The 72,089-nt window shown below is 38.6% G+C and overlaps 3 protein-coding genes and 1 pseudogene across 10 annotated transcripts; 3 read left to right on the top strand and 1 right to left on the bottom strand.

Annotated features, from left to right (window-relative positions):
* The first annotated feature begins 10,259 nt into the window (after nt 1-10,259).
* On the top strand, nt 10,260-20,824 carry LOC143892289 (CASP-like protein 5A2). 3 transcript variants are annotated; one of them, XM_077396798.1, is made up of 4 exons: nt 10,260-10,453; nt 11,089-11,269; nt 19,527-19,659; nt 20,480-20,824. In XM_077396798.1, the coding sequence occupies exons 2-4, from the start codon at nt 11,139-11,141 to the stop codon at nt 20,669-20,671; spliced, it is 456 nt and encodes a 151-aa protein (XP_077252913.1). In that variant the 5' UTR covers nt 10,260-10,453; nt 11,089-11,138; the 3' UTR covers nt 20,672-20,824. The 3 variants fall into 3 exon arrangements, with proteins under 3 accessions (XP_077252913.1, XP_077252912.1, XP_077252911.1); XM_077396797.1 differs by lacking the exon at nt 10,260-10,453 and adding an exon at nt 10,460-10,895; XM_077396796.1 differs by lacking the exon at nt 10,260-10,453 and having other exon boundaries at nt 10,460-11,269.
* A 9,693-nt stretch (nt 20,825-30,517) lies between these two features.
* LOC143892290 (homeobox-leucine zipper protein HOX9-like) lies at nt 30,518-51,562 on the top strand. 6 transcript variants are annotated; one of them, XM_077396801.1, is made up of 20 exons: nt 30,519-30,795; nt 30,886-30,927; nt 31,157-31,693; nt 31,929-32,088; nt 34,423-34,508; nt 34,622-34,712; nt 35,221-35,316; nt 35,616-35,729; nt 35,852-35,935; nt 36,322-36,471; nt 36,542-36,616; nt 36,922-37,028; nt 37,113-37,290; nt 38,298-38,486; nt 41,748-41,828; nt 43,413-43,547; nt 44,871-45,205; nt 46,112-46,217; nt 49,581-49,730; nt 51,301-51,562. In XM_077396801.1, the coding sequence occupies exons 3-20, from the start codon at nt 31,485-31,487 to the stop codon at nt 51,445-51,447; spliced, it is 2,493 nt and encodes an 830-aa protein (XP_077252916.1). In that variant the 5' UTR covers nt 30,519-30,795; nt 30,886-30,927; nt 31,157-31,484; the 3' UTR covers nt 51,448-51,562. The 6 variants fall into 6 exon arrangements, with proteins under 6 accessions (XP_077252917.1, XP_077252916.1, XP_077252919.1 ...); XM_077396802.1 differs by having other exon boundaries at nt 30,518-31,291; nt 31,408-31,693; XM_077396804.1 differs by having other exon boundaries at nt 30,519-31,291; nt 31,502-31,693.
* Nucleotides 51,563-58,905: 7,343 nt separating this feature from the next.
* LOC143892069 (protein S40-4 pseudogene) lies at nt 58,906-59,346 on the bottom strand (annotated as a pseudogene).
* Nucleotides 59,347-70,189: 10,843 nt separating this feature from the next.
* Nucleotides 70,190-71,033, top strand: LOC143845933 (large ribosomal subunit protein uL11). The gene has a single exon (XM_077354329.1). It carries the CDS (start codon nt 70,301-70,303, stop codon nt 70,799-70,801), a length of 501 nt encoding a protein of 166 aa, XP_077210444.1. The 5' UTR covers nt 70,190-70,300; the 3' UTR covers nt 70,802-71,033.
* Nucleotides 71,034-72,089: the final 1,056 nt, after the last annotated feature.

Genomic DNA, 72,089 nt, shown 5'->3' on the forward strand with positions numbered 1-72,089 from the left:
TCTTTGACTTGTACAAGTTATAAATGCAATTTGGTCCCGTTCCACCAGTGGGGTTTGCAAGAGAATTTAACATTCCACTTTTTGACGAATGATAGACTGAAGGGCGCCCTTGCAAAAACCAGCTCCAAGGGCGCCCTCATTGGTCCAATCTTAAGAAAGTGATCCACTTTCTTAAGATTGGACCAATGGAGGCGCCCCTGTAGCTTGTTTTTGTATGCCGCACTTCATTCTATCATTCCTCACTTGAATATGTTTTGTTCTCCGGAACAAGATTGAAACATATAACCAAGGGCATTTTAGCCGAAGTGATGTTTACGCCGCTGGTGATGGAATATATAGAGGTTTTTTTTTGGAAACTATAATATTACTTTCATTTGTTTGGAGAAAAAAATTACTATAATTTTTGCCCCCCTTGTGCAAAATTTCTGGCATCGCCCCTGCTCACAGATGGTGGGTTCCCGGTCTATTTACAGATCATTTGATAACTTCTTCAACTGGGGAGGTGGTACGTGTCTTTTTCTAGCACCTGATAAATACGTGATGCCTATCTGACTATTCGATCACGCTAGACAGATCATTTGATATCTTCTTCAACTGGGAAGGTGGTACGTGTCTTTTTCTAGCACCTGATCAATGCGTGATGCCTATCTTACTATTCGATCACGCTAGACCGTGGTTCTACCATCTAAATAGACTTCTTTAGTGACTGTTGCCTTATGTATACAAGAAGTATGCATGGCTTTAATCTGAAGGTGATTTGCCTTACCCTCAATTAAGATGAGGATAGTTTGATCCATCGTCAGGAGCTATCCTGATTATCAACATTGAGCTCCACACTGGGACGTGTGTTATTGGGACAACATTGAGCATCATAAAAATTCCCAGCCTTAAAGTTAAGGTCTATAAAATTAAGACTTTAGCCTAATAGATCTAAGGGCTAGATCATCCAATCAAGGTGGCACCAATGCAATAGGCCAAAAGTTTGTTCAAACCAATTAGACTTGCATGCCCACGTCCAGATATAGGCCTACAATGTGTGCTTATTACAAAAGATGAAAGAACATATCAATCTTTTTAGCGAGTAGCCATTTTTTATTACGAAATCTGCTAACAAAACCGGGCTGTAGATCCATATCCTAAGGTCAAATTTAGTTTAGATCAGGATCCAAGCACAGCGGCAAAATCCATTGCAGTGTCCTATGTTCGAATTGTGGGTGCCAATTTACAAAAACAGCCTTCCAAAATTCCTAATTCCATACATATATAGGCATGTTTGGCTGTCGAGAATTTGTCTTCATGATAAATCGGGCATCTTCAAGTGCGAAGACCCTGAAAGTCAGGAAACATGATTATGAAAATGGCTGTTTCCATGATGAGAAGTTGATAAAAACCGGAAACAAAAAACTATGCTCAAAACATGATCAATTTTTTCTAGATTTTTAACAACTTCTCATCACGGAGACAGCCATTTCCGGGATTTGGTTTCCTGATTTTTAGGGACTTCACAGTTGAAAGATGCCCGGTTTATCATGAAAACAAAATCTTCGCAGCCAAACGTGCCCTATGTCTCTCTATTTGTGAGGGATATTTTTGTAGCATTCAAAACCCTACTCGAAATGACAAACAACACTTCATTTCTGTGCTTTACATCTTTGTCTCTCTCTCTCAGCCCTCCCACTCCCTAAGCCTAAGCCCTAAGTATGTATAATGTAACCAGGACCAAGGACACTCCAATATGGAAGATCTGATTTGAAATGTACAAGTAGGATTCCAAAAGAACACCGACTCAAATTTGATATCCGCAAGCCTGTTAAAGCGCATGGACCTCTTTTTGGCGTGGGACCCATTACCCCAATACGAAAAAGGTTCTTGATCAATACGGATGTACCATGTTGAAACTTGGCCGCCCTTGACTAGGATTTCGATGGTAGCAACGTCACTAGCCTTAGCATTCCACTCTTTCATTTTAATACACTAGGCATAACATAACACGAACCGATTGCTTTTTGAAATTGAGTAGCAAATGGATCTCATACTGTTGAACGAAAATTACCATGATCCACTGCACACATGACATATGCGCTTTGTGATCATGACCGTTGATCTGAGGTGCCTACGTCTAAAGCACGATGGAGGTCTCAGCTGTAAGATCGAGGAGCACAAAAATCAACGGTTTAAAGAGATTTTCAGGACATCTTTTTTATCATGCTTAATAAAAGGTCTACAATCATAGAGTAGGAACAATAGCAATAGGAAGGACTTTTCCTTCACCGAAAGGATGGTTGTCTAAGGAGATATTTCAATTGGCCACAACCTAAATAGCACTTGCCCCCAAAATCAGTTCCATAGGATGATCCTAGCGCTCCGATTTATAGAGGAATTGCATATCATCAAATGGACGCTTTCGATCATCATACGATGTAGGCCTTAGAGTACCTTTTAAAACATACTGGACTATACATACGTAGGGGTGCAACTCAGGTTGGGCCCAACCCGAACCCGACGGTTTCAACCTGATTTTGACTCGCGCTGTGTTGGGAAAATCCAACCCGATTTAAATCTGGGTTGGGTTAGCGTTGAGGCCTTGGCCAACCCGACCCGACACAAACCTGACCTCCGTACTCTAATTTTATTGCAATTTCTTAGGATTATGCTCTTTTTAGTATTTTTCTGTTTGACTCTAAGGTAACCCAAACTAGGGGTGCAACTTGGGTCGGGACGGGTTGAGCCTTTGCTAAAAAAATGAATTGGAATCGACCCGGACCCGACCCTATTTTAAGGTAAAAGCTCAACCCGAATTCCAAAAAACAACCCGAGCTACAACCCTAACCCAAACCCAACCTGACCCAATTTGGAAAAAAACGTTTAGATGGGTTGGGCTAGGGTTGAGAGATTTAGAGGCGGATTGGGTTAGGGTTGAGGGAATGCTATCCTGTGTTGGGATACGGTTGGCTTCCACTCTGAATTGTACCCCTAACTATGAAGGCTTTACACCATATTGAAACTCCCTATTTGGATCGGATGATTTTTTGAAAGAAAAACTTTTCTGATTGATTACACGATTTTGAAAAGGTGCGGGGGAAAATACGAATCGCATCTCTCATCATTCGATTCCTTGTAGGGTTGGTCCTTCAATAATGCGCTCAGGGTACAATGCGCACTTGTTGCTTTATATGCCGGGGACCGACCATGTTTTAAAAGTGAATCCGCTGGGGGCGTTGGATTTGATTTTTCGAGAGAAAAGTACTAAAATACGCATGTCCTTAAATGCACACCCTTCGTTTTGTATCCCGGCACCCGACCACACATCTTGGAAGGAAATAAATTGTCGTAGCCTCGTAGGACTGTTTCAGTAGGTGCAAATTGCAATCTCATTCTAAGACCATGATGCCCACCCAATGGATCCCTGTTCGACTGATCTAAAATAAGTCTTGATCCGAACCATCCATCACTCCCACTCTCCCTCAATATTGGACAAGCTAATATTTCAAGGAAAAAATATTTATTGTAGCCAAACATGCCCTAAGATGCAATAATTGTGTAGTTTTAGCTTTTGAATATGAACTGTGGGATATATATATATATATATATATATATATATATATATATATATATATATATATATATATATATAGAGAGAGAGAGAGAGAGAGAGAGAGAGAGAGAGAGAGAGAGAGAGAAGGTACTCCCTGAAGTAGATAACTTATCTACTCCCTACCTTAAAATAACAGTTGGGGCCATATTGTTTGGGTGATCCAAAGCATTCATTTGATGGGCCCTCACATAGATAAGGTGTGCCCAAAAAATCAGCTCGATAGGATCAGCCTAACCCTATGAACTGTGGAGGCAGAAAATGGATAGATTTGTGCAGGCTTATACATGTCCATTTTTGCCTCCACAGCTCATAGGGTTAGGATGAACCTATCGAGTTGATTTTTTGGGCACACCCTATCTATGTGAGGGCCCATCAAATGACTGCTTTGGATCACTTACACAATACGGCTCCAACTGTTATTTTAAGGTAGGGAGTAGATAAGTACCTTCTCTTTTCTCTATATAGCTTTTGACCGTCTATCTACATTAACAAGAAGAATTGCATTATTTGATGCTACAATTGGATGATTGACTTGAGTTTTGGGCTGTTTGGAATCTAAAACAAAGCTTATCAAATAGACAGCCCGGATCAAGCAAGGAAGAACCAGATATACCATAATAGACACACGCCATTGTATTACAATGAGGTCCTGTCATATAACATGTGGGGCCATCACTCTCAATCATCCCCATTTCATATCAATTCTACAAAAGATTGTCTTACATCCGGTCAACTAAATGAATCTCTCTTTCTCTCTCAGATTTCAATTCAAATTCTTCTTAGGTACTGTCCTCTCTTGTTCTCACTGCATTGTCTGCTTCTACTTATAAGGCATTGTTTGATGTTTTTATGTTGTTTTCTTTTGTCTAGTTTAGGATAGTTTTTTGTCATCGCATCGTCCATATCAAACACCAATGGCATCATGTGTTGCAGCAGCATCTGCAACCTAGGTAATGGTACACACATAAAAAAAAACAAGTCACCTGCGTCAAATTTATTTTGGCTTTGTTTCTTTCGCCTTTAAATGGGTGTAAAACAAAATTTACACCAGTTTTTACTTAAAAATGAACATAAAAATTGTTTTGTGCCCATTTCACATCGAAAGAAACAGAGCCTTTACATAATAGACTAACAACAACGGCCATGACTCAATGTACACATGACCCACATGTTTGGTGTTTGGGACCATTGATCTGACCAGTCTAAAACCCATGCTGAACCCCTGTAATAGCCCACAACGTTCATGGACTTCATCAATGTTGGAATGTTGGTGTGTCGACAAGACAGCTACTAGTATGGTGAATTCAAAATAAAGGAGTTTTGTATATTTTGAACACAATTTCTCACTTTGAAAACAGAAGGAAAGTTTTAAAATGTGAATTTGAATTTAATAGCGAGAGATTTTTAAATTTTGAATTTTAATCTAATTATTGAAGTTAGATCATAAATGACCCTAGTTTTACATATTCATCTGAATATGTACAAGTGTTAATCTAGTAGAATTAGGCAAAGTGATGGAACTTTTTTTGGTGATAAATCGAAATTTCGAGTTTAGAACTAAACAAACACAATAGTGGGAGTATGATAAAGAAATTGTTTTTTTGTAAAGAACGAAAGTTTAGAGTCATGGAATCAGATGAAATATGATATGTTGGCAAATGAGGAAACCGAGTTTAAAAGAAAATACAATAAAAGAGGAGGATCTATTTATTCTGTTGCGATGGCAAAGTATGCAATCCTAATTGAAATTTAGTAATTCTGGTTTTGAAGTAGGAAAATACAAATAAGGGAAGGAGTAAAAAACAATACCAAAAGGATTACCTGACTCGTAATCCCATGTCCTTAGCCTCTATCTCATCCCCTCTTCTCCAATTCCACAAAGGTTTTTTTTTTATGTGACAACCCACCTAGAACTCTTAAATTCATAGCAGTCCCTATCCATACAAAAATATACATACACTAGGTCTGTTTGGTTGCCAGTAAAATTTTCGTCTCATCCCATGTTTGGTTGCCTTTTAGCACTAGTATTTTTTTAATCCCACTCTTGTAATGATTGCTTATGAGTATGACATGGACTCCTTGTCCCATCTTTTTTTTCCTAGGGAATGATGTCCTCTCTCTTTCTCTCTCTCTCTCTCCTTCCTTCCCATATTTGGTAATGACACTCCTAAATTTTGGCGGAAATTTTAGGAATTGTAGGGAAAAAAAAAAAACCTAGCAAATCCCGTTGACTTCACTGTTGGGATTAAAAAGCTCATAGCATAAAAAATTTACCGGCAACCAAACGGAGCGAGTGCTAGGAAAGGATTCTCATCCTTGCCCGAATAAACGAGTGGGAATAGATTGATGAGTATCTAGGGAACTGACACTGAGTCACTCCACAGAATCCCATCCTTTCGTGGTGTAAAACGCGCCTTTCGTGGTGTAAAACGTGCGAAACTGAGAAAATTTAGAAATGAGCTCTGCGGGCCGAGAGAGCAAAACAAGTGTCAAGGCATGTGACGCTGTTGCCATTTGAGTCCCTTGCCATTTCAACATGTTTCCATTTCAGTCTCTTGCCATCTCACGCTCTCCGCGGTTATGCCATTGTTGCCTTTGTTGGAGGATTTGACTGAGCAAGATCATATTTGATTGAGCATGTTTATTGTATCCCTTCTCTATATAAGATTGCATTCTGTGTATGGATTTCTCATGAAAGTATAAATGAGAGATCTCTCCGTGGAGTAGGTATCTTGTCGAACCATGTAAATATTGTCATCTTGTGTTCTTCCATGTTGTTTCAACAAGTTTTTAGGGATCTTAATATTTTTTCATTCTCCATGCCTAAAAAATAGGCGGAAGTCATTATCTCGATGGTTGCCCAACACAAACTTATTTTTTTCTACTCCTTTCACAATATCCCCCCCCCCCCCCCCCATAGAATAAACCACAAGAAGGATTGGAAGGTGTGATGGGACCCCTTGGCAGCTGCTCACCCTTACAAGTTGAAGGTCCCATCAATCTCACAACTAGTGGGAGTGATATAAGACACAAAATAGTCTCCCCATGGAGAATTGATGACTTGATGTGTGCATCTTTTATAATCAAGATTGACTATGCTAATGATAAATTTTAGAAAAACCACAATCTTTAAATGGTGCTGTCACATCACTTGGTCAAATAGATTTTCAATGTCTATTCACACAAGCCCTATTTGGATTGCAAGAATTTTATGAAAAGTCTGGAAAGAATATACTTTTTGACATGTGAAAAAAGTTAAGAAAAAATATTTCTAAAAATTTATGCTATTTTGACACATCAAAAAAGGTAACCTGAATCACCCCTATTCAATTTTTACTTAGGCCGACCTTCAATTTATGATAATATCCTTCTAAATTAACCATAAATATATCATTTTCCTCTAAATCATCGAAACAAAAAGTTTTCGAAAGAAATTTTTTTCATCAAAATGGTTTTCTTGAGTCTAAACAAGGCCTTAGATGGCATTTGTGCGTGTCTTTTTTCTAAGAAAAAATGATATGGAGACCGAGAGTAACACCTAGCAGGGGACCTGCAATGAGAAAATGCCATGTCTTAAAAAAATTACTTTTTATGATTTCCCTAAACTTTTAGAGAAATCTCAAGTCACTTGTGATGATGTGGCCTCATCAATTTATTTGGTCCCCTTTTAGGTCCTACTCTTTGTTTCTCCAGCATTACTCTTCTTCTAAAAGTGATCTTAGCCTTATCATTTTTCTTTATAAACAAACTCATTGTGGAGTAGGTTTGATAATCGCATTCAAAAGTAGGTTTGGTAATTTTGTCCACATGTGTAATTGAGCAGCTCTTTCGGTCCAGTGGATGGGTGGCGTAGGATGATCCTAGCCCTTCAATAATAATGATAATAAAAGATAATTCCAAGCCTATATATAGGAAATGAGATCTTCACTCCATGCGAGAGCAGTATCATTTTGTGGCTAATGGTGGCCCATCAGATCAACGGTCCTGATCATCAATAACATGTGATATTCGTCACCTTCTAATACTTAAGACAACCCCAAATACACTGTAGGAGGCTTCAAAGTTCAAACCCGATAGAATTGAAACAAACACAAGCCACTGAAACGAGTGAAGGCGTTCGCCGAAAATGAAGACCTGCTGGCGTAAAAAGCGGCTTGGCTTGGCATGGTGTGGGATTTTCCAAATCTCAAGCAAAAAAATGCACTTTTCTTCAACTTTATGCTTCTTGGTTGCCCATGTATCTCGGGACTCTAGGAATACTCAAGGAAGAAGAAGGGAAAATATAGAGAGTAGAGGAGAAGAGGCTAGGGCAAGGCAGGAAGGGTTTTCTCTTGGGAGTCCTAGGAGGCCTTTTGTAGTTGGAGCGATCGTTGAGGACAGGTAAAGTGATCGTGGGTGTTGTGGTTGGATCACAGTTAGAGCGATCTTTGAGAATGGAAAGATTGTCCAAGAATATTCTTGTTCAAGGTGGAGTGCTACACCGAGAAGTGCGAAGTTATCTTAGATGGTGGTAAAATCAAGTTCTATTCAATTCAACATCTATAGATTTGACGAAACTGACAGTTTCACCTTATGGCAGTCGCAGGCGAGGGTGAAGGACATCCTAATTCAATAGGGATTAGCTAAGGCGTTGAAGGAAAATGATGGAAAGGTGGAGAAAATGATGGAGCCGAGTGTGAAGACATAGAATCGAAGGCGGTTAGTACGATTCGACTATGTTTGGCAGACAGCGTTATATTTAACATTATGGAAGAATAAGATATCCCTAATTTATAAGAGAAGTTGGAAAAGCTTTACATGTCAAAAAAGCTTGGCCAACTGGTTCTATTTGAAGCGACAGCTGTATGGGCTGAAGATGTAGGAAGGTGGAAATCTTCTCAAACACATTACGGTGTTCAATGAGCTTGTGGATCAATTCTACTAGGTTGATGAAAAGTTGAAGGAAGAAGACAATGCCCTTTCGCTTCTTGATTTGTATGGCAACCTGGTGACAACTTTACTGTATGACAAGGATACGATAGAGTTGGAGGAGGTCACGACGCCACTCTTATCGAATGAGGTGCGGAAGAAACCTGTTCTTGGTGTAAGTAAAGAGCATGGGCTGATTTTTCCTAGTAGGAATCAAAGAGGATGGTCGTCTGACAGGGAATCAGGAAAAAGCGGGTCAAAATCTAGAGTCGGTGGAAAGGGTGTGCAGTGTTACCGTTGCAAGGAATATGACCACATTATGCAGGATTGTTTGAAGTGAGCTGACCAGGCGGACAATGGTGCTATGAATACTGTGGTGGCGGTAATGGATGAACATAGCGAAATGTTTACAGACGTTCTAACAGTCTCCACGGGCAATCATACTTCTCCTCGTGATGAGTGGATTTTAGATTCAAGGTGCTCTGCTCATGTATGCTCTAGGAGAGAATATTTTAATACGTTCCGAGAGACAAGGGAGGGTATAGTGTCCTTGGGTGACGGGTCTACTTGTGAAACTATGGAGTTGGGACTGTAAAGATCGAGATATTTGATTGAGTGGTTCGTACTTTGGGTGGTGTGGCACATGTCTTAAAGATGTGAAGGAATCTAGTGTCTCTTTGCCGGTTGGACTCTAGGGGTTGCGGGCATTCAGTTGCAGGTGGAGCCATTAAAATCACACGCGGTTGTATGATTATGGTGAAAGGAGAGGAGTGTGGCAGATTATATCGTCTGGTCAGGGACATGGTGACTAGTGTTCCTAAGATCTCGGTAGCTAGTTGGAAACATGATAATTGTGTGCACACACGTAGGGTCTCTTTCGCAGTTGGTGCAGAGACAGGTTTCCAGGTTGCAGACAATGGTGAGAGGATGATAGTACCTGCATTGGGGAGGATAGATCGGGATCCCTCTCCAAGGTTGACTAGGTGAGTCAACAAGTTGGCGTGAAAGCAAAAGATCATACATCGGATGTTTGATAGGATGTGAGTGGGCTTATATGGGAATGTGCACCCTCCCCTTAACGACTAGCTTTTATGGGCGAGTTCTACCTGGATAAATTCCCAACAAGTGGTATTAGAGCCAGGCCGTGGTAACCACGGTGTGCCTCCGAGGACGGAAAAATCCCCTGTGGAAGATCTTTGTAACCCCAGTATGCCTTCAAGGATGGGAAAATCCCCCAAGGAAGATTTCGTAGTTCCCACGTTCCTACTGCGCGGAGGGGCGAGATTGTCCACGTAGCTTCCATGCGGAGGGGGAGGTTATTGGGCGTTCCACGTGAAAGCAAAAGATCCCACATCGGATGTTCGATAGGATGTGAGTGGGCTTACATGGGAATGGGCACCCTCTCCTTAACGACTAGCTTTTAGGGGCGAGTTCTATCCGGATAAATTCCCAACAATATCGTTAATGTCCTATGAGGCTACTAGACAAGTTTAAGAGATAATAATTGCATGTACGACTTGGCATTAATGCCCCCCTCCTTATACCTTCCAATTCAAATTTCTCAAAAAAGGAGGAATTTGGCTTGGAAAAATGATGCTCTCTCTTTTCCTTCTCTCTTCTCTTTATATATTGCTAATGACACTCGCTTCCACCACTCTACAAGGTTGGCAACCAAACTCTACTTATCCCTATTCTACCAGGTAAATCAAATGATTGTCTCCTCCCTATTGACAACTTATACCACTATTCTATTGTGCAACTATGTACAGCCAAACTGACTTGGGATAGGGATTTGGACTATAAAACTTGGATCGAGATCAGTTCGGAGGAAGTTCCTCCAGCCATCTAATAGTGTGGGCGTGGACCCCAAATCCGGTCTGGAGCCAAGTTTTGTTCGGATTTGGAAATGCGGCTGACGCTAAAATACGCAACAGCAAGTGAGCAAACCCTGTACGCTTCCTCTCTTTGCGCTTTAACTCGCTTCTGCTTTTCTCTTTTTTACCCTTCCGTTCAATTGGAATCGATCTTCAGAGTCAGGGATTCCGTTAACTTTCCTCTTCTCTCACTCGTAAAAGCTACGAATTTCTGATTCAGACATTCATATTTTATGCTCTCCTCTCTGAAGATCCATGGAACTAGGGCCTTGAATCGGAGTTCCATCGATCCACCTCTCTGAATCGGAGATTTTTCCTTCTTTCTATGTGAATACGTAGAATTAGGGCTTTGATCGACCTCTCTCTCTGTCTCCTTTTTACGAGTCCATGAAATTAGGGCTCTGATTCGCTGTTTTGCTTATTCTCTTAGTAAATCGCTGACCTAAAGCTTTATTAAACCATACATCACTGAAATTAGGGTTCTGCATCTGCGCTTCTATTCACTCTCCGTTAAATCGGTGAAAATTTCTCTCTCTTGATCTTCTACTGTTTAATTCTTTCTGAAATCACAGGCTTCTGAATTAGAGGTTTTGCCTATTGCAAGATCTCTTTGAATCTTATCCTTATTAAAGTCTATAGATATTATTAGTCTATGAGTTGGAACCTCCATTGAAGTGATGAATGCGAGTCGTCCTTCTGTGCATCCTGTAGAAGCTCCTCCTTTGACAGATGGGGCCGCGAATGACGAACCAAGAGTGAGGATGAAGGACATCCAAGGCATGCCTGGTACTCCTGGAGGCCTCGCCTTACGATTCTTTCAGTTTGTTTTTGCTGTTGCTGCTCTCTGTATCATGGTTTCAACCACCGATTTTACCTCCGTTACTGCCTTCTGGTAATATAGCACAATTCCTCTTAGTATTTTTGTTTTTTGGATTGCACCTTCATGTTAGTATTTTTATTTCTGATCTCTGTTATATATAAATGATATGTTTCTGTTAATGTCCCTTGCTTCATTTTGTGCTTTTTCCAGGTATTGTTAAAAAATTTCAATTGGCCTTGAAAGTCCCTTACTTCATTTTGTTATTTTTTTTTTCTGTGTTTTATTAAAATTTATGAAATTATACACCTAGTGGCATTGGAAAGATACAAATTTGAAGATCTATGTCTGTGAATGTTCCTGGCTTCATTCTGTCCCTTTTCTGGGTATTATTAATATTTTGCAATTATTCACACTGTGACCTTGATATAAAAATTTGGACGGGAAATATGGTGTTCTGACTTGTTTTCGTTCTTTTTACGTTTGCCAAAGCTAAATTGTAACTCTTGGTAGTATAATTCCTCAACTCTTTTTTTTCAGATGGCTTCCTGTTAGTACTTTTTTTTTGAATGGCAACTTTCCTTTATATTTAAAGGTTTGTGTCTGTGAATGTGACTTCATTTTGTTCTTGTGAAACAACCAATTACCCCAAAAGCTTAAGCTGTTAGGGTTGGCGTTATATAGTAATTTATAAGTCAACGCTCCCCCTCACATGTGACCCCTCTTTTTTTTTGGGTTGGTCGTACACGTGGATTTTTAATATGGAGTTGTTGGGTTTTGAAGCCGACCCCAACTAGGTTGGGACAAAGGCTTAGTTGAGTTGAGTTGAGTTGAGTTGAGTTGTTGGGTTTTGAACCCAGGTCCTGCCATGAGGCAATAGCTCTGATACCATATTGCCTTAGAGAGATGGAGAGAAGGAGAGAGATTTGTACAATTACGAAAAGGGAGAAAAAGTTTTCTGTATTAGGGTTTACAATGGGAAGTTAGCATATATACATAGCTGACCTAATAAGGTGAAAAGACAAAAAAATCCATGCTCTTAACAATTCTCTTTCTGGGTATTATTAACATTTTCCGATTATACACCTAGTGGCCTTGAAAAGATAAAAATTTGGATGGAAAATATTGTATTCTGACTTGTTTCTGTTCCTTTTACATTTGCCAAAGCTAAATTCTAACCCTTGTGATTCACTGGCATCTGCCTATTGTTAGTAGATGTTCAACACATGGTGCTCTTTTGAATTGTCCAGGTGGACGTTGACATATACCCTTTCTTAAATCCCATTTAACTTTTGATAACTCAAGAGGTGGAGAAAACTGTTTTTTCCTACCACTCAACACGTAATCATTGAGCTGAGTTACGACTTACGACGCTGTGTAGGTTTCTTCCGAACACATTTGGATTGGGTTATCCACCCCTCAGTAGCATAGATGAAAGATGGTGTGGATGTTCTATACCATCACTTTTGGTGTTTATGTTGTTTATGTTATAACTTGTCATTCATCAGCTAGATGTGAAACCGAGTAAATGATTACAAGGGGCGCGGCAGACAGCCAGACATGCATGAGTTTAATTCTTCCATGGGTCATTGAAGGGGATTCTAGCAATGTCATCAAGTGGATCCAAACTAAGGATGGGTACCTGTGACAGTTCGTAAATTCTTTGAAGATATCCTTGGTTGCATTAGTTTTCCTTATGATTAACAAAAGAAGCTTCATTTGTCCTTATGTCATATTCTTATTATTCAGTTGCTTCAAAGTTTTATTATTTTATCTTTTATTTTAAGGGGTCTTTTTATAATTTTAGATTGGAGGAGGATTATGAAATTTGTTAGGCCTATGGCTATGGAATATTTGTTACAGGCTTTGTAATGAGAAATGTCAGATTATTCTGAATTGAATTTTCTTTGTTGTTTTGCTTGAAACCCTTGTTGAGAGAATGTTCCTTTTGTAATCATCATTTGGCAGCATAGCATAGTTGTGGGGCCAGAAGTTAGAATTAATGACAGCAGATGACCTCCTTGAGATGCCCGATGAAGTCCTTCCTAGTCATGGGCTCATGGCAGATGTGCTTGTGAAAATGATGTATGGTAAGCCAAGTGGTCTTGCAGGTGTTGCCTATAGGTCATGATGTGCCTCTAGATGGCTGTCTCCTGTCCCCCTGCCGGTGGGGAATCTGCTCCTGGGTAGTCGCTCTGCTGCGTCTGGCCTGTCCTCTAGGCACCTTTGCTCGCGAGGCGTCCCTTTCACAGTAGGTCCCCCTCGCCCCGCTCTTGTGACATGCTATGTTTCCCCTCTCCATTCCCAAGTCAAGGCTGAGTCCCATGCGTCAGTTTGTGGATCGCGCTCTCACATACTAATCCCTACATGTGCCCACCTTTTTATAACCTAAACCAATCATCATATCGGTCTCTAGGCCCCATTGCTGGAAAGGCTCGGCCTCAAAACCGTACGTGGAGCTTCTGCCTCATACGGCTCCTCTAGGGATGGAGGTAGGCTCAGCTCAGGCTTGTGCGGTTAAGGCTGTTGTACACGACCTCATAAGAGAGTCTTCCGTTTTCGTTTTTCTAGAATGCATGTATGGTAGAGATGGATTGCATTGGTAGCAGCGAAGCGATCGTTGATATATTGGAGTAGGTTGAGAAGAATCAATGCATGATTGAGAAAAACTCGATGTTGTAATTTGACTTGAGATCCAAATCTGATGGGGACCGTCCCTTGTTACCTATCAAAGTGGAGAACTAAAGAGACCCACATCCATTGATGGGGTCCATTTGTTTGAACACGAAGCCTGACAAAGGGAGCCACTAGGTGGGAGGTGCAAATTTTGACACTTGCTTTATGTTTTACATTGCTCAAAGTTCAAACCAGTCGTGGCCTCGTGGGTAATATTAGGGATTAAGAGGGTTGCCGAAAGTCCGAAACACACGGGGCCCATACGGGAGTGTTACTTTTTTTATTAGTTTATGTTTTAATTCAAGTAGTTTTTTTTGTTTAGGATTGAAGTTAGGAAGTTTTGTTTTATTTAGGAGTCATGTTGATAAGTGAGAAGTGTTTTAAGTTAGTTAGGAGTCTAAGGCTACAAGTTGTTGGTAATTGTCTATATAATGTACTGCCTTATACAATCAAAAGAATGAATGGATTATTAAAAAGCAATAACGAATGATATACAGTTCTCAGAGGGGTAGTCCCTATAGTTTACCTATCTCAAGACGAATAATAACCTAGTGGCGCTTTCTAGGGGAGTCCCCTTGGTTGTCCTGCTATAAAACTTACCGGGGGCCTTCGCTTCCTAGCGAAGGGTACCTCGAATAAGTTGGTAGCCAATGCGGTATTAACAACACTGAAAGCAAAGGAACGACCATAGAAAAGTTGATATACTTCAAATAAGATTAAGAGAGGCCACCTATCGGTAGCAGTTATAGTGACGAACCAATTGATTTGTCTACATTGCAAACAACACAGAGCTTTGCTTGTTGGAGTCGACTTATTATTTCTTTAGCAGAAGAAAAAGAATATTCTTTTGAGAATGCAGGCACAAGTAAAATATATTTTCTTGCTCTCAAGATTGACACCTGTATTTCACCTGTAAATAACTTTTGACAGTTGTTTAATAAGAGGTGTCAATATCAATAGGCTTGTGGTCGGCTTAGTGTTTTTAAGTGGTTTTATTCCTTCCACGGTTTCCCTTTTCCTTTATCTCTTGTGCCTCTTACAAGTCCCCCCTCTCTCTGCAAAAGCAAGGAAGCCAAGAAGGATGTTTTACAATACGACATGGATTGTATTTCTAGGGGTCATCTTCAATGGAAGTTTATGTCGGAACAAGTTTCAGGTGAGTCTCTTTACCTCTCTTCTATGTTTCTTCTTCGTTTTTTTTGGCCTCCAATCGGTATGATTAGATTAAAGCTGGAAAGTGGGTTTTTTTTTCTTCCCTCTATCCCCTTCTTCCCTCTCTCTATGCATCTCTCCCTTTCCCTCGGGTCGCCCGGGTCACCATTTTTGGCGATCCGGGTCGCAAACGGCCCACGTTTCAGGTTGTGCGACCCCAGTAATATCGGTCCACATTGCTTCTTAATTTATTTCAAAAAAAATACAGGAGTTGAATGGTTAAGTGATTTAGTTTCTTTACGGACTTTTGTGGTTGTAACCATCACCATGCAATGCCATCCATCAGAATTTTGGTGATATTAAGAGAGGGAGGCACATTGATGTAGCATGATGACATGATCACGAGGTATTAGACATGATGGAAAAATCTTGAGGATTGAAAGCAAGGCTGCAAGAGTTCAGGAAAACCTTCATATCTAACTATCAGTCCTTGGGAATCTGTTAGTAAGTATAATGGATTTAGAAAAATTAATAACTCATATCTGTTTGTGTCTAAATTTTGAACGGGGATCTTATTAGAATATGTAATTAACTATTAGCCTTGATTTTTTAAAAGGGGTGATATTGTTGAAGAAATAAAATTATATGTATCTCCAATCCCCCTTGCTGATCAGGAAGTTGATTTTCCTTCAAGAGGACCAGATCCCATATGACGGAGAAACAAATGTGGCTCAAACTGAAAACATACCTTAGCGGAATAGCAACATGCTGGTTGAATGTTTTTTCGCGCTTACAATCACAGGAATGAAACTACTGCATTTTATGTTGAAGATCAAGAGGAATCTTAATAATTCTAGTTAAACAAAGAGTACAGCGTTGAAAGTTCCCTGTGTTGTGACAGAGGTACACTCTGGGGTGCACTGTGCACAACTTTCACCGAGTAATACGGGAGCATGCACAAAGAAGCTTCTTACTTCCAATTGTCAAGTATATGTACACAAATTTTTTATAGAAAACCAATAAGTGCAATATAGAAATACAGACATAATGAGAAAATACCCGGGCTCAAATTACATGAAAGAGTGAAAAGAACCACGAAGAAGACGCCGATTGAGATGAGTACAAATACTCTTGAACTGAACAAAAATAAGAGAAAAATAGACTTAATTTCTTTTGCTTCTGGTCTCTAAACTCTATATAATATCAACAACAAACAATAAACCTTTCCGTGATTCTAAAATTTTATCCTCGCCTTTTTATTTGAAGCACAATCTCATTCTCATTTTTCCTTCTCTGCTTTTGGGATTCTAAGATTTTAATCTTCATATGAGATTTTTTTTTGATTTTGATCATACTGAAGGCTAGAAATATACCTTTGAAACCCTAAATTCTCTTTTCTTAGTTTTCTTTCCTTTTGGTCCTGTATCATTTTTGGTGCCATAGTTTAGGTTTGGATGGCTACTTGAAGTAGCAGAATTTTTAAGGGAAGAACCCTGAAATAGGAAGAGAAGATTGGCAATTACGGCTATTTTCAACACTAATGCTCTGTGTGGGGATAAATTGTGCCAACTGATTATCAAAGTGGGAAGCTACATGAATGTAGTGCCTAAGAGCATCGTAGATTCACTATACTTGGCACAAGAAAGATTAGAATCAGTATAAAGTTGAATAGGTTGATAATACCACCATCTCGGTAACTCAACAATCCTTAATTTTTTTATTACATGGGAGACCATGGATGTATTATAGGCATGTATACCATAGTGGCAGTCCAAACACTTCCTAGTTTTTGTAAAATGGTAAGCGTGTAATATCATATCTCATGAATGTTAGAGAAATCAAGAAATCTATTCCGGAAACTCTTAAGTCTTCGTACATCAAAGCAGAGGTGCATACTATGGAGCTTTATGACATCATATGCAGAGAAGCTTCCCATCTGAGGATGTATCTTAGTAAAAAAGCTTACAAAAAACTTGGTTTCTTTGGCTGCTAAATCTGATTTGTGTGGGATTGTTAGCAGTAATGATCTCAATTTCAAGTTATAGATAAAAGCTATCCGAAGTTGATTCTGCCGATACTTGACTTCATATCATTTGATGATAAAGAAGGTGACAATTGCGACTTAGTGTTCCCCGAAGAGGAAAATTGCAAGGAAAGAGTTAAAATGCCATTAAAAAAACAAAGAAAAAGAAAAAGAAAATAGTTATAGAAACTTATGATGGGAGACTGGAAATTAGTGTTCTCCAATGAGAGAGAGAGAGAGAGAGAGAGAGAGAGAGAGAGAGAGAGAGAGAGAGAGAGAGAGAGTTTGCTTGGATTGCAACTAGAGAACCAAATGAGGGCTGATATTGATGGAGGACGCCAAAACACAAGAAATTGCAAACTTGCAATCTGCTTTGCATGACCACTGTTTATAAATGAGCATAAGGTTGCTACAATGGCAGTAGAGCAAGTTCTTGACACAATCCAATTCTCAAACAAAGCATATTCAGAGGTTTGCAAAGGGACTAGCCAGGTGCTTGTGTTACTGTGTTTGGACAAGTTTACGAGGACTCATGGATGGCCACAATGTTTACGAAAATAGCTGAACATCGGGATGACTTGTGATGTAAAGATTTCATATTCAAAATTGAAAGGACAACATTTAAATTTCTACCACATGGTCATAGAAGAAAAAGATGGTTCTTATAATGCTATAGATAAGGATGAGAAAGTTTTTCGTCTGCCAAAAGTTTGTTAGCTTAAAGTAGACATAGGAGGTGTTCATGACGGTCAAATTTTATCTACTAGAAAAATGGCTGTCAAAAGTATCTTATTCGATGGAAAAAACAACTGTTCTCTGCTCGTACGTGGATCATTGTCGAAGAGTTCTAATGTGCTAATCCTGATCACTGTACTAGACGAAGGTGAGTTCTTTTGAAGTGGGGGAGCATGATGAGCTGCATCCTTATGGAAATCAGAAAATGTGTTTAATATGATGCTGGGCCCATCATTTAGAGCTTTAGATTTTGTTTTTCTTTTATTCGTAAGGATATAATGGTCTTTTGAGATTTTAATTTTAATCTAATTGGGATGAGAGAGTGTTTTAATTAGGGTTTATTATTTGTGAGTCACTATTCACGTGACTATTCATGTCACTATCCATCCACGTGTTATTAGTTTTTATTTTCATGAGTTTTTTAGTGAACTTTCTTGAGGAGGTGTTTCAAATTAAGGAGGGACCACATGGTCCACATATTAGGAATTTATGTTGTAAGAAAGTTTCTAGAAATCGTGTGGGAGGTCTATATAATTGTAAGGCCTGAAGATCGTCAAACTTATGATATGATTAATGAAAGAAAACCCTTTTGCTCTGCGCAGCTTTGGATATTAAGTCCTCTTCTTCTTGGTGTGATGCCTTGACAATCCTAGTGGTATGATACCCTAGCTAGACCTTGGTGATATATCCTCTATTTTTCTATCAACAGTATTTAAATTTACTTATTGTTTTCATTGTTTATTTGTAGTTTTTGTTCTTTCTCTACCAATCTTCGAGTTCTTTCTTTTTATTCCTTTGTTTTAGTTTGGTCATGGATCTCTTTTCCTTTAAGTTGTTAACTTGTTATATTCCCTTCGGCTTCTAGGTTTTTTCATAGATTTATTCTCTTTAATTCCAATTACATTTAGGGTTAGGTTTTCATCTCTAACCCACGAGCTGTCCCAGCCCTGAGTTTTATATTTCTTTCTTCTTTCAGTTTTTGGGTATTGTTCTGGAAATTTTGATCAGATCTACACTGTCAGATCTGTTCGACACGTCCTAGGTGCATCCAAAAGTCTAGACATAATCTTAGTTAATCCCATCGGTCTATATTCAAGCATAATTTCAACCCTAGGCAAATTGGACCAAGTTTTTACCCAAATCAATCCCAGGACCTGTTTTCTCTAGGTTCAGATTCTACAAGCTTTGTTTAAATTTCCTTCTCTCTTGGGTCCTGCATCAACGCTCTAGAAAAACAACCATACGTTCTCTTCAAATTTTGAATTGCTTGTTTTCTAAACACAACACCAATTTTTTTTCAGCTCAAACTTAAATATAAACCTGTGACCTACTACTCTAGAGTCTAGAAGCTTACTTTAACTTCTAAACATAGAAATGATTTTTACTGGTCGCTGCCTCTCTGGTTCTCTTTTCAACTAATTCATAGAATTACTGTTTGCACTTCCAATTGATATTTCAGCCTCTCAATCCTATCAACCATTGAGAAATGCTCAAATGCTGTCCTGATTTTGCCCGCAGATGAAATTTTCTCCAATTGTCTTCGTAATCCTTGCTCCTGTTTGAGACTAAATATTGTTTTTCGGCTATGTTTCTGATAGATTTTATCTGCATTGCTATACAAAATCATTTACCCATGTTTTATAGTTTACATGAACTTGGAAGAAAAGGCTTTCCAGATGAGAACTTCATCATAGAATTGTGTTTTTTAAATGTGTCAAAAAATAAGCTTTGGTGTTTGGTGTTCAGCTACCTTGTTGCAGCTGTCATCTTGCAAAGCTTGTGGAGCTTGTCGTTAGCCATTGTGGATATTTATGCCCTTCTAGTGAGGCGCTGCTTGCGGAATTCCCGGATAGTCGGCTTGTTTACAATAGGCGATGGGGTAAGAAAAGTGCTCTTCTTAGTTTTATGCAATGAAAAAAATTTGATTTCCTTAAGAGTGTAGGGCATATGGAACTAAGCATATTGAATTATAATGCCCCTGTGAAAAGGAGCTGAGATTCTCACTCCCATGTTTTGATATGAATGATACGGAGACTGAATTGGGGACCAAGAGTGGAACCGAACTAATAGCCTCTCCACAAGTTAGCAATCTTGGTACCTTGATTTTTGACTTTTCCCCCTCTTAAATGGCAAAACTCCTCCTCCCATGCCATGTTGCATGTAGGGATTTGTTTGGTTCCTCTCTAGGTCCCCAAATCAGTTTCCACAGCAGCACTCTTTTGATATTTGCAGCCATTAACTTTTACATTTCTCATTGTCTGTTACAATTCCTAACTAGCTATCAACAGCTAGTTAAAAACATTTGAAATCAAGATAGGGATGATAATATCAGAGCGATTGCAATAAGCCCAGATTAATTGGAATTGCACAAAAAAAAATCTTGTTTATGGCCATGTTTGGCAGCCGTGAAAGTTTTTTCAATGGAACATTAGTTTATTAAGTGGCGACAGAGGGAGAGAATTGAGAGGGCATGAGTGAGGAGAGGGTGGAAAGTGGCTGAAAAACAGGAAAGACAAAAAACTCTACTCAAAATAGAGTTTTTGTTTTCCTTATTTTTCATCCACTAAGCACCATTTTCTCACTCATGCCCCCCCTCCCCCTCTCTCAACACTAGGTAAGCTAATTTCATGGCTGCCAAACATGGCCTATGTGATGCCTTATTTTCATGGGTTATGCATTCGATGTCTTTTTAACTGCAGATCACTTCCACCCTTACGTTTGCGGCCGCATGTGCATCTGCGGGCATCACAGTCCTCGTTAGCAATGATCTTGGCCAATGCGCCCATAATCATTGCACCAGGTTTGAGACCGCTACAGCCATGGCCTTTATCAGTTGGTTCTCTGTCTCCCCTTCTTTTCTCTTGAACTTTTGGTCATTGGCATCCCGGTGAAGAGCAAGCAAAGCCCATCCCTTTAAATTATTTTTATTGGTGTGATCTTTTGTTCCTTTTGTGTTCTTCAATTGAGTTTTGATTTTCCTCCATTTGTATATTGTGTAACTCAGCTTCTGAATTTTAAATTCAATAGAAAGCATTTGAATACAATATGCAGATATTTTCTAATTACGATATATTGGTTTTATCGAGAGCAAAAACTAGCATATTCTTGTCATAAAGAAATTACGGTTTTGCTAAGGGCGCTCGTTAAGGTGCATTGGAAATGGAATTGTTTTGATAAAAAAGTCTCATAACATTTGCAAAAGTCTCAAAACATGTTTAAGCTTCTGAATGTTAAATTCATTAGAAAGCATTTGAATGCAATATGCAGCTATTTGCCAATTATGAAATATTGGTTTCATCAAGAGCAAAAACTAGCATATTCTTAGACTACCAAAATTCAAGGCTCATTTTGCATACCCAAGAATCACCATTCATGATAGAATTAAAGGAAGATAAAATTGTACATCGAATACTTAATAAAAATAATCGATTCAGTGTCATCTTTGCTGTTGTAATTACTCCTCTTTGATCATGTTTGATGCTACACACATTTAGAGATGCACAAGTCACATATTCTTTTTGAGAGTTGCCCCATGTTTAGGGCCTGTTTGTTTTAGATTATGAAAACTGATTGTAGATCCCCGACGGAATATTGGACTGAAAATTTGAGTCCAATAATCGGTTGGGGACTCCACAGTCGGTTGTCATAATCTAAAACAAACAGGGCCTTAAGAGATTTTGGTTGAGGTAAAAAATAATAGTACACATCTGATGTGTGCCTGAGAGATTGTCACCTAGTTTTGGAGAGCTTTTTCGTTAGCATCATTGCAGGACTATACTTTCTCCTAGCTTTTCTTTCTAGGCTCCTAGAGATGCCTTATTATTATTATTATTATTATTATTATTATTATTAATTTTGCAGGTAGGCTGGGATTGAACCTCAGACCTCGAGGACCTCGAGGATGAAGAACATAGCCTTGACCATTGAGCTAGAGGCTCAATCCGAGAGACGCCTTAGTGGGTCCACCTTTTCTTTTTCATTTTTGCAAATTTCTAAATTGGAGTATTAAATTGAAGGGCGCCCTTGCAAAAATCCAACAAGAAGGGCGCCCTTGTGGTTGAGTTTTTACATGGGCACACCGAAGGGGAGACTTCTCGTCAATAGTCAGATCACCAGACTCATCACCAGATTCATTCACTTGCATACACGAGAAACGAGTCCGGAAAAGGCCCCAACGACCAGTCTTGTGTCAAATTTGAATAGGATGGTTAAGACCATTTAGATGGGTGTGATTAAAAATTTGGATCCATATACAACAACGGATCACACCTACCAAGAAAAAGTGTTCTTGTTTTGTTTTATTTCGTAAGACCTAAGTTCCTCATCTGGAGGAGAAAACACTCGCAATATTTCCATCAGTCCATAGTCCACCAATCCACCACAAACCATAGTGGCAATAGCAATAACTGTCATACTTTAGCATGCTGGATCAAAGATAAGGGCCCTATTCGTTTCAGACTTCGAGAAATAGAGTCCAAATCTGATTATTGGAATCAAATTTGCATTTAATTTTGAGTCCAAAACTGATTATTGAACCAAAATCAATTCTCAAAATTCAAAATGAACCGGGCCTAAAACAATGAACCTTCTTTTTAGGTTGAAAGCATCAAGAATAACAGGGACAGCATGGTGCATTTCCATGAATTAGATTGATTATTGATCTAGACTGCCCATCCATTGTGTTGGTACTGGCATATCTCCATTCTAAATGTAAAAGAAAGTGCCAAAATCAAGGAGGGTGCAACTATCAGCCCCCTCCTCTTTTTGATAATTAATGAATTTTTATAAGATAAGTGCTCCGCATGCATTTGCTTAGGAACTAAAATTATAGAAAGCAAAGGTATAAGTTAGGGACACTTGTTAGGTGATCCAAACCATTCATATGTTGGTAGCTACGGATGGGACATGACCCAACAAGCTCACTCAACAGACAATCCTAACCGTCCCATTTGTGCCCTTTAAATGGACACCCAGATAACAAAAAGGAAACCATTTTTCAGGGGCATGACCCATCCATTGTGGGCCTTTGGAAGCCTAGTAAATTAGTAATTTCTTTCACCTCTTTGTGCAGATGGACACTACAAGAAAAACCCCTTTTAGCGGCGGAAATTAGTTCCGTCTGGAAAATTAGCAATGGACTTTTAAAATTTGTCGCCTAAAATATTTTTTATATTTTTAAATATATCAGACAATATATGCCCTTAGTATCCAAGCTTGATACAATTAGCATCCTTATGCGCATTAAGTCACTGTTAGGTCCGAGTCTAGGCTTTCAAAGCTACCCATAATGGAGAATTTTGTGAGCATGATGACTTATTACTCTTGTTCTTTTATTTTAATTAGAAACTTACGTCCCTGTGTCTCATTCTATTACTTTGTGAAATAATATTCGCAAGATAATGTTTATGATTATTACAAAAAAGCTAATTGAACGCTAAATAGATCTAATATATGGTTAGAAGAGGTTAGGAGTTCACATCAAGTTGTTAATCTCTAACATGGACTGAATTCACATTAGAAAACATCTCTTCATCTATGGTCAGTGCCTAGACCACTCACTCCAACAACCCTAACCACCAGACAATGCAATGTTTCCTTATCCATACATAGGTTGAAACTTTTTTGCTGGATATAGAGTAGAGAATGTGGGAGGGTAGTGGTCCACAAAAGCTACTAGAACTGAAGTGTGCTAAGCAAGCAAAGGTCTCTCTGTGTGGTCCGTGTGGATATTTTACACTCTCTTTCTCTCTCCACTGTACTTTGTAGGGATATTCTCTCTGGATACATAATACTCTCTCTCTCTCTAGATATAATGTCTCACCATATTTATATAGGATCCATAATGATTGATAATGTCACTCAATTTATTTTACAGATATGCTCTTAGCAGTCTTAAGATGGTTTGGGCATATCCAACGTAGGCCTTTGGATGCTCCAGTGAGAACAAGTGATTCGTGCCAAGTTGATGGAGTAAAAAGAGGTAGGGGCAGACCGAAAACAACTTGGTTAGAAACAGTGAGGAAAGACTTGATGGTTAGGAACATAACAAAAAAATGACCTTGGATAGGAGAGAATGGAAGAAAAAAAATGACCTTGGATAGGAGAGAATGGAAGAAAAAAAAATGACCTTGGATAGGAGAGAATGGAAGAAAATGATCAATGTAGACGAACCCAACTAGTGCCAGGATTAGACTTGAGCCGGGTAGATTCTTTCAGTTTCTTCATGAAAATTTTCTAAAGGATTCATTAGCCAACCCCAACTAGTTTGGGACAAAGGCTTAGTTGAGTTGAGTTGAGTATGCTCTTAGCAGTCTTCCCTCTTTCTCTCTCCTCTCTTTTTATAAAGGTAATGACATCCCTGCTGCCCCTTTATTTTGGTAATGACATTCCTCATGAAAATTACTTCAGTTAACAACCAAAAACGATACCACTATGTCGGGGGCTCCACGCGAAAGCAAAGATCCCACTTACGAGTTTAGGAAACATGTTAGGAAAAGTGAAGGGATGTGGATGGGCTTATATAAGGACTTGGGCACCCTCCTCTTAACTGCTAGCTTTTAAGGGTGAGTTCCACCCGGGTCAAAACAAGTGGTATCAGAGTCAGAGTGTGGTAACCCCGGAATACCCTCCAGGATGGAGAAAATCCCAGGGGCAAAATCTCGGTAAACCCTGGTGAATCCTCAAGGATAAAGAAAATTCCTTGGGGAACATGGGTGGAGACGTGGGGCGAGGGAGGGCAAATCGGCGAGGCATGTGTTCTCAATCAGCGAAGCCTCACAACCGGAGTTGACCTCTCTCTCTCTCTCTCTCCGCCTCCCCTAATTGGCTGAGCTAATATGGATAAAAAAGGATGGAAAAGGGCCTAAGGCCACGATTGGATTCCAAGAAAAATATTTCTGATGGATTTTTTTTTACTTTACATATTTTTGAGTGAAATAATATGTTTGTGTTTAATTTTGGGGGATATTATAATAATTTGAAGGCCCATCTAAATAAAAATTGAATAGGATTGGTTCACGTCATCTATTTGTGTCAAAACAGTTGAAAATTTTAGAAATATTTTTCCTTTCCAAAATTTTCCAGAAAATTCCTGTAACCCAAATAGGGTCTAAGGGAATGGCACCTTAGCTACATAAGTAATTATGCGATTTTATATATTGTGTGCACCTAAAGTCAAGTATTTTTCAAAAAGTATTGCAGGCCCACTTCATAGGATGATCCAAACTGTTAATTTGTTGGTCCAGAACTTAAATAGGTTGCACCGTGTAAATCATCCCCACAGTTGATTCTAATCCTCTGATCTATAGAGGGATTGCCCATCAAAGAAACCTCAATAGATCAGAGGATTAGGATCATCCTATGGGGATGATTTACTCGGTGCACCCCATTTACATTGCGTCCCAACAAATGAATGTTTTGAAGTGGGCCCCATAGTATTTTTAAAAAAAAATTTGGGGATCCACCATTCCACCTTATGCATGGGTTAAGCCTAGATGGTGGGCCCTGTCCATCAAAACATGAAGTGAAAAATGGTGGGGCACAACATGCTACAACAATCATTCTCTGCCCCCTCTGAAGCAAATTCCTGGCTTTGCCCCTGGGGAAGATCTCATAGTTCCCACGTTGCTCTGCGTGGAGGGGGAGATTGTTCGGGTTTCCAAGCAAAAGCACCCCTCCTCTCAATGGCTAGCTTTTAAGTGTGAGTTTTACCAGGGTCCCAACACACTACTGTTGAGAGGGGGCTACTGCTTCAGTTCTAATTCACTGCTACTCTACGAAGGCAACTAGGTGCAACAGAACAGACATATAGGTTATCCACAACCAATCAAAAAATAAATAAAATTGCATAGTAAACTATGGAGAGCTATTATCATAACAAAGGAGTGAAGATATTCTTTCCTATATGTACACTGTACACAGAGTGTGTGCATATACCAAATGGAGAAGGAACAATCTATTTATATGTGGGCATTCATGCATCTCCCTCTCCCACATAGCCCGATGAGAGAGAGGCAGAGAGAAAGAAAGAAAGAGAAAAGAAATGACATAGAGAGCATAGAGAGTCAGCATATTGACTCTAATCAGTGTGACAGAGGGAACTTATGAACTCTAAACTGTGTGTGTGTGTGAGAGAGAGAGAGGGTCTCACGAGATTTTATATGATGTGTGGCCGTATATAAATCAGTATTTTTAAAATGTACTATACGGCCGACTCCATGGGATGATTCATAGCATGCATTTGTTGGGCCACAATGTATTAGGTTGTGCCCTAAATCATTTTCAGAGGGTGGTCCTAACCCATCCTGAAATGATTTTTGGGGCACTCACAACATAAATAGGTTGTGCACCAAAAATCATTTCCGTAAGATGATCATAACCCTCTGATCTATAGAGGGTTCAGGCCCTACTATACTTTTTTGTAAAATACGGATTTATATGGGCACTCATCCAAAAATCATTTCCATAAGATGATCCTTACCCTCTTATCTATAGAGGGTGCTCGGCCCTACTGTACTTTTTGAAAAATATATTTATATGGCCACTCATCATATAAAATCTACATGTCTCACTTCATCACTAGTATACTTTTCTTTTCCGATATGCACAATTGAGTTTCTCTCTTCTTTTGGTTCTCGTGGCTGATTCACCACGCAACATATCGAGCGAGGTGAGCCACCACGACAGGGGCTTGATTTGATTGTGGGCCCCAAAAGTGGTAACGAAACCCTCGTATTATTCCTTTCCTGTGAAAAAAAAGCAATGGCTAGAGGCCAAAGAAGATAGAAACGCCCTACCATATGAAACAACAACACATCCATCAAAAGCAAAGAAGAAGAAGAGAGACAAAGTGGAAGGTAGTGACATACCCATCACTGAAGAAAAACAAAAATACACCCTCATTTTGACTTGCTTAGATCTCATCATAGACCATTGATTGTACTAGTGTGAATATATTAGAGAGGAAGAGTGAAAAGTCTAAGGGTGAATACACACAAATATTCCCGACAACATTATGCATGGCGCATGAAAGCCTTTTCAGCCTCTAGAAAGTCAATTACTTTTCCTTTTCTCCATCTTCCACTCTTTGTAATTTCAATGGCAAATCAGATTGCTGTAGATCGAAGGCATGAAAGGCTGAGTCTGTTAAAGGTGGGCCCAACAAATTTTCTGATTTTGAAGCAAATCAGGCGTAAAACAAAATTTAGACCAATCAAAATAGCCACGAAACAATATTTATGCCTGTTGGGGTGTGATCGTGTAGGCAGTACGATGGAAGTATCACCCTTGACGATCCAACAACAGCCTCTTAAAAATTGTGTATAAGGGCAGTGCCTCTTACATGATCCTGCCCGCTCGGGCACGATATAACTTTTTCCTTAAGGCTCCGTTTCTTTCGAAGTAAAATTGGATTTTACTTCGAAAGAAACAGAGCCTAAAGGTAAGTGTAAATTTGTTTTAAGACCATGTTACCGTGAAAGAAACATAGTCTTGGGCCATATTTGGCAACCATGAAGTTTTTCCATGGGATATTAGTTCACCCAAGGGTGAGGGAGGTTGCGTGGGAGCAGGGGCGATGCCATAAATTTTGCACTAAGGGGGGCAAAAATTATAGTAATTTTTTATCTATCTTAAAATTAAGATAAAAAAATTTTCTATATGAAATTTTGCACAAGGGGGCAAAAATTATAATAAATTTTGCACAAAGAAAAATGGCCCCCTTTCCTTTCAAGTGGCATCGCCCCTGCGTGGGAGAGGGAGGTTGCGTGGGAGAGGGGGAGACCTAGTAGGGCGTCAATGAGGGGGCCACGAAAAGGTAGAAAAAACAACGAAACCAAACTCGATCTATTCAGAATATGATTTATTTTTTCCTTAGTTTTTAGCATTTTCTCACCATCTCCTCACTCGTGCCCTCTCGAGTTTCTTTTAAGATATCTCAAGTTTCTTTTACCCTTTCTCACCACATTATACTATAATTTTATTGTTGCTGAGTATGGCCTTAGTGTAAAAATACTTTCTGTAAAATAATAAAAAATTTATTTTAAGATATCTCATGGAAATTAGACCAATTCTAAATGAAATGTGGAGATCCTTTTCCTCGTAAAAGGAAAAGTGAAAAAAGAAAGTAAAAGAGAAAGAGAGGCAGCACCTCGGTCTTTCTTTTTAATGAAACCCGCGATCATTTAAAAAAAAAAAAAAAGGCACCTAGGGTCCCTTGTTTTGATATCCGCAGTCCACTTTTTGTTTACACTTTCTTATTGACATGTAAACTAGATACAAGTTTAAAAACATGGCTGGCAATATCACAACAAGAGAGTGAGGATATCATTTCCGAAAACAAATTATAAAAGTAGTGATAATATTCATAGAAATTAATAATGATAATAATACTGGGGATCATTGCAAAAAACATTTCGGGGATGGTCTGTTGCATCTGACAGCAGCCACCTCGTGAAGGAAGACAAAATCTGTCAGATGCAGAGCATGGGTGGCTGCTGCCAGATGCAACAAACCATCCACGAAATGCCTTTTGCGATGGACGCTAGCATATCTCATAATACTGTTATAATAGTTGTAAAGATTCACATAAAATGGTTCTATTTCAAAGGCTTGTGGAAAATGGGAATCGTAAAAAATTCATGAGGAAAATCTGAGTGACATTGGAGCAGAGGTCTAAAATAGTAAATTATGCGTTTAATATTCTTTCTTTTCTTTTTACAATGGCACATACGACAATGCAAATTTATTTATGTTTACAACAGTATTGTGTACTGCACATTGTGTGTTTTATAAATATGTATATACCATTTTTCTTTGGCAGTGATAAATCGACTCGTAAGTATCTTAAATCGACTCCCTATGTGTCTTTCTCTCTCCTCTGGGTTAGAAAGAGAAAGAGAAAGAGGAGAGAGATAGACACACAGGGGGTCGATTTATCACTCCCCGTTTTCTTTTGTTAACTTTTTCTTCTTTTTTTCCTTTAATCAAACGAAGCAAAAAAAAATATCAGCGAATGACTAACGATCTTGGCATATTTTGCCCAATCAATTGTTACGTGCTTTTAAAAATACTTTATGTGACACTTGAATCCAGTGTTTCAAAATGTGGATGTGGGCCACAAATGTGGTTAAAGTAAATCCTAGCTGAGTCAGTACGACATGGTCTGAGTACTTGGTTGACATTCCTGAGTACTCAGTTTACACGGTTATAACTTGGAAGAATCAGAGGATTTTGAATTGACTTTGCCGGGCAAAATGCGGACATAGAATAAGAACTCAACTGAGGTGAGTAAGTTCACCCGAGCGAGTCGATGTGGTAACACAGGAGAGTTGTAAGTATGCTTGAATCTTATAAAAAATATAGTATGACGTAATCTAAATCATTTGAAAACTCTAATTTACTCCTTTTTTAGCTTTTTATTATAAAAGAAAATTTTGATATTAAAAGATCATATCATCATCCTTTCTTTGTATTTTTTTTAAAGATGACAAGCAAAGAAGAACATTAGAATATTAAATATAATAAATGATATTTAATATATTGAAGCGAAACAAAATTAACCCATCATTGTGACTTTAATTTCTTCGCCAGCGACGCTCTCTCGCCTTCTGGCTTCAAAGCTTCTTTTTTCTATAACCATATGATCTTGCTTGCAAATGAAAATAAAATAAAATAAAATAAAATAAAACGTGCGTTATTTTGTTTTGAAATAATAAGCTTAATCTAACAGTAGAACTTGCTGTGTGTGGGCTTTTATGCTTCAGAGTGTGCGTGCGAGACGCACATGAGGCTACTTTTTTCGCATGCTAAAAGCACACGAAAATGAGACATTAAAAAAGGATTAAATAGCATTATTAATTTAACAAACATTTACTTAAATTTAATTAATAAGTTATTCAACCCCCAGATGCCACGGTGTAAGTTCGCTCATGGCGAGCACAAGGACAACGAATGACTGCTTAAGGCTACATTGCTCCCTTGGTACACTCTCTGACCTACCCACATATCTGGTTATAACTTATAAAAAATTGACTGATATCCGCACTCCACATTTCTTTTTCTTTTCATTTCATGTGGCCCTTGAATATCTAAAGAAAAAAAAAATGACAAAACATTGATAAATGAAATGTTAAGTCAATCACCAGTGTGCCTATTGGGTGGGCTCAGAGGGCATATGACCAATGAGGGTTTGATCAACCTGTCGCGTCAATGTTACTCAATAAAGATAGGGAAATGATTTATGCGCTCCAACTTTTGTCGTCTAGTATTTAAAGGACTGTGAGAGGAATATTATGGTTCTCATAAAGCTCTTAAAACCCTTTAAAAACTACACGGCAAACAAGTGGAGCGCATGTTTATCAAAACATTGGAGCGCTGAAATCATTTACCTAAAAATAATGGTTGGGCCTTTCTTATCTCCAATTGGTTTTGAAATAGTTGGTAGCGCGGCAATCCTACAAGTGGTATCTGGCCTTATATAGTTGGTAGCGCGGGATCCTACAAGTGGTATCTGAGCAAGGTCGCAGGTTTAACAATGGGAAGGGAGGGGTCGGTGGCTGTTCTTACATGCAAAAGCCAGCTGCGAAATGATAAGCAAACTTAGGTGGAAATATCATATCCCATTAAATGGCGGAAAAAGAGAAAAGTCATTTTTGGTGATTTCCCTCTACTTTCGAAAAGGCGTACCCGGCGACGGCCATGGCCATGTCCGTATAAACAGTCCTCTACTCCTCTGTAAGAAAATAAAGTGAGTAGTGCCATTATCAAAACGAGACATAAAGGATATGAGTCCCCCGGTAAATGTGGTTTGGATTTTCGAATTGCGGGCAAGGAAGTCCGTTTTTTCCAGTACTGAGCTGAGAGCAAGCAAAACCTCATCTCTATCTATCTATCTTGCCGCGTGTCTTTAGGGGGATGTTTTAGGTCTCTGTTTTTCTTCACGAAATCCTCCCCTACAGATTTTTAGCAGCTTTCTGATGCGAGAGAAAGGAGGCTCTCTTCATCGAGAGAGCCATCGGTAGACGAAACAAGCATATTCTCGACCTTTTAACTAGAATTTGGATCGATTTGAGGAGGTTTTTTACTGTGTTTAATTTTTTTTTTCCAGCGAGCTTGAGCTTGAATCAGCTGAGTTTTGCTTGATATCGAGGTAATAGAAGGATTCTTTTGTTTGAGGAGATTGCTTGAGTATTTTCCTCTGATTTTTTCATAAGATGGTGGAGATTTTGGCCCGGAAAACATAAAAATAGGGTTTTTCTCCCTCCACGTCCAATATCTCAACCAGCCGAGCTCTAATGCAAATTTTTAAAACTGATCTACAAAGAGAAACATATTTTTCCACGTTGCAGTAACTCTCTGTGCTTCTTTTCTGAGAATAGTAGGTGAGAATCAGATAATTTTGGACTAACAGCTCAAGACAACTCAAAAGAACCGAACTTAAGCGTTTTCTGTCTGTATTTTCTGCGTTATGCAAAGCTTCATTGAGCCATTTGGCAAATATCTTCACACATAAGGTCAAAATCCTCACTTTCTTTGTCCGATAATCTTTTATTAGTCTCTAGAATCTCTTAATCACCCGATCTTTCGCCCTAATCTCACGAATCTACGGATTTTCCGAGAATACCTTTAGGCAAAGCATCGAGACGAGAAGCACGGCTCTATACATAGCTTCCTCTCTCTGTTTTTTCTCATCTTTGTGTGTAAGAAATGGCTATGAGTTGCAGTGGCGAGATTAACAAGAATCTGGACTCCGGAAAGTATGTCCGGTACACGTCCGATCAGATCGAAGCTCTGGAACGAGTTTATATGGAGTGTCCAAAACCTAGTTCAATGCGTAGACACCAGTTAGTTCGTGAATGCGCTATCCTCTCCAACATTGAGCCCAAGCAGATCAAAGTCTGGTTCCAGAATCGCAGGTATAAATTTTAAATTCAATATGTTGTTTGTTAAACTAAGAATATGATTGATTAAATTGAAATATAAAATCATTGATTTAAGAGATGAGTGAGATATAAATAAATAAATGCTAAGTAAGAATAATAGAATGAAATCAAGTTTACATTGTCAAAATTGAGTTCGACTCGCTGATTAACGGTGTCTGAAGCATCCGAGTCAAGTTTTAAATGTGCCATTTCATTTTTTTTTTCACAGGTGCCGTGAGAAGCAAAGGAAAGAGGCTTATGGGCTTCAGACTGTTAACAGGAAGTTGACTGCAATGAACAAGCTGTTAATGGAGGAAAATGATCGCCTCCAGAAACAGGTCTCGCAGTTGGTGTATGAGAATGGATACATGCGGCATCAACTGCAAAACGTATGTTCTTTGGTTACATGGTTTTACTCTGTTTGGTGTTCATAAAAATTCTTATTATTTATGATTTCTGTGGGTTTTTTTATCACCCCAATGGCCCAAAAGGACTGAAGTTCACGGAATATAATTTTTTTGAATGGCAAATGAGAAAATATTAAAATAAAGGGGACCGATGGGGGACCCTAAAGATACAAAGCTAAGAAGGGAACATGCTCCCAAGAAAAATACAGAATTTTAAACGACTAGGGAGGAAGAAAATAAAAAAAACAATTTTCTCCCTTAAGACTCCCTCTCTTGCAAATTTGTCAGCTTCTCCATTCGTTGACTGCCTGATGTGGTTGAAGGAAATCAAAGAGGATCCAATTCTATCCTGGATCTCATCAAACAATGCAGCGAATCTCCAAGGTGAAGAACCTTTGAACCACCTAATGGCATTTAGAGAATCACCTTCAACCACCACTTTATTCAGATCTACATTTTGTAGCAACTTAATTCCCTAGTGAATGGCATGAACTTCCGCCTCATTAGCATCTGCCACCCCTACCCCTATTGGACTGCTGAATGCCCATAAAACTATACCTTCTTCATTTCTTAGTAGACCTCCAACACCTGAAGGCCCCGAAATTAATTAAGAGTATTTTATTTATTGATTGATAATTATTTTTGGGTGGCTGCATTTAAGAAAAGTTAATGGGTGAATTTGTGAATGGATTATTGTTACGTACCTAGTATAAAGAATAAATTAGTTATTTGTTATTTGGTAGGATCTTATCCGACCGTCTCCGGTAATTGAAGCCCATTTACTGGACTTATTCTGTTATTACTATAACTTTGTAAATAACTGAAACATGATTAGGTCCATAGTTGCCAGTTCGGGAAACGGAAACGGGAAACGGTACGTGAAACGGAAACGTGAAATACGTGAAAAAAATCAAAGGGGAAACGAGAAACGGGAAACGATAGAGAAACACATGTGAAACGCATAGGGAAACGTCTTGGGAAACCTAAAGGAAACGCTAGTGAAACGTACGTGAAACCTAAAGGAAACGCTAGTGAAACACATAAATGTGATGCTAACACATATATTGATAAGGACAACCCTCTTTAGTGTATTTATCTTTAAACTAGATAGGGCAGGGCTGTTCATAGAAAACTAAAGGGGGTTTAAATATACCCTTTAAAAGTATTAAAATTCCAAGAAACGCGTTTCCATGGAAGTGAAACGCGTTTCCAAGAAATGGGAAACGCGTTTCACATACGTTTCACATACGTTTCACAGGCGTTTCACCATTGTCCAAAAAGTGTTTCGTACCTGTTTCGGAAACGCGTTTCCCACCTACCCTAGGCGTTTCCTGCCTCTATGATTAGGTCATCAGAAAACCATCAGAAAATCTGGGCATCTCTACCATGGGAAAACATGGTCCTAACCCTCTATATTCAATCCTTTAAGCTTCTCCTAAAATGCTAGGGAAGGGTGTGCGTCTATCCTCTCACTGGACATGTATGCTTTTGTTTTACTGGCTGTCATGGCTAATTAGCAGTTTTTTTTTTTTTTTTTGGTTCACAATTTCATTTTTCTTTTCAATCTATATATATATATATATATATATATATATATATATATATATATATATATATATATATATATATATAGGGGTTGATGTTTCTAGTCCATCCGCCAAAAAATCGGTGCGGGCCCACAGTTTTTGTGTGATCCGAAGCATTCATTTAATAGGCCCTGACATGGATAGGGTGTGCCCAAAAAATCAGCTCCATAGGATCGTCCCAACCCTACGATTTGTGGAGGTTAAAATGGATGGGTATAAAACTTCACTAATTTGTCCAATTTTTAGCTCCACAATTCGAAGGGTTAAGATGATCCTATAGAACTGATTTTTTGGGCACACCCTATCTATGTCAGGGCCTATCAAATGAATGCTTTGGATCATCCAAACATTCTGGGCCCACTGTGTTTTGGGTCGGCGGACTAGAGAAGGTTCTCTAGTCGGCCGACTAGAGACACTTTTCTCATATATATATATATATATATATATATATATATATATATGTATATAGAGACACACACACACACACAAGCACAAAATTGGTTGAATATATGTCATCTAGTTGTCATATCACAGGATACTGTAAATTTCCATATTTAGAGTGAGGAATTAGGAATCTTCCATTCTATTAACCTTACCAGAAATGTAAGTAGTTGCTATCAGTCTAGTCCTTGTTACTATGAACAAAGAATAAGAAACAAATTCCTCCAATTACTCTTGAGGTTTCTTTAAGTTTCTCCATCAATTTTTCTGATTGTGTTTTATCTCTCAGGCATCTGTCACTGCTACAGACACAAGCTGCGAATCTGTGGTTACCACTCCTCAGCAAACTCTGTGGGATGTCAATAACCCGGCTGGGTACTCATAAATACCAGAAACACCATGATTTATTTTCCATCTCTTCATTTTTTTACACTACCATGGTCTCTGTTGCTGATTTTATTCTTTAAGTTTTTCCTTGTACTTGGCAGACTCCTATCAATTGCAGAGGAGACCTTAGCAGAGTTCCTTTCAAAGGCTACAGGAACGGCTGTTGATTGGGTCCAGATGCCTGGGATGAAGGTGTTTGTTCAATGCCCAGTCCTTTGTTTATTTTGATAATCATGCTATTTATATGACTTTAGATCAAAGCTTTATATGGTCAAATGCCTTCAGAATTTGAATTGGATGCTGAACTATGTGCTTTTACCCATGTTATGTATGCTAACTTACGAACTTCTCCAAAAGCTTGAGCTGTTGGAGAAAGACGTTATTTATCTTTTATACTTTAAGTCTTTAACACCCCCACACTTGTGGCCCACTTGGCAAACACGTGGCACATGTGGTCCTACTTTGGGCCGACCATCGCACGTCGATTTTTGCTATCCGGGAGGTTTGAACTCGAGACCTTTGGTTCTGATACCATGTTAACTTACCAACTTCTCCAAAAGCTTAAGCTGTTGGAGAAAGGCGTTATTTATCTTTTATACTTTAACAATGTAAATCCAAGTAACCGTTTTTTTGTGTGTGTGAAATGAAATGTAAATTTTAAGAAATTGTCTGTTCTCACTTTGTTTTATACGATGACCAGCCTGGTCCGGATTCATTAGGGATTGTCGCCATTTCACACGGTTGCAGTGGGGTGGCAGCACGAGCCTGCGGTCTAGTAAGTCTAGAGCCTACAAAGGTAAGAATTGGTATTTATAATCAGGCAATTAGTCCCCCTATCTCTGAAGGGATTGACAATGACCACTCTGAAAATTTTGAATTGGCCAGAACACATATAGAGGGCCATGATACCCTCAATTTTGTAAGGGAAAATTTTAAATGGTTTAGATGTAAGGCATTTTTTTTTTCTTCCAGCTAGTTCAAAAATTTTAAGGTTGTTTTCCATCAATTTTTCAGTAGTGGAGAGGCTGTACTTTAAAAAAAAAAAATATTATTGAGTTTCTTCATCACAGTAGTCCAATTCCTATTCCTTGACAGATCACAGAGATCCTCAAAGATCGTCCATCTTGGTTTCGAGATTGCCGAAGCCTTGAGGTTTTCACTGTGTTTCCAGCTGGAAACGGGGGGACTATTGAACTGGTATACATGCAGGTCAGTAAGTGTAGTTAAAAATTTTAGCTGTTTCCTGAGTGACTTACTAATTGACCCAGGTATCAGAGTTTTCGCTTTCTCTTCTTGGCCTCATTTATCACTTAATGGTAATTTCCCTTCAGATGTATGCGCTAACTACTTTAGCTCCTGCACGTGACTTCTGGACTCTGAGATACACCACAACTTTAGAAGATGGCAGCCTTGTGGTATGTAATATCATTGGTCCATTAGCTTGATATTTAGTTTACTGTTACCTGAATGTTTAATATGGTAGATTTGTGCTGTTAATTGTTAGTTGAGGGTTTCATTAAATGGATTTAACTAGGAGGTTCGATAAACAGAAGCTTTTTACGCACCAGGGATTCTTTCCCAGACAACAAACTGCGATAACTCATAAAGTACCAAGAAGTTAATAATGAAAAGTTAGATCTTGGGATTTTGGTTGCTCTGGAAACCAGGATTAATTCTTGAATCTAGTCATTGTAAAGGGCATCAAAATTCTGGTTGAATTTCCACTTAATTCTTTAGTAGTTTCGCAGAACCATGCTTGGTTCAATGGGCCGTTCATTATTGGTTTTTTATTTATGTCAAGGTCTGCGAGAGATCCCTTTCTGGTGGCGGGCCAAATGGGTCTACTGCTCCCCAATCTGTAAGAGCTCAGATGCTTCCAAGCGGTTACCTGATTCGGCCATGTGAGGGTGGAGGGTCAATAATCCACATAGTTGACCATCTGGATCTTGAGGTTTGATTTTTATTGACATCTTTCTGTTCCCACCATTACAGAGTAATTCGTTCTTTCATTCCTTTCTCAGGCATGGAGTGTGCCGGAGGTGCTCCGACCACTTTATGAGTCGTCCAAGGTTGTTGCCCAGAAAATGACAATTGCGGTAGGTGAACAAATGATTATGATATCATATATTTGTCAAGAAAATTCTAGTTTCTTCCAAACTGCAGCATTTACTGCACCATATCATGTTGGATCTTGATTATATTGAGCTGAGCTGACCCTGTCTCAAGGATTGCTTAAATTATTTTTTTTCACATGTCTCCATATATGTAGCATTTGGTTAAACACTAATAATTGCCTGGGATTTGTACTTTGTGTCCGAATTTGAGTTTGCTTTGGTTTTCCAGTTCTCGGTCCTTTCGTATTCAAAGAAAAATAATGACTAACTAATTGTTTACTGCGAAGGCACTACGCCACATTCGGCAAATAGCTCAGGAGATGAGTGGCGAGGTGGTTTATGGCTTGGGAAGGCAACCTGCTGTTTTAAGAACTTTTAGCGAAAGATTGAGCAGGTGATTACTTATTTTTTGTTAATTTTGAGCCAAAGATTGAGAAGCTTCACCTTTAGCACTATTTCCTCTACTTTCTTTTTGCAGAGGTTTCAATGATGCTATCAATAGCTTCAATGATGATGGCTGGTTGGTGATGGGAAGTGATGCTGTTGAGGATGTAATAATTGGAATAAACACAACCAAGAATGTGGGTGCTCATGTCAGTCCTACAAATGCTATGCCTGGAGGCATCCTATGTGCAAAGGCATCCATGCTGCTCCAAGTGAGTTCTAAACCTTCAATTACCACTTTTCCTTTGAGTTGATTTCGTTGGCTTCATCATGTGAAACAACCACTTAATCCAAAAGCTTAAGCTGTTAAAGTTGGTGTTATTTAATCATTCATACTTCAACACCCCCCTCACGTGTGGCCCCTCATTTTTTTTGGGTTGGGCCATACACATGGCACATGTGGCCCCTCTTTTTGGGTTGGCCATTAACATGGATTTTTAATATCAAGGAGTTGTGAGTTTTCACCTGCCGAGAGGCAATAGCTCTGATGCCATGTGAAACTACCAATTATTCCAAAAGCTTAAGTTGTTAGAGTTGGTGTTATTTAATCATTTAGACTTCTACACATCATTATCATCACATCCGTTGTGTTAAATGATTGTGTTATTTCTTGTTACATGATGACAAATCACCTGGCACTCCAAATCAGAAATGTTGTCTGACTAGGATTAGAATGCAATGCTTAGAACTTGCTGAGAAACTTGGAACTCAACCAAGCCGATATGCTTTGTCCAGGCTATGGATATTGAATACGAACTTCTCCTTCTTTTTTTTTTGAAAAATAAGGCTTCTTTTAACTCCTGTGCTTTCTTTTCCTTATACTTGATTTGAGATTTTTTCTTGGAATTTGAGGAGATTTATTTTTCTTTAAATCCTACCTCTTAGCAATGCTCTATCTTTTATCTGTATGTTTGTATCTTCTTTTGGTGGAGCTATTGTTAGTTACCAATTGTCAAAAACGAGCTTGTTGACTTGGAACTCACTGAGTTGAGTTGGTTTGTCAGTGCTCATTATACCAAGTCCTAAATATGATTTTGTAGAAACAATTTAGCAAGTTTTCCATTTATCTGCCTTCGTTGAACATTGGAAATCAATCAATTTCCATGCCTTCAATTTGAGTCCCATGTTTTTGAAGTTGAACATTGCTAATTCCGAAAGAAATCTTTAGTTTTCTGCACTAGTTTTGATAAATGCTGACATATTGTATGCCCCATCCCAGAATGTTCCTCCTGCATTGCTGGTTCGGTTCCTAAGGGAGCACCGTTTTGAATGGGCAGATTACAACATTGATGCGTATTCTGCTTCATTTCTGAAAGGAGGTTCATATGCCTTTCAAGGATTGAGGACTACAAAGTTTTCTGGGAGCCAAATCATCATGCCAATCGCTCACACAGTGGAGCATGAAGAGGTCTGGATCTGGACACACTCTTTGTTTGATTTATCTTGTTATCATAGCGCCAACCACTCATTTAACCTGGGTAAGGGCACCTGTGTCAGTGTTGGACATGGCTAAGTACAAAGTTATAGAATATGGAGTGTATGGTTAAAGATTCCCCTAAATAAGAAAATAGGAAGAAAGTACTTAAAACTGAGGAAAAAATGTGATAGGCTCTCATGTCGACACATGTCTATCTTGATGGTACTGATGTGGCTAGGAGCTTATTTAAATGACTCCTTGTTAATAGGTGTCTAGACATTGTGGGTATGTTATGTTATGTTTTCTTAAGTCATGTATGATATCGATTTCTCAGAAGATGGAATGAATCTTGAAGTACTAGACTTTTCTAAAAAGAGCCAATTTTTTTTTTTAATATCTTTAATAGAAAAATAAATCCAATTTACTTCAATCTTTTCTTGTCGTTTTCTTTTTCTTTCTTTTTTTCTTTTTTTTCTTTTATGAATGAAGTGCTTCTTTCACTTTCTATGAAAACGATCAACAATTTTCAACAGTTTATATAAAAATGTACATGTAACAAGCTATATGACCTGGGCATGGATATGAGGTGTCGGATTTGGTGACTTCAAGATGCCTTATACATTAAGGGCCCGTTTGGATACCTCATATTTTGTATTTGGATTTGGAATTGTGTTTTGAATACAAAATGAATAGATCCGCCAGCTCATGTTGAGGGAGACAGAGAGGGAAGGGGGTACTTCCTAGTGGAGGGGAGAGGTTGAGGAGCAAAGAGGGTGAAGGAAATTGCCAGATCTGTGGGTTTCCAATTACTTATTTCCACAGCATATTTGGAAATCTGATTTTTTTCACTGTAAGTCGCTGATTTTAAAATCCAAGGATTTGATCCGGATCCAAATCACAATGCAAAAAGGGCTGCAAATGTGAGAAATCCAAATCAAAATCTTCTCGGCATTCAAACGGGCCCTAACTGTACCTATATATCGAAATAAAAAACATATAAATTTAAGTAAAAAAGTTATAAGGGTAAGAAAAGAAAAGATACCCCATAATTACAAAATTATATTTTTTTGAAAAATATTTCCCTGAGAAACTTTTTATTTTATTTTTACAATTGTAATTAGTAAATATCTCAAGGAACAGAGAAGAGCGTACATGCAACATTGGGATTTAGATGAGTCAAATCTTCTTCCAATAACTGAATCAAATTGGGCGACAGTGGCAGAGGGTTTTACCCTTCTAAAATGAGGTTTGTTGCTGGTTTTCTGGTTTTGTGTTGATACTCAACTGAGAGGGGGGGCTCATCATTTATAAAAGCCCCATTTCAACGTTCTGCCGTTACGACCCTTAACGAGCATAAAGACCAGCCGTTAAACTCCAACAGCCAGAAAACCATTTATTATAAAAGGGTTATGCGTTACATCCCCTACCCTGCCACTGTGTCACCTACCCTCATCCTTAGGCGGGATCTACCTAACAATAGCCCCATCCATAGTTACCAACTGACATGTCAAAACATCAACATCATTCATCCCATTAATGCAAGTGCTTATGCCTGCGGCAAAAAACCATGCATGATATATGTTTGTGCGAATGGTGTTGTGAATTTATTCTATGACGAAGGTTTTCTGCCCATTCCATGCGATTATCTGATCGAGAGTAGATGGTCACCTAATCTAATATCAGGAATTTATCCTGCAACGAAGGTTATTTGCCTATTGGTTGATTATTTATCTTTCGACGAAGTTTATTTGCCCATTCGTTGCTTCTTTGCGATCAGAGTTTAGGTTGTCAATCGATTGTGCATTACGATTGTATCCTACAATGAAGGTTATTTAGCCATCTATTGTGATTTTTCCTACAACAATGGTTATCTGCTCATTAGCTGAGACTTTCTGATCAAAAGGATAACTTTTCAATCGTTACTACATCACGCTTTCATTCTATAATGAAGGTTATTTTCCCATCCATTGTGGTTTTGTCTACAACGAAGGTTATTTGCTCAGACGCTGCGACAAAGTGAATGGTTGCTAGTCTGAGGGTTGTGTCTGGTGGCTCTGGTTTGTCATTCGGTGACAGACTTGCCGGACGACAATGTCTGGATGGCGACTGACTAGACACGATGTTCCTGCTGGCCTTGGTTGCATAAAAAGGTGACGACGTTCCAGGTTTGTTTACTGCATTCTCCCGCCAGTAAATCCACAGGCACTGGGGCTGTTTCAAAAACATACACCCTTTTCCACGTAGACACCCTTTTAGACGATCTGATGAGCTTTGAAACCCTGTGGCCATGGGAGAACAGTAGTGACTATTTCGGTGGTGGTTGGTTTTCACAGCCGGCCATGCGGCGGATGGGGGTCATCAACTGCAATTTTCTGGCGAGGAGACCCACTGTCAGCTGATGGAAAATGGCTTCAGATCTTCCCTCCTTCCGGCGATGTTACAGACGATACCACATACAAATCTGTGAAACGACAGCAGCAAAATCTGGGCTGGCTTATAAAACGATGATCAACCTTGGAAATAGCTGAGTGGTTGTGAATGGGTTTTTCATGGCTAGAGATAATCACACCTTTGTCGACTTGCAGTTGCTTACGGTTGACTGTGGTTGTTGCCAGTGGACAGGGTGGGATCAGAAAACACAGCTCTTACTGACTGTACTTTATCGTCGTTTCCAATCATTGAATGATCTATTTGTATGCTTTTTCGGACATCCAGTCAACCTTATCTCATTCTACTGATAGAATAAAAACTGCAACCTGTATGCCTTCTCTGTAATCTTCTGCTCTGATACCGCTGAAGGAACAGAGAGGAAAGTAGATGCAGCAATGGGATTGAGCAAGGCAAGGGCTGGAATCTTCTTTCAATGAGAGAATCATAGTGGGTAACAGTGGCTGAGGTTTTAACCCTTCTTAACTGAGGTTTTCTTGCTGGTTTTGTTTTGGTATTCAACTTAGAAGGTGTGGGGGTAGGGGGCTCATCATATATAAAAGCCTCATTCCAACACTCGGCCATTATGTCCATTAGACGAGCATAAAGATCGGTTGTTAATAAATTGGCCAGAGAACCATTTAATATAAAATGGTTGTTTTACAACATTTTCTAGGGTTATCTGTGGATGAAAGATGTTACATACAGACCATTCAAAAAAGGAAAAAAAGATGTTACATACAGTATCATGAATTTGCATTAGTCAAACTTTGTTTCTATTATGTTTGTGTTCTTACCCTTTTTATTTGTGGATGATGCGTCCAGTTTCTTGAAGTAATTCGTATTGAAGGCCATGCTTTCACTCATGAAGAGGCTGTTCTATCTAGAGATGTTCATCTCTTACAGGTATTTTCTTCATTGACTTAGTGAATTGGACTTTACTAGTTTGTGCGTTTTGTGTATGAGTTTTAATTTTGGCTCATTTCTTTTAATACTGCATTAGTGTTCCTTGCTCAGATTGTAAAAGCTGAAATGTTTAATAGTTAATTAACCCTCAACAAGAAGTTGGACACTTTCAATTATTTGTGATAATGGAGGTACAAAAATCTCAAGTCATGTTCCACATGTTCCATTTGAAAACATGACTCCAGTTAGTTGTTGTTATTATTATTATTATTATTATTATTTTGAAATGGACATGGTTGATCAGTTGGTTAAATTGCACATTCGAGAAATTAATTTCTTTTGGCTCATTGACTTTAAAAGTATGCACACTCTTGAAAAGGGAAATAATATAAATAATATAAAATGGATTACCACCTAAAATCATCATACTATATTATGCTTTTTCCTTAAGGAAAATAACTAAAGAAGGTTTTATATAACATGTGTGCCTTCTCATCCGCTGCAATTTATTTGTTGGGAAAGTGAATTATTACTTTGAATGATTCACATGGTAGACTTATTTAAGCTGACTTGGGAGAATACCAAAACAATAAACAATTTTTCTGACCGGCATTAACATTTTCTAGTGTTCATCAATTGACCCTGCTGAAAGGCTGAAACACTACTGATGGTTCAGATGATCGCTTTTAGGAATTGATTGTGTTTGTCTGAACAAGTAGAAACCCTAAGACTTAATAAAAGGCATCATCTTGGGTATCTCAGGTTTGATAGGCGCACTTTCCAAACTGCAGTTTTAACAACCATGCAATTTTAATTAATTTTATATTATTTTTTTCAAGAGAAAATGAAAATCATTCCATTGACTGAAACAAATAATATTTGACTACTTTTCACTCTATATAATATTTGATGTTCACTGTCTCATGCAATTTAGAGGCTAGCACATGTGTTGGTATTGGATACAGAACTCCCTTGTTATGACAATGATAATCATCACTTAATTAAACGATTTCCATTCGCTGTTGATAGCTTTTGGGGAACTTCAACAGGCATTAAAAACCAATTGGAGTGTAAAATAGAGGAATGACATAATTAAAGAAGGGAGTGTGTGTGCGTTTTTCCCCCCCTTAAGGCCCTGTTTGGATTACAGGAATTTTCTTGAAAAGTTTGGAAAGGAAAATTATTTGTAAAATTTCTACTTTTTTCAGAAACGGAAAAAATAACATGAATCAACTCTATTCGATTCTTACTTGGTGGGTCCTTCAATTTATGATAATATCCCTCTACATTATCCATAATCATATCATTTCCTTTCAAATCGTAGAAAGAGAAAATATTCCCAAGAAAAAATTTTCCATCAGAAATTTTTGTCTTGCAATCCAAACGGGGCATAAGGGCATGCTGATATATTGTAATTTATTTAGATATCGTGATGCATTTATGTAGGTTGTGTGCAAATAATTCTTCAGACAATTTTGTCTTGAGAAGAACCACTAATTCCTAGCCAATGCAAGCATAGCATTCTTCCTGCTCCCAATTTAACTAATATTCATATGCATATTTTTGGATGGCTTTATATTTCAGCTTTACAATGGAGTGGACGAGGATGCGATTGGAGCTTTCTCAGAGCTTGTATTTGCTCCAATTGATGAATTGTTCCCTGATGATGCCCCGTTGCTACCATCTGGATTTCGTGTCATACCACTGGATTCAAAAACAGTTGAGTTCAAATTTATGCAAGCCAAACTTTATTTTCTCCTTTTAATTTTCTGGACTCTGTCATCCTTCAGTTACTAACCAGTATGTTGGTTGAATTCATTTTTTAGAAACTTGACTTAACTCCAAAGTGCCCTTTCTGTTTCCATGTTTTTCTGAACTAGTCAGAGAAAAACTATTTTCTCCTTTTAATTTTCTGGACTTTATCATCCTTCAGTTACTAACAAGTATGTTGGTTGAATTCATTTTTTTGAAACTTAACTTAAACTCCAAAGTGCCCTTTCTGTTTCCATGTTTGTCTGACCTAGTCAGAGAAAAACTATATCTTCTATAGTCAAAACGGCCTAGTTGATTTGTTTTTGTTAAAAAACAGAAACTCTGGAAAGTCCTTTTAGGAAACGATATCCACATTTCCTCGTTTGGATATTGGAATCCCACCCTTTATTTTTAGCTTCTTCTCTGATTGGCTGTTGATGGCACTGTTTCAAAACCCCCAACATCATTGATTGACTCGCCCGACCTTGGCCGAGTTCATGTCTGAGTCTGCATTTTTCCCTACCAAGTTAATCAAAACTACTTTGGTACTCTCCCGAGTTATGACCATGTCAACCCGAGTACTCGGTCGTGCCGTGCCAAGTCGACTAGGATTTGATTTGGCCACATATTGGCCTGTGCCCGCATTTTGAAACACTGATTGATAGCTTGTTGGGAATTGTAAGTTTGAAAAGCCAATGCCAAAATGGAGAATCGAAGCCCCCTCTTTAGTTTAGGCTTCTCTTGTTGTCTGTTGATAGCCTGATGTGAATTGTAACTTTGTAACAGCCAATGCCAAATCTGGAAAATAAAGAGATGGCTCCCAATATTAAAACAAGTACGATATGAGCTCCCTTTTATTTCTATATAAAGTCGGGGTTTTAACTTTGTCAAATAATGTCAACATAGCTGATTGCTTTCAATCAGCAAGGTTTTGAACATTGGGGTACTTTAATTATTAGAAATTCCACTTCAATGTTGAAATCATTTTTTTACAGAGTTTCCTCTTTAGAAGAAAATCAAGGCCTCCTATGCTATTGCTAATAATCCCGAGCTTCACCAATCTAATTTCAGTTTTTCTAAAAAATTACCTTTGTCAATCAAATTGGTCATACTTCTATAAGTTCATTGAGTTCTTGCGGAACGACTAATTTACAATTACTCTCCCAGTTTTTGAACATTATTGATGACTGAAAAAATTATCTTGATGTTTTAGCAATTTTGTAACTTCGTGATATCTAATAAAGTAGATGATGCTAATGTTCCCTCTACAAAGCTAATGCTTTTTTTTAGTGTGAAATACAGGATGGCTTGACGGCACATCGGACTTTGGATCTGGCATCTAGTCTTGAAGCAGGGGCATCTGTGAACAGGGAGAGAAGTAATACGTCGAACACTTGTAGCCCACGCTCAGTTCTGACCATTGCCTTCCAAGTGCCTTATGAAATTCATCTCAGGGACAATGTTGCAACTATGGCTCGACAGTACGTTCGCAGTGTTGTTTCATCAGTGCAGCGGGTTGCTCTGGCTATAACACCAGCTTGGCTTGGGTCGCGTATGGAGCCAAAGCTGCCTCCAGGCTCTCCAGAAGCTCTTACACTTACTCGTTGGATCTGCCAGAGTTATAGGCAAGTTCTGCTAAAACTCAACATGTTTGCATGCAAAAAAAAAAAAATCAGAAATTTGGACTTATAAATTATTTTTCAAGTTCCAATTTTGACCTATCAGAATAATGAAGTTGTTGCTTGGGCTTGGTGTATGACCCTGGCCAAAACCAGTTGGGTTGGCCGTGTACCAAGTCGATCAATGAGGTTTTGATCATTGCCAGGAGGCCCAGGACACCTTATTTTCATTTTTTCTAGTCATTATGAAAGTCCTGGATTTGGTAAATGACTAAAATAATCACCCATTGGAATGGGAAAAGTAATCTAAAATGTTCAACATCAATCGACTTAGATCTCAGGCTAGTAACATGGTTTGGCCTGCTTTCTTGTTCGGAGTGATTCGATCTACCATCTGAGTTGCTTTATTGACCCAGCTGAACCAGACTGGGAAATTGTGTGGTTGGCTTGCAACTTCTGTGTGCCCAAGTTTTCGAGTATTGGCTTAAAGTACACTTCCTCTTGCAGGAGAGCTATCACTTGGTTGTACTCCATGACCCTGACAAACCTGACACACTGAGATGGGCATGCAGCTCCATGATAGTATCAAAAAGTGTATCCGTATACTGTTTTATGAATATTAGTACATATATGAATGCAGATAATCGAAATAAATACATATACAATAGGATGATATGCATAGTACTATAGACCAAGAGATATGGTAGTTTATGGTATCCCGTCGACCTATAGATATAACTATTTCCTCGTTGTTGTATCTTATATATTTAAGGTATTTCTAATATCTAAGATATATTACATAATGCCATAATTTATGGTTCTCTGCGACTAAAGCCTGCTTATTAACTCCAATTTTTTTTTTCTAGTTTGATATTTCTCACTGATGGATTTCATTTGTTTTTTCTTCGGCAGTTACCATTTTGGGGTAGAACTGCTGAGGTCAGATAGCCAATCCAGGGATTCTATGTTGAAACTTCTGTGGAACCATTCAGATGCAATTTTATGCTGCTCCTTGAAGGTATGATCAAAAGCAGCCAAATGCTTAAATATTGCCATTTTGGAGTGTCTGATATGTGTTCTATACGGCAAGGTTTTAAATCTCGGTTTCGGTTTCGGTACGAAATTTCGGACGAAATCTTGTATTTGGGAAATTTCCGAAACGTTTCACCGAAATTTCCGAAACGTTTCACCGAAATTTTACCCAAACGAAACGTTTCGGCGAAGTTTGGTACTTTTCCGACTCACAGTGAATTTCGTTTCGGTTTCCACCGAAACCGAAATATTTCGGCCGAAACGAAACATTTCGGCCGAAATTTAAAACCATGCTATATGGCACCATGCATACCAGGAAAGATTCTTAATGTATATATTCTTGTTTTATGGTATTTTATTATCACTATTTATTAGTTTATTATTTATGTATATGAATTAATTTTCTAGACCACCGTTGATGCTAATATCATTAACCTAAATGGAGATGGAACATGATCACCTCCCTCCTTTCTGGATGTTACGTATGGATACAACCAAGTGATTTGTCGTTTGAGGATGTATCTTCCCCTTTGGCAAATGATTTTAGCATTCATCCATTTATATTCGATATTGGGAAATGATTTTGTCAGATATGACTGACTGAAAATTTGTATGAACACCCTTCAATTTGGTTCTCTACAGTCCCAACAAGCATGCTGTCAACTGTTTGGAGAATTTCTCCTCAGCAAATGATGTTAGGGTTCATCCATTTTCTATATTTTACTCCGGGAAATGATATTGTTGGGGTGTGAAAAATTATAGACGCCTTTTCATTTGGTGGTCTACAGAGCAAACATGCTTGCCATCAACTATTTTTGATGTCATGCAGGCTCCGTTGTATGGCATCAAAGAAGGAAATCCTCTCTCCCTCTCTCTCTCTCTCTCTCTCTCTCTCTCTCTCTCTCTCTCTCTCTCTCTCTCTCTCTCTCTCTCTCTCTCTCTGTATTATAGTATGTCTGAGACGATGTTATCATATCTCTTGGAAACTGATATCTATATCTCCTTGTTTTGATACAAACATCTCCTCTGTTTGAACCTTTTTTTTTTCAATGGGTATTGCTTTTCCGAAGGAAATGCGAAGAGTGAAAAAAATTTAAAAGTAAAGAGGGGTGTATCAAACAAGACCAGTGCAAATTTCAGCTCCATTTTCTATTCATGAGTCCTTTAGGGTTATTCATATGATTGGACGAAGTTGTTGGCCTGTTCAGTTGTCTGTTCTGATGCCTCGTGAGCGTGTCTCTTTCTGACACCAAAGACTTATTACAAGGTAAATGTCCATCTTCTTAACCAGTCGCATAAATGTATGGAACGGTTGATGTGCTGTGTTTTTTGGGGTCGTTGTGTTTGATACCTTGTGGCCTTGTCTGGTACATAACTTATCAGTGTCAACAATCACTTTATGCCTAGTTCATATATTTATTGTTTTGTGGAATTCTATTTATTAAGTTACATTTTATTATAATCAGTGTTCTAAAACTCTTGGTCTTCTAATTTTCAATATCGATTCAGCCGCTTTTCATTGATTGTGGTTATCATTTTGTGTGCGCGCACACACACACACATCTATATATATATTTGCACTACAATGTTTTGATAACGAGACAAACTCACATTGTCTTTTCTTTTTAATTGGCTATATATATGCTGCTGATATTTACACTACCATGTTTTGAAAAGACAAGTTGAGTTTGTCTCGTTATCAAAACATGGTAGTGCGAATATCAGTAGCCTATATAGATATATAAGTATCTGTACTTTTTGGAAAAGTGGTACACTCTTTGTTTAAACTTTTCTAGTAACTGCTAAATCATCTTACAATTCTTGAAACTATCAACAACCAATCCAGGGACATGTTTATTAGAAGTGTGGAGTGCCATAATCAAAACAAAGGGGTTGAGTTTATCATTTAAGGGAATGATTGCGCACTCCCTTATATTGGACTACCACTCATTTTATTAGGCACTTGTTTGATTGGATGTGAGGGCGAGCCTTGGCGCAATGGTAAGGTTGCTCCATTTGACTTGGTGGTCACAAGTTCGAGTCATGGAAACAGCTTCTCTGCAAAGCAGGGGTTAGGCTGCGTACATCTAGCCCTCCCCAGACCCCGCAATGGTGGGGGCCTCGTGCACTAGGCCGCCTGTTTTTTGTTTGATTGGATGTGAGCATCTTTTTTGGGAATTGTAACCGTGTTTAATAGCTCATTAGGAAAGTGTAAATGAAGAGTGCCATTATATATGTGCGCGTGTGTGTGCATGGTGATTTCACAAATCTCATTTAGTGGCCCCTCTTGTTCAGGAGGGATGAGCCGCGTCATAGTTCACTTTAAGTAACTCGTTCCTTGGGTGCTCCTCTCCTGAAAAAGGGGCCTGCTATATGTGATTTGCAAAATCAGCTCTCTCTCTCTCTCTCTCTCTCTCTCTCACACACACACACACACACACACACACACATATAGGGAAATGATATCTGCACTCCCACACACACACAGATATATATATATATATATATATATATATATATATATATATATATGAGAAAACGGTTCCTACACATATGTGTAGATAAGTTATCTACACACTAGCTTAAAATACAGTGGGGGCCACATTATTTGGGTGATCCAAGCCATTCATTTTTAAGGCCCTCACATAGATAGGGTGTCCACAAAAAATCAGATCCATAGGATCATCCTAACCATTCGAACTGTGGAGGCAAAAAATGGACTAATTTGTGAAGGTTTAAAGACATCCATTTTACCTCCACAAATCGTAGGGTTGGGATGATCCTATGGATCTGATTTTTTATGGACACCCTATCTATGTGAGGGTCTTTAAAATGGATGGCTTGGATCACCCAAACAATGTGGGCCCCCACTGTATTTTAAGCTAGTGTGTAGAGAACTCTCTACACATGTGTAGGAACCGTTTTCTCATATATATATATATATATATATATATATAAGGAAATGATATCTGCACTCCCTTGTTTCTATAATAGCTCTCTCTTAGCTTTACACTTTCCTGTTGACTGTTAAGCACTTAAAATTCACAAAAAGTTGTCAACAGCCAATCAAGCGTCTAACAAAGTGTGGAGTGATGTTATCACAAAATAAGGTAGGGCCGATTTGCAAAGTTCACATGGCTATACTATCCCTAAACAGAAAGATATTTATGCATTTTTTTGGTGATTGCCTATGGCTGGGCTATTCAGACACTGCTTGTGATGCCTGTTCAAATTGAGTCAATTCGGTCGTGCTATTGCATCAATAAAGCCAAGTTCTTGGTTGGTTATCATTGTTTTTAACAAGATGTGGAGACAGACTTTTAGTTGATGATTTGTACTTGTTTTGCAGTCACTACCAGTGTTCACCTTTGCCAATCAAGCAGGGCTGAACATGTTGGAAACGACTCTGGTGGCCCTACAGGATGTCACGCTGGATAAGATATTCGATGAGTCAGGACGGAAGGCATTGTGCTCCGAATTTAACAAGCTAATGCAACAGGTAATGCAGTCTTGTTAGGAATTTCCATTCTAAATCGGTCTTTTTGCATTCCTCTGTTACATCTTACATGCCGAATTACCCATGTCGGATTCCATTACTTTAGGAATCCCCTGCGGCACTTCTTGATCTCTTTTATATTTTTTTTTCTCAATACTATTACCACAACTTTATAATTTCTGCATGTTATGAGTTTTATTCATTCTAATAGTAAGTTTTTATATGAAAATAATACATTATATTTACTTACCTATTAAAATTTTCAATGCATTACTTATTATAACTTTATTATAGTCCAAAAAATTAAAATATTTTAACAAATCAACAAATATAGTTTTTTCTGGTCTCGCTCGATTCGTCATTTGATTTGGTGTACCCGACACTCAACCCATGTTAGATTCCAACACTTGTATCCCTACTGATGCAACATAGCAGTAGTGTAAGCTGCACAAAGTTCTGGTAAATGTAACAGTAACTTGTTTTCAAGCCTTTTAAGTTGGCTCTTCCTAAGCCTATAACTTTTACTTGCGTTGTTTCCAAAAATGGTTAAAACTCAAAAAAGAAAAAAAATGTATTGTTGCTTATAAGATATATTTTCTTAGAAAATGGCTATTGTTATGAGTCTTTAAACACATGCTCAGGCCCTAGTCATCCAATTATATTTTCCACAACTGCCAAAATGATAAAATCTCCTTTTAATAAGAAAGAATATTTCTTGTCAGTAACTTAGCAATATCTACCAAACATTGTTCTTTCTAAGTTATTTCCCAAATACTGTCCAGAAATAGTCTTTTTCCTATTAGTCTTTAAAAAAAACGATACCTGTTTTAAATTACATTTTATCACGACCTTCTATATAGGGATTTGCTAGTGTCCATCGTAGAAGGCATTTCGTGGATGGTCTGTTGCAGCTGACAGCAGTCACAGAGGCTCACTTTTCAGAACATTTTGTCTTCATTAATGAATAACGAGGTGGCTGCTGTCAGATGCAACAGACCATCCGCAAAATGCCTTCTGCGATGGACGCTAGCAAATCCCTTCTATATATATGTGTGTGTGTGTGTGTGTGTGTGTGTGTGTGAGAGAGAGAGAGAGAGAGAGAGAGAGAGAGAGAGAGTTACTCCCTGGAGTAGATAACTTATCTACACCCTAGGCTTAAAATACAGTGGGGGCACATTGTTTGGGTGATCCAAATCGTTCATTTGATGGGCCCTCACATAGATAGGGTGTGCCCAAAAAATCAGCTCCATAGGATAATTCCAACTCTTCGAACTGTGGGGACAAAAGATGGACAAATTTATGAACATTTATACCGTCCATTTTTACCATTGGTATCCACTTTCCAGTAGCAGAATCAAGGAAAAGGTCTTAATTTTTTACACCCAGTTTCTTGCAGATTCAAAACTTTCCATTTTCTGTCTAATTGGTTTTTGTTGACAGGAGTTATTTTGATCACTGTGGATGGAAATAAGGAGTTTAGTGATTTGTGAAAATTTTCTCTTTGCTGTTTTAATGTTCAAATTTATAACAAGTTTCATTTTTTTTTTCCCACTTCTTTTTTCTCTCTTATCAGGGTTATACGTATCTTCCAGTTGGGATATGTTTGTCGACCATGGGCCGGCATGTTTCCTACGAGCAAGCAATTGCCTGGAAAGTCCTCGGCGAAGATGACACCCCACATTGCCTTGCCTTCGCCTTCATCAACTGGTCTTTTGTTTGAAATTTTGATTATCATGTAAAAAGAAAGAAGAAAATCCATCCAGTGTTGTACTTAAAATGAAAAGGAAATATGGAATATTTATATCTATTACTTTAATTACATGGGCTCTCAAATCCTAGAATCTCTACAGGACTACCACATGTTTTACTTGGAAAAGTTTTATTTCGAAAAGAGTGTAGAACTAATGTTCCATGATCAAAACCATATACATACTATCCTGGAAGACATGGGAAGGAAGTAAAAGGAAATAAAGGAAACATGAGAGAGAAGAGGACTTTCGTCTTTCGAGCTAGATGGACCTATTTGGAAGAATTTGTAATTCGAGTTGGTCTGACCGAAAAGGGCCGAGAAAAGGGCTGAACTACTTTTTCGTGCCCCTTTGGATAGACGGGCGACGGGAGGGGCCTCCTCTCCCGTCCAGGGAGACGCGAGCATGGCTCTCTCCCTCTGCCTTTCCTTCGCGACATTTTTGTTGTTTTTATTTTGGGAAATGATAAATGCGCCCCTTTCCATCACTTGGGAGCTGGGACACCCAGCAGCAGTGTATCACTGACTGCAGAGCGGTTGGTGTACTTCACGTCAGAAGGATTCAACGGATTTGATTGCCATGTACAGTGCAGTTGGGTGTACCTTGTGATGAAAGGGAGCACATTTATCATTTCCCTTTATTTTTGTTGTGTTTATATTTTTGCATTTATTTCCCCATTTTGGCCTAACTTTCTTATTGAATGACTTGAGAGGAAGGGTCATTTCCTTTTCTTTGGTCATGTCTTGTGCTGGTGAGGTATGTGGCCATAGTGATAAGGGACATACGTCTAAGAGGCATGCCATAACCCTGTGGGAATGTGCAACATGTCTCTTTTCTTTTTAGAGTCTCGACTTAAGTCTCGATATGACTCTGATTGGTGTTGTGCTAAGATTCTGGGTAGGGAGCCTAGTTTTGGAGCCAAAAGGAGTTGGGACCTTCAGCTCTTGGTCTGAAGGTCCTGGACCGTGAAGTAGGGTGCTTTTCTTGATTCTTTCACAATCCTCGACAGTTGAAATGATATCGAACATTTGGATCAACTGTTATTACATGGGGGTGGGCTGCCGATGTTTTGATCCCTAATACCGTTCTCTGTGGTGATCCCGGTACCCTATTACTTTACAGGGCGGGTATTTCCTATAGAGAACTTGGAGTTCCAAAAGGATTCGTCCGGGTGAGGGGAAATATGGCGAGTAGACTCCGGGTATAACACTCACTAGGCTGTAAGCCCTAAGGTGCCTGGCGTTGGCCTGCATTCACAAGCCTAGAGTTGGAACTCCGGGAATACCCTTCGACACTCAAGTCAATTCGAGGCAACAGATGGAGCTAAACACTAGGAGATATGGTCTGGGTTGGTGATGGTGCGTACCTAAGCCGCCTCGTGGATTTTCCTTTTAATATGTGGACATTCCATGACTAGGGGACGATGGTGTCGTGAGGCCACGGCGATAGTTGCCATTGGTGGTGCCGCCGGCTTGTCTAGTCGTAGTGACGGTTCTGACCGTTGGCGGGCCCATGAAAGTAGTTTCGTGATTGGCGCTGGTGTTGCTCCATCCCAAGATCCATCCCAAGAGCCCTGTGGTGGCATTTGATTGGAAGATGAGGTGGTGCGTGATCACCTGAGGTGCGTGCTGGCTGGGGTTATGGTATTGACCTGAAGATTCATCATAACCTAAGAAATGGTGGATTTTGCTACATGGCTGTGTTTGCTTGGGAACCTACGTGAGTCCAGGGCCATGTTTCATCTGGCGGTTTGTGCCCGATTTTACCCCCAACACTGACTTACGGATAAAGAAATAACCTTCTTTAGGCATGAAAGGATAAGAAACGACCATTGTATTGTGTTCGCCAGAGCCAAAAGAGTTTGAGATAGCCACATGAAAATCATGTTTTTTTTAACATTTGGGACTGTATCGATGGTAACTGCATGCTCGAGGTTAAATTGGTTAATTACAAGATTATATCCCATCATTAACCAATTTAAAATTCAATAGAGTAGTGATAGCTCCGATGGATGCTATGGCTTCCATCAAAGCCAGCAGTGATAGCTTATGCTATAGCCTACTATTAGCCATTGAAAGTATCCCTCTCGCATTGCGCTTCCGTGACTCCATATCGCATCGTTGAACATTTTCCCCCATATGCTAGTCCCTCCTTTACCTGTACCGGTTTTGGGTACCTCGTCGCAGGAGATTTCGTACTTGATATTGCCGAGATTCGTATGCTAAGTGACTTGTCATTTGCAAAAATACTCCACCAAATGTGAGTTGTGCGAGGGCCTTACATTGAGATCTTGTTAATGCTACAAAATAAAACATACCTGTTGTTGGCTTGCATTGTGGGATGTTCATTTGTAAAATCAAGGAACCTCATCGAGAATTTAAAAAAACTCAACCCACCCCACCCGACCCGACCCGAGATCCAACCTGAGAAACTATCTCGGGTAGGGCTAGATTTAGGAATCTTGGGTTTTCCCAAAAAAAAAAAAAAACCCGACCCAACACAACCCGAGATGGTTTCTCAGGTGGAGTAGCTTATTGGAAAGCCCGACCTGAGTTTTACCAAGTTATTAGGCCTATAAGTTTTTCTTTTTTTGAGGCATTAGTGGGACTCACAAATTCACAATAGTACTTAGATCCATTAGTAAGGCCCATAAGCCCAAAGAATCATAATAAAAATTCATTATTAAAACTCTAGACTTCAAATTCATGTATTGTTTGATGACTAATGCATGATTTCAATGTCCGCGCGACTCTAAAAAGTTCCTGTTGGAGTCCTAGAGTCCCTCTACAATGTCCTCTACTGGAGAATTCCTCTTTCTTCGGGATGAACTTGAGTAGGCAATGGGTGTAGTGATCACTTCGGCTCTGTTCACTTGTTTTCCCGGGAAAGGAAAAGAAAAGATTTCCCGAGATTCTGACGTGGCATTAGGAAAAGAAATCTAGGAAAACTGTATAGGAAAAGGTTTCCCGCGCCTGTTCACCTGCGCATGATCTATGCAGGAAAATATTTCCCGAGAAACTGCTTGCCCACCTTTTATCACTAGTTTTCCCGGGAAAGCAAATCCGACCAAAATAATGGGATTTGGTTTCCCACACTAGTGAGAAAAGAGACATTTCCACGTCATTTTTGACAATTCCATGTCATTATTTGACATATTCCACCCAGGCTTGTTAATTTCTCAAGAAAGCAAGTGAACACCAGAATTATGTCTTGTCAAGGTCTTGTCAAGCAAAAAAGAGTCTGTTTCCAGGGATTTGCTTTCCCGGGAACGCAAGTGAACAAAGCCTTAGAGAACTTTCTAATAGAAGAAATAGAGAAGAACGGAGGAAGCTTTCCACTAGCCTTCGCCAAACATGAGTCTTGGTAGACCGGAGAGGAGTCTTCCTTCTACAGGAGTGGGGACCCCGGTTGGTTCGCTTTGCATGCCCGAGTAAAGTGTCCCAACATTAAAGTTCAAGTCCGTAAAGAGTCATGGACAGTCTGGCAAAGTTCATTAGCGGCTTAAAATCCCGCACGACAAAACCCCCTTACTCCTCCCATGTTGGGACAATGAAAGGAATGGAGTCCAATTAGGTAGTGAATTTGTGTATTTAGACCATCTGATATTATTTATCAGAGGTAAAGTGGCAACTCTGGGCAAGGATCATACTGTATCGATTACACATGAAGATTGCCCCAAGCAAGCAAAGTTTGTAAAATTTTAGCAAAGTGTCTAGTACGACAAATCTTCCAAAAGGATAACCGGACTGGTATTTTCAGCAACATTTTTAACATAAATGGTAAAATTTTGTATGTTCAAAGGAAAAAGTATAAAGATACATGATAATTGAAGGGAACCCTAAACAACAAAGGGTAGTAATAACGATGGAACCTTAAACCCTAAGCTATCATGTACCACTGATTTTGAAAATTGTAAATGTTGTACATCAACCCTAAACCCTAAATTAAAAGACAGGTGTCACTACAAAGCAATGAAGTTTCCACATTTTAAATGTTAATGCTGCATGTTAAAAAGTAAGCTCTTTAACTGTGTCACTACTCTAGTGGCATTTGAAATTTCACTTTTCCTGCCATTATATTAAAGTGACACTCTTTAGCTCATCTAGCAACGTAAAAGGTAAAGAGGAACCATCTCAACAGTCCTTTTATTGCAAACAAAGACCACAGATTGAAGAAACGTGTCTTTCTTTCAATGGATGAAAGAAAAGGAATGTAGAGAGGGTTGATTTTATAACTTACTATTTTCTTTGCTTTATGATTTTGATCCTCGAAGGACCTTTAACCAACACCTATTTGCTAGTAAAAATATTTTAAGCTAAGCTTATTTGCAAATGAGACATTAAACACCCGTTTGTTTTGGATTTTGGGAATCAATTTTGAGTACAGAACTGATTATTGGACTCAAAATTCCACTTAATTTCGAGTCTAATAAGCCATTTTGGAGTCAAAATCCAAAACGAATAGGGCCTAAGTAAATCATCTCCTCCGTATGATCCTGATCCTTCAAAACTGTTTGTTTGACGGGAATTGATATATTCACCTCTTTTTTTAACATGGGCCAGCCCCATCTAGTGTAAAAGAATAGTCATAAATAGGGACCGACATCCCTTGTTTGATAGTATAAACTTTTACACAGGTTGTTCTTGACTAGTCTTTTACATTGATGGGGCTGTTCCCTGTAAAAAAAATAGTTCAGTCTCATATGCATGCTAAGTGATTTTTCATCTACGACAGGGTGTTGATGCAACGTGTGCCCTGTGAGCTTCTAATAACGGGTAATTGAAACATCATTTGAGCATACGCTGCCTAGTATTTTTTTTTTCAGGGAAGTGGCATTTTCTCCTCCTCTTTTTACTTGGGACACCCCCTTGTAGTATATTCATGAGTCATGACTACTCTTTTAGACTAGTGGGGGCTGTCCAGAGTAACAAAAAAAAAAAAAACCTTTTTTGAATAATGTGCTACTTTCAATTGTTGTAGTACAAGTACCTGATACGCACTTCAAGGTTTGTACTACAGAATAGAGATATCATTTCCTACTTATTCCAATATGGTGCCACGTCATTCCTTACAGTGGGACCCACATCATCTAAGGGGCCTTAATCTAGACAAAAATCTCAGATTAGTAAAATAGATTCATGTAACTGGATATATGGGCAATTGAAGATCCAACATGCAGGACCCACCAGATGGATGGTCTAGATCTCAAAGATGGGTATCTCTATAAATATTACTGAATGGCCAAATTGCAAATCTCTATTGACCAGAGTGGGGCCCACCCAAGTGAAGACGATGGGCCCCTGAACTCTTTATCAGGAGAGCAATCAGCATATTACATGGTGACATATGATATAGTTTTCATATCCTTTTCTTGGTAGATAAAGACATAAAGTAATATAATTTCGAATTTAATATTATATTTTTGGGTCACGATAAAGGAGAAGAAAAGAAAGGAGTTTGACAAAAGCGAGTAGGTGATGTTAATGGTCAACCTGGCCAATCTCCATCAGCGAACCCCTACCCTGAATCGAACGGTCCATATTCCTCCAACTAAACTGGCTTGAAATTATCATTCTTTTGAAAGCGAAAGTTACCGTAATGCCTAAAATACCCTTAGAAAAAGGTCAATTTTTCTAGCCACTTTCTTATTTTAATCCAAAATTATTCCGTGTTTACTCATTGAATAAAATAGTGAAGAAAAAACAATGGACCGCCCACAGATAAATAGGATTTGCTAGTGACCATCGCAGAATGCATTTCACGCCCGCCCTGTTGCATCTGTGAACCGTTTGGATCATCCTAAGAAGTGGGCCCCACTGTACTTTATGGAAATTACACGACTTAAGCCGCACACAGCATGTATAAAATCTCAGTTTTGCAATTTCGTATACGACTACAACACGGCTTAAGGCGCACACAAGATATAAAATCTCAGTATGGCAATTTGGTATACAACTACAACACAGTGGGGCCCGCTTCTTGAATTGATCTGAAACGTCCATTTGGGCTTGCTTTCTTTGGGTCATATTGCCCAAAAATCATGCCAACGATGGTGTACAGATTAGTAGGTCCCACTATCAATTGATCTGAACCGTCTACTTGATGGGGCCTTGCTTATGTTCGCGGGTCAGATTTTGCTACACCTGGGTCCACTGTATCATACAATGGGGGAAATCCCATGTGCAATCGGGTCGATTAATATCTTTCAGCGACATATAGAATTTTGGTCTTAAATTTTGATTTAAAACAGGGTCGTATGATAAATATTAAAGCCGGGAATTTACATAGCAGAACATTCCAAGATCAAGACCATTGATATCCCTCTAGCTGCCACCACGGTGTCAAGCCTCTTCTTTCTTCTTCTCTAATTAGTGAAGTTTTGTTGTGAAACTTGGGAATTTAGAGTAGAAATTAGGGGTTTTATAGAGTTGGGAAAGGTGGTGATATTAAATGCCGAGTCATTTTTCCAGACCGTAAAATGAGTTGTACTCTTGCCTTGCGATTGTTATGAACCGTATGTTCAATATCTTTGCGTTTATTTATTGTACAGCTTAACAATGTACACCGGCAACAGTCCCCATTTCTTCATAATCTCGATACATTATTCTATTGAACATATTTAGATGATAAAAATATGTTTTGTTCTTTATCGTTCTCTTGCATGAACTTGAATTGTGAGCTTGAAGCTCATATGAACTTGAGGGCCCAAACACATGGGTCCCACATTTTTTGTGGTGATCCAAGCCATTCATTTGCAAGGCCCCATCATAGATAGGGTGTGTACCAAAAATCAGCTCCATTGGATCATCTTAACCTCTCCAAAAGCGGAGGGCAAAATAAGCAGATTTGTGGGAAACGGTGTCTGTCCATTTTAATGAGACACACGTTATTTTAGTTGTTTAAGAAAATAAGTTTTATATTTAATATAAAGGCTACTCATATTGGCACAACCATATTTTGATAATTGCAAGAACTCTCCTTGTCTTTTCTTTTTTAATGGGCTTTAGGACCTTTCGAGAATTGCAACAACCATTGATAGATTGTTAAATAATGAAAGACAAGATCAGTTTGTACAATTATCAAAACATGATAGTTCCAATATCAGTAGCTAATAAAAATTGAATAAATATAAGAAATAAAATTACCATGTGAAACATTGATCTCCTATATATTTCAATTTATTCCACCACCACCAGCTACAAAAAAAAAAAAAAAAAAAAAAAAAAAAAAAAAAAAAAAACCACATCGAGATTTCTTCTACAAATTCAAATCAGTGTCTAGGTTAGAACGATAATCGTAAATAGTCAGCTCTGATCAATCAAACCCAGTCACCAAAACCAAACAAAAAACAAAAAAACAGTCAACAAAAGAACAAAAAAAGAAATCACAAAAACATAAGCATTAAAGACATGTATTGGGTCTCTCTTATTCTAATCTAGGAACCCTGTTTTCTCCAAAATAGCATTCCTTACCCGACTCAAATCTCGTCCTTTTAAAGTCCTCCCAATCCCTTCATGAACAGAAAATGAAGCTATTTGTGTCCTTTTAAATTGCCTTGCTAAATACTCATGAGGTGGAACTCGAATTTCATCATCATCATCATCCTCATCAAACTCTTCTTCATATTCCTTTCGAAGGATCTTTGACCAGTCAGGTATCTTCAGCGGTAGAGATGAAGCCACGTTACGATCTCCTTTCTCGGCTTTCTTCTTAAAAGACATTCGTATCGGTTTTTGCAACTCGTGTCGGGTTTCGGGAGTAAGAGAATGGGAATTCCACACATCAGCTTCGTCTAAATCGAATCCAACGGTATCGGAATTTACTGGGTTTTCTCTATCAGTTTTGAAGAATTTGTAGCTTCTTTCGGCCATTAGAAGAGGTTTTTAGGTTTTTGGATTACTGGTTTTTTGGTTGCGTTAGGGAGGACTCATCTGCTTTTATAAAGGCCAAAATGGATAAGCCTCTCTCTCTCTTGTGTTTGTCGTTTATTAGAGTTACTAAAATACCCTTTATTTACGGAACAATAAAAAATAAGTGAGAGTTGTCGTTTATTGGCGCTGCCGCGCTACTAAAAAAGAAGGGAAATTTATTCCAAAAATGTATTTTATTTATCAAATTACCGGTTGATGGCAGTTGAGTTCGGTTCCCAGTGGTATGGTGCCGTACAATCCAAAAGACGTTTTTGCCCTCATGTAGATATAAAGCATAGAAGGGAGAGATTTTCGCGAGTAAGATTTCCTTTCTTGTTTTTTAGTAAACTAGTTAAAATGCACGTGCTATCCATTTAAAATTGTACAGACCACATCATAGGTTAATCTAAATCGTCCATGTGATGGAACACAACATCAATAGGTTGTGCCCGTAAAATCATTTCCATAGGCTGATCCTAGCCATCCAATCTATAGAGGTTTCTATGATTGTTGTTCCTCTTAAGGTGCCTAGAATTCGTTAATATTTTCACAGGTGTCTTGCATTCGTAATATCAACATTTCTGTAATTTGACCCGCACATAGTGAATATGGAAAAATACTTTTTTCGTCATTGTTAGGGGTGCAACTTGGGTGTCAACTCGACCCAATTCGGGTTGGGTTGGGTCGGGCTTACCCGATTTGATATGATACCAATTGTTGACCACCTCAACTCAAGTCGGGCTGTTTTGGATTTTGAGAACCAATAGTGAGTCACCAATAATCAGTTTTTAACTCACAATCGGTTCTCAAAATCCAAACCACACAATGACTAACAATTAACAAAGGGAAATATTATCCGCACTACTATATTTTGATGATCACACTCCTCACTTTATTCAAGTACGGTATGGCCCGCGCCATAGGATTAATCCAAACTGTCCATTGTGGACTGTGGAGACTATTTCAATGTCAAAAAAGAAAAACACAAATATACAGAACTTTTTCAGATGAAACCCAAATTCGGGTTTCGGGTCGGGTCAGATTGCTCGACAGCCCAACCCGACCCAACCCTATTTTCACTTGGGGTTGATTTTTCCCAACCCAACCCAACCCGATTTGCGAAAAAGCTTAACCCGACCCGACCTGACCCAAATTCGGGTTGAACCCGACCATGCGTGAGAACATTCAAGTAACAACGACGGTTTGAAATTATATATAGTGCTAATGTCCTCACTACCATATTTTATAATAGCATTACTCACCGTATTTTGATGATCGTACTCCTCACTCTATTAAAATGTACGGTATGGCCCGTACCATGTGTCGGTACTTTTCGTGTGTAGATTATGATTTTACCCTGAAATAATTTCTCATAGAGATAGATGTTAGATATCAGGAAAGGGGTTAATGGTAAAAGAGTAATGCTGACGTGTAAATCCCAGATAAAAAGAAAAGAAATTTCTTTTGGATGGGCCACTTCATACATAGGTTGTGCCCCAAAAATAATTTTCATAGGTTGATCCGAACCCTCCGATCTATAGAGGGTTATAAGTTGATCTAAACCGTCCATGTGATGCAACACAACATCAATCGGTTGTGCCCCGAAAACCATTTCCATAGGTTGATCCTAGCGATATAGGCTAATCTTAGCCCTCTAATCAATAGGGGTTTCCATAATTGTTGATCCTCTTCAGGTGCCTGGAATCCATAAATATTTTGCAAGTGTTCTGCATGAGTAATATAAAGTAGTTTTTTCGTCATTGTCATGTCTTTACCTCCTCTTCTTGGTAGTTTTTTGCCGTAATTGTCATAGACAGGTACCCGTGTCCGTACTTTTCGTATGTAGATTAAGATTTTACCCTCAAATAATTTCTCATAAAGACGGATGTTAGATATCAGCAAAGGGATTAATGCTAAAAGAGTAATGCTGACGTGTAGATCAAAAGGTGGAACACAAGCGGAAATAACGGAAAATGACACAAATGCCCTTACACGTGGGATACAATTGGAATTATGGGAGTGGGACACAAGCGGAAATAACGGCAAAGGGTGGAAGAACTTAACCCACGATTCCGCCTTTATATATAGTAGTTAGATTAGATTGTTTAGATTTACTTTTTTTGACTTTATGTGAATTGGTGAGATTTTCGCCATGAGATTTCCTATCTTGTTTCTTTAGTAAATTGCTGAGATTTCCTTTCTTCTCTTTTTGTAAAAGGAATTATATGGAAATGGTTTTAGAGGTGGGTTGTTTGCATCCTTATTGGATGTTTAGCTACATCCTTCATTTTTGGTTCTGCTAGAGCTTCAACTGGAATTTGAATTCAAAAAACACAAGGAAATAAGGCTGCCATTCAACTATAGAATTGCCAATTCCCCCTCTTTAGGGCCTGTTTGTTTTAGATTATGACAACCGATTGTGGAGTCGCCAACTGATTATTAGACTCAAATTTAGTGCAATTTCGGTCTGTTGATGAACTTAGCACCAATGAAGGAGAAGGGCGTTTGGATCAGAAGGAGAAAATGTATAAACCTTACTTAAGTTATATGCAGTTGAGGGCGAAAAAGTCTTTTCGACTGTACGGTGCCATTTGTTTGGGAACTAAACTACAACCACTATCCACCAATAATCTCAGAAATATAGCGCAATTTTTAAAAAAATCCCTAAAAAAAATAAAATAATGTATTGTATATTTACGAAGAGTATATGTCCCAAAATTTGTGAAGTTATCAAATGTTGGATACATATAAAGGAGGTTTATCTTTAAGAATGCATGTAAGTAGAATTTTGTAATAGAGGATGGCCTTTGGTTGCACGCCTTGAATGTAGGCTAAGAGCAAGCAGGGCACACATCCAGGGTCATCCCGGCTTAGGTCCCCTGTACGGTCCTCAAATTATTTTAAATATATTAAAATGTATAGTATAAGAAAAAAATGAAGAATTTTTTCATAATTTATCACAAAAAATAAGATACCAATTTCTCATTTAGCATTCATGAAAACATTGCATGGAATATTTGTTTATGTAGGGCAAGAGAAGAACAAAGAGGAAGGAGAGAGAGATAATGACAAGGTGGTGAGTGAGGAGTGCACGGGATGGGGTTGGAAATTAAACACCAGAAAGAAAAATCTTCATTTAATTAGGATTTTTTTTCTTTGTTTACCAACCCCCGTCACACCCATCACATATGCTCTCTCTCTCTCTCTCTCTCACACACACACACACACACACACCATATGTAAATAAATAATCCATGAATTTTTTTTAATGAATGCCAAACATACCCTAAGCAATTACAGAGAATGGTTTTACGTCTCATTATAAACTTAAAAAGTCCGTCAAAAATGAAAATTTCTTGTTTTTTTTTGTTTTGAGTTAAAAATGAATTACACTAATAATTTGTCAATTTCTCTATTATTATCTGTAAATCTGGTGAGATATTTAAAAGTATCTAAATAGTAAAAACACACATAAATAGAAACACAAATGGGCCTTTTCGAAATTTTCCTACACTCTTATAATAATTTATAATATATAACACTAAGTTCTTAGATAGACAATCAGCCATTTTTTTTTTTTTGGAACTGAGCTTGCTGATACTTAAAAACATTGATTTTTAGTGGGATTAAGCTCAGACCTTCACAAATAAAATGTAAGGCTGATTTTCAGACGATGCACTAAGTTGCGACGGACTCTAAACTCCTCGTCTTTATCGAGCCCATAAATCAGTTAATCGACATCTGCCCAATAATAATATTAAAACGTGTTGGGGGTGGGCTTATAAAGACTTGGGCAGCCCTCATCCAAAAGCGAATGGATGTGGATGGGCTTATAACGACTTGGGCAACCTCCCCTAGATGGCTAACTTTTAAGAGTGAGTTATACGCGGATCCCAACAAAATGCATTTATTTTAGATAAATGAGAGCTTTGTTGCCCTGTTCGTTTATGACTACAATTGATTGCGAGTCCGAACCAATTATTGAACTAAAAATTAAGGGAAGTGATATATCCGCCCTTTTGATCACCAGGAACACCCCCTGTCACTGTTTACTGTTTGTGGCAGTCAGGGGCATTGAATTCTTGTGACAAAAGTACAACAACCCCTCTTTAGTCAATGATGCACTGACAGGGGGTGTTCCTAGTGATCAAAAGGGGCGGATATATCATTTTCCAAAATGAAACATGTCATAATCAATGAGTCCAAAACCAATTATTGGAGTCCAAAATTAAACATATCACAATCAACCGATTGTGAGTCCAAAACCAATTAATTTTGAGTCCAATAATTGGTTTTGATTTTGAGTTCAATAATTGCTTTGTTTTGGACTCACAAATGGTTGTCATAATCTTAAACAAAGAGGGCCTCAAATCAATGTGTCGGTTCTCTCATTATTTCTAAAGTTTAGCCCTTCTCCATACATTACATGTCAATTAACTTGAAAATGCTCCTCCAAAAAAAGAAAGATGGGAAAAAAGAAAATGAAACTTAAAACATTCCATTATGCCCATCCAGTGTAACTAATTTTATTGAAAAATAGCATATATATGCTTAAGCTCACTATAAGTTTGGTGAGCTTAAGCTCACCAACACTATGAGAAAACGGTTCCTACACATATGTGTAGAGAGTTCTCTACACACTAGCTTAAAATACAGTGGAGGCCCACATTGTTTGGGTGATCCAAGCCATCCATTTTAAAGGCCCTCACATAGATAGGGTGTCTACAAAAAATCAGATCCATAGGATCATCCCAACCCTACGATTTGTGGAGGTAAAATGGATGTCTTTAAACCTTCACAAATTAGTTCATTTTTTGCCTCCAAAGTTCGAATGGTTAGGATGATCCTATGGATTTGATTTTTTGTGGACACCCTATCTATGAGAGGGCCTTAAAAATAAATGGTTTGGATCATCCAAATAATGTGGCCCCCACTGTATTTTAAGCTAGTGTGTAGATAACTTATCTACGCATGTGTGTAGGAACCGTTTTCTCATATATATATATATATATATATGAGAAAACGGTTCCTACACATATGTGTAGATAAGTTCTCTACACACTAGCTTAAAAAACAGTGGGGGCCCACATTGTTTGGGTGATCCAAGCCATCCATTTTAAAGGCCCTCACATAGATAGGGTGTCCACAAAAAATCAGATCCATAGGATCATCCTAACCATTCGAACTGTGGAGACAAAAAATGGACTAATTTGTGAAGGTTTAAAGACATCCATTTTACCTCAACAAATCGTAGGGTTGGGATGATCCTATGAATCTGATTTTTTGTAGACACCCTATCTATGTGAGGGCCTTTAAAATGGATGGCTTGGATCACCCAAACAATGTGGGCCCCCACCGTTTTTTAAGCTAGTGTGTAGAGAACTCTCTACACATATGTGTAGGAACCGTTTTCTCTATATATATATATATATATATATATATATATATATATATATAGGGAAATGTTATCCGCACTACTGTATTTTGATGAGGGCACTCCTCACTTTATTAAAAGTACGGTATGGCCTGCACCATACGATGATCCAAAGTGTCAATTAGATGGGCCACAGCCTAAATAGGTTGTGCCCTGAAAATTATTTCAATAGGTTGATCCTAACCCCCCGATCTATAGAGGGTTAGGATCAACCCTCTAAAATTCATATCGGAGGGCTGGGCTCAACCTATTGAAATGATTTTTGGGGCACAACCTATTTAGGCTGTGGCCCATCTAATGGACGGTTTGGATCATCCTACAGTGCGGTCCATACCGTTCTATTAATAAAGTGAGGAGTGCCCTCATCAAAATACAGTAGTGATGATAACATTTCCCTGTATATAAGTTAAGAGAAATATACTAATAAATAAATGTTATTTTTCCTCTATTATTCTTGAGCATTGTATGAGAAATGTACGAACAATATCCAAAATGATAAAGACAGAGTAGGAGTATTTCGGTAAATTCACCTCTCTAACGTTTATCGCTACGAGGAAGCTTCGCTGTAGTCTAATTTTGTCGCCATGTGCTCAGTTTAGCTGGTTCTACAGAGAGGTGGTCCCGACGAGGCACCGAGACGATGCCACGTCTTCTTCAGCCAGGGTAGATCCCACGTGGCACCCGTTGAGTTTTGCGTTTCCTCGCGCGTGCGGCCACGTGAAGGAGTGGGGCCCTTGCCATTTCTGCCACAGACACATATATCACCTCGCCAATTTCTCTCCTTAGCCTTTTCCCTCGCGAGAAATCCAAATCCGATAAAACGGGATGTGAGTGGGAGGAGGGACGAGACCTCGCTATCCGTTGCATTCAAATTTTAGGGCTTATTATCTTCATCCAAGCATCTTTAAAGAAAATTATGGCCTTCATTATCCACATACCTGTGTGACTTTCATGCCCGAGCCGACACTATAGGCAGGTACGGGATAACTCCAAACACCTTTAAAGTAAACTCTACAAGCATGGAAGGCTAAGCAAAATACTTTTCAGAACCATGCTTAACTTTACTACATATAAATCAAAATCTGTCACAATGAATAATAAAATAAGGTCATTGTCTCACACCCATCCCCTGAATAGCTAAAATATCAATAATCTATTTTACAGTCCCAAAACCAATACTCACTTGCAGTTGAACGGGAATTATACCCAGTGATGGATCTTCTATTAGGCTCTTATTTATTAGTAGCAGCTGGCGAACCTCTCTTCTTTTACTTCACTCTGAAATCTCTTCTTTCGATTCAGCAGTGGAGATAGAGACAGAGGCGGATGCATTTGCCCGAGTGAATCCGTGGATCTATTTGTCTATATACATCCTATATACATCCTGCTCATGGATTAACAGAAATGTGCAAAATCTCTATTTGCCTCTGAAGTAAAATTAGAAATACTTAAAATGTCCAAAATTGAAAGAAACTACGCTTCCGCCATTCCAAATCCACGTGGAATTAAACTTCAGGATCGGTAAATGTAAATAGACCTGGCAAACGGGCGGGTTGCGGGTCCGGGTCAAACGGGCCGGGTCAAAATGACCTGGAAAATTTTATGGGTCACTAAGCTTGGACCTGCACCCAGCCCGTACGGGCCGGGTCGACCCGCAGGTCACCCGGATTTTTGACATGTTTTTTAAGATTTTTTTTATTTGTGTAGGGATTTGCTAGCCACCTTCGCCAACCATTTATGTTGACTGTTTGAGAGATTTATCTTATTGTCGCTTGGTGCAAACTGCAAAGATTGGCAGAAGTACGATTTGTGAAAAGGTGGCTAGCAATAAATAATAATCATAGGGTACTAAGTTTTGAATGAGAAATTACAGAAAAATGGAAGCAAAGTAGAAAAATTACGAAAAAAACCCGAAAGAATATTCTAAAATATGACAATTACGGAAAAAATACATAGAAAAAGCAAAATTATGACAATTACGGAAAAAATACAAAAAAAAAAGCAAAAGTTATGATAATTACATGGAAAAAAAGCCAAAGGTGCCAAAATAAAACCTCTTGCACTTCTCTACGGGCACCCGCGGGTCCACCCGGCCCGGCGCAGTTTTGACCCGCAATTTATGGGCGGGCCGGGTTGTTCACTTTTTGCCAGGTCTAAATGTAAACCACAGGTGAGCTAACGTTCAATGAAGTAATAAGATACTGCTATAGCAGGGTATAAGCATGCCAAGGAAACAATATCAGAGTAACATAAACAGGGAATCTAAGATAGCTCAATAGAACAATGGTATAAGTAATCTAAAATCCAAGCTTAGTATAATCTGTAAGGAATCATGCAAAAAGTCACATACTGAAATAGAATCAAAAGCTGGAACTGAAACAGAAACAGAAACAGATCAGAACTGAAGCAGAAACGGAAATTATTACACCTCGAGGTCATAGGCTTAGTCCATAAACAGAAGTTCGTTATTTTGTTACCGACGACCCACAGGATCGAAACTCGTTCCTACAGATTAATCCCTATCGGCGGGACGTAGATACTAACGTATTAATCCCTATTGGTGGGACACAGAATTGCCAACGCATTAATGCCCTAGTGGCGGGACTCAGAATTTAACCTAAGCCTCACGAGAAGCGTCAATCATGTAGTATCAGAGTAAATATGGAGGTGTGTTCATTCACTGGTTTAACAAAAGCATATACTGAATATACCATGAATAAATATGGCAACTAGTCAAACATCTCCATGATCAGAAAAATGATGGGACAAGTCTGCAATATATGGAATACAAATCACTGAGGTACAGATGCATGCTAGACCAAAGGTTCGCAAAAAAGGTGGGTACATATCATATCAAATATTTTCAGGGTTACAGATATCAATACGATCAGCTCAGGGAGACATCAAAAGAGTTCGGTATCAAACTACTAAAGTAGGTTCCAGCGATGGTATTGATTCCAATAAGTGTGTTTAAGATGCTCCAGGAGGGCAAACCAAATTTTTTGAGTGGAGTCAGGCTCGATTGACCGGTCCTGGGGCGGTAGAGCGGGCCATTAAATCTCAATTTTAAAAAAAATGCAGAAGTCTTTCCACAATCAACCGGCCCTGGGTGGTCGACCGGCAAGAAAACGACTGAGCTCTTTCTATTAAGTAAATAGAGAATTCGCAGTGGTTGAGCGGGTCTGGGCAGTTGACCGGGCGCGATTTGGGGATTTTTCTCCTGAGGGCAATTTCTCGTCCAATTTTCATAAATCATGCAGGGCTCCTAACTTCTTCGTTTTTATCAGAATCAAGAGGGGTTGGACTTGTTGGAAAGCTCATGACGGGTGGTTTCCAAGCAGTCTAATAAAACCCGCCGGAGTCTCTCTAAAACTCCGCCCAACGGCGAAGAATGAAAAAGGAATCCCTCAAACAAACCCAAATTGCTACGAAAATAATATATTCAAGATGATTATGGTGGATATCACTATCCACGTCCATCTATTACCTCGAATTAGCCTCTCCCATGCTTGTAACGATTTATGGCGGCTCACGGATCTCCAAAGAAATTTCTCCTTTTTGGTTTAGGGTTTCTAATGGAGAATTAACCTCTTATTAGTATTTATACTATTTACTAATAACCCTAATATAGAAATTTTGTAATTTGACTACTATTCCCCTAGGGCCTCATGAAAATTACATGTAGGGGTTGTTTTAGTTGCCTTCTTGGAATGTTTGAAACACTTCCAATCAGCAGGATTAGGATTGAACCAAAATACAATATGATGTGCAGATGTCTTGAATTCTGGCATTATTTGACTGACGGACTAATGTACCCAATGCACACGTGAGCCGAGCTAGTAACACTTTCGTGGTAAGAAATTTAAAAAGTAACTAGATCTCTGCGTGGGGTCCTTGGTCTAATGGGCCTACCATAAGTTAAAGGTCATTCGGATGGCCCCTCCACCCCCTGATGGATCTAGTTTTGTGGTAATCGTAGGGCTTACAGATCCGATACCCCTTTTAATAAACTCACAAACCCAGTTTGTCTTTTCATTTTTAAATTGGCTTGTGATAGCTTTTTGGGAACAGTAATAACCTTACACAGCTCTTTAAATAATATAAGACAAGATGGGTTGGCGAAAATATAAAAAATTGGTTGTGCTGGTATCATTTCCCTTTTTTACAAGAATAGAGCCTATAAATAATTAACGATTAAGCTTTCATTAGAAATCAAAGCCTATAATCAAGACCATTGATCGGTTTCGGCTTGGTCTGAAATTTATGCGGAAACTGAAATTTCAAATCATGTTTACGACCATGGTTTTAAATTTTGGTTTCGCCTAAAATTTCGGAGTCATCCGAAACCGAAATTTCAGCCGAAATCCCTAAATTTCAAGCGAAATTTGATACTGCTGCACGAAATCCCTGATTTTGGGAATGAAATTTTGACCGAAATTACCAAAATTTCTATTGTTTACTTTTCATTAAGTTTTTTGTTCTAGTGATATTTAATCCAAGAGCAAATGTTGACGTGAACAGGGGAGGGTAAGTCTATCGCAGGATAAGATAAACCCAGACAACTGTCCTCAAAGTGAAGTGCCTTCATTCCTCCCAATTGGTGCAATTACGTCGTTAGTATCGAGTATGATATTAAAAAAATATATATCAGGGCCCGGTCTACTCTTTACAAAAAAATGACTCATTGATATATGTTCCCCCCTTTCTTACCCGGACCACCCCTCCGATGTATTTTCAACCAAGGTTTTAAATTTTGACCGAAATCCAAAATTTCGGGTTTCGGTCGAGACCGAAAGCAAAATTAGGTAAAGTCAAACGTTACAAAATTTGACAGAAATTTCGTTTCCCCCGAAATTTAGGGAATATCTCCAAAAAAATCAGTTTTTTATTCATTATTTAATATTACCCTGAAATTTCAGCTGAAATAACCTAAATTTTAGCCGAAATTTGAAATTTGGTACGGGATACTTTATTTAATTTCGATCGATTTCGTCCGAAATTTCAAAATTTCGGTTTGGCTAAGGACTTAAACGCATTCCGAAACCGAAATTCAAAACCTAATTTATTTTTACTCCTTTTACACTACAAGGGGGATATAGCACCCTTAAGAAATGAGTGCAAATATATCATTTCCCCTTGAAGCCACAACATTCAATAAAAAGTTGCAATGGTGAAGTTTGTCATTTCGATAACCGAGTGCTGCTATTGAGAACGAGTGCTGCAACCGAGTGTGTAACCTAACAAATTCCCACATGCCACATGTCAATGGTAGGGGTAGTTTTGCCATTTTGATGAAAATTCCAAAAATAAGGGAAAGTTTTCTAACGTGTTGTGGAGAGTCTATTTGTTCGGTTCCACTCTTGGTATTCATTATTCTTGGATAACCACTGAAAACTCTAACTATAAAAAAAACCCTAGACTTACTCCGAACATATCTTTCTTTCTCCAAAACCTCTCTTCAAAACCCTAGTTTCTGCAACGATGCCTCCCAAATTCGACCCATCTCAGGTCATTGACGTCTACGTCCGAGTCACCGGCGGCGAGGTCGGAGCCGCATCCTCACTCGCTCCAAAAATCGGACCACTCGGTCTCTCTCCAAAGAAAATCGGAGAAGATATCGCAAAAGAAACTGCAAAAGACTGGAAAGGCCTCCGAGTCACCGTCAAACTCACCGTCCAGAATCGACAGGCTAAAGTCGCTGTAGTCCCCTCAGCCTCGGCTCTCGTGATCAAAGCTCTAAAAGAGCCGGAGCGTGATCGGAAAAAGACTAAGAATATAAAGCATTCTGGTAATATTTCTCTTGATGATGTGGTTGAGATTGCTAGGATTATGAGGCCGAGATCTATGGCTAAGGATTTGTCTGGGACAGTGAAGGAGATTTTAGGGACTTGTGTTTCTGTTGGATGTACTGTTGATGGGAAAGATCCTAAGGATTTGCAGAAGGAGATTTCGGATGGTGATGTTGAAGTGCCAACGGATTGATGAAGGCGAGATCGAGAGTGAGGGTTTGTTCCCTCTTAGTTTAATTTTATCAATTCTCTTTTTTAATTTTTTTATTTCAGGATTTTGTTTTTGGTTTACTTGACTTGATTATGCCTCCATTAAAGGGTAAATTATTATTTTGATGGTTTTGGGGTATTTGGTAAATGAGTCTGGAGATGTAAGCTTATTGTTAGTGTTTGGATATCTTCTGAAATATATTTTGGATTCTTCATCTGCTTTTATGTATGATCCTTTGGTCTATTGCTGTGTTATGTTGGATGTTGTTTTTTGGGGGGAATTCTGGAAATTACATAATAATATTGGGGATGTAAGCTTAGTAGTATACTTTGAGTGTCTGTCACTGGGAGTGTCGAGAGGCTGATCTACCCTGTAAAAAGATCAATCACGTTGTGAACTGATTCGGGTTCGTAACACTTCTTCTTCGAGGGAAGGGTCAGTGCTCCTATGTGTGCAGAAACACAATTTAGGGTTTTAAATGCTTCAGAAATTTGGAAAAGACTACTTACATGTTATTTGTAGAAAACCCACTTGGCAACTTCCTCTAAAACTCCTACTCAAGCCAATCTAGATAACCCTATCTCTAAGTCTCCTACCTACCCCTTTCATGAAATGAGATCAAAGAGAACGTTGCTATCAGTTTATACCAATGAATTTCTTGATCCATTTATAGTTATGCGCATTGAGTTCATGAACCACTTCTATCTTCTTCTTTTCTCATTCATTTATACACTCTTTTATTCTTCCAATACTATTATGATCTCTTGTTTGTTGGCTTTTTTTTATGTCTGCCACTTGATTCATTTCTACCTTTTTTTACGTGGTCTATCATTTGTGCAACATATGAGATTACCCTCTAGCTTGGGGTTGACCGAGAAAACATACATTGAGATTTGGCCTATGGGATTGGCAAGTTGCTAATCTATGCTGACAGGGACCATCTTATGGCTTTTCTTCTAATTTTTAAGTGTTTTTTAGTTATTTTTTATGCCCCTTTAGTTATAGTTATAGGAGGGGTACTATGTTCTTTCCCAGCAAAATCACTTAAGTTTTATGAGTTATGAGTATTTTAAATAGGTCCCATATCTGTATCACGAATTTTTTAAGTGAGGTCTGTAAGTCATTAGAGGCTATTTTAGTCCCAAATCACCTAAGTTTTATGAGTTATGAGTATTTTAAATAGGCCCCATATATGTATCACGAAAATTTTAAGTGAGGAGAGGGTCTGTAAGTCATTAAAGGCTATTTTAGTCCCAAAGTGTTAGTTTTT

Source organism: Tasmannia lanceolata, unplaced genomic scaffold (genome assembly GCF_043159265.1).
Source record: "Tasmannia lanceolata isolate RefF3 unplaced genomic scaffold, GAP_Taslan_0.1 ptg000015l, whole genome shotgun sequence".
NCBI lineage: Eukaryota > Viridiplantae > Streptophyta > Magnoliopsida > Canellales > Winteraceae > Tasmannia > Tasmannia lanceolata.

Bases quoted from the DNA above. Each gene is read 5' to 3' on its own strand.
- LOC143892289 (XM_077396796.1), top strand. From the start codon at position 11,055: ATGAATGCGAGTCGTCCTTCTGTGCATCCTGTAGAAGCTCCTCCTTTG. The intron at 11,270-19,526 runs GTAATATAGCAC...TTTGGTGTTCAG, and splicing joins ACCTCCGTTACTGCCTTCTG to CTACCTTGTTGCAGCTGTCA. The intron at 19,660-20,479 runs GTAAGAAAAGTG...TTTTAACTGCAG, and splicing joins TGTTTACAATAGGCGATGGG to ATCACTTCCACCCTTACGTT.
- LOC143892290 (XM_077396802.1), top strand. From the start codon at position 31,485: ATGGCTATGAGTTGCAGTGGCGAGATTAACAAGAATCTGGACTCCGGA. The intron at 35,730-35,851 runs GTCAGTAAGTGT...ATTTCCCTTCAG, and splicing joins TTGAACTGGTATACATGCAG to ATGTATGCGCTAACTACTTT. The intron at 35,936-36,321 runs GTATGTAATATC...ATTTATGTCAAG, and splicing joins TAGAAGATGGCAGCCTTGTG to GTCTGCGAGAGATCCCTTTC.
- LOC143845933 (XM_077354329.1), top strand. From the start codon at position 70,301: ATGCCTCCCAAATTCGACCCATCTCAGGTCATTGACGTCTACGTCCGA.